The sequence below is a fragment of the Triticum aestivum genome, chromosome 7A, assembly GCF_018294505.1.
Source record: "Triticum aestivum cultivar Chinese Spring chromosome 7A, IWGSC CS RefSeq v2.1, whole genome shotgun sequence".
NCBI classification, from domain to species: Eukaryota; Viridiplantae; Streptophyta; class Magnoliopsida; order Poales; family Poaceae; genus Triticum; species Triticum aestivum.
This window is the reverse complement of record NC_057812.1, coordinates 296,945,850-297,017,938: the sequence shown is the minus strand read 5'-3', so window position 1 is coordinate 297,017,938 and position 72,089 is coordinate 296,945,850.

Sequence of the window (72,089 nt, the reverse complement as noted above, 5' to 3'; positions counted from 1 at the left end):
TTTAATCCATAGAAACCTAAAGAGATTTAATTGATTCATCAACCTTAGGCACAAAAACTTTCATCTTGATATTTTCCACCTCATGAGCAATTCTATCAACAGTTCTAGACAAATCATCAATCTTACTCAACTTTTCTTCTATGGAAGTGTTGAATTTTTTTTGTGTATTGATAAATTATTTAATATTGTTCTCAAGATCAAAGGTGTTCCTATTATTATTATAAGATTTATTTCCATAAGAATTACCATAATTATTAGAGGAATTACTAGGAAAAGGCTTAGGATTAAAATTACCTCTATAAGCATTGTTGTTGAAATTATTTCGAGAGATAAAATTCACATCTATGGCATCACTATTTTGCTCAATCAAAGTAGACAAAGGCACATCATTAAGATCAATAGGAGAACTTCTACTAGCAACCAATTTCACAAGAGCATCAACTTTTTCACTCAAAGAAGAAATTTCTTCAACAGAATTAACTTTTTTACTAGTAGGAGCCCGTTCGGTATGCCATTGCGAATAATTTGCCATAATATTATCAAGCAATTTGGTGGCTTCACCCAAAGTAATTTCCATAAAAGTACCACCCGTGGCGGAATCTAAAAGATTACGAGAAATAAAATTCAACTGCGCATAAATTTTTTGTATGATCATCCAAAGATTTAACCCATGAGTTGGGAAATTCCTTAGCATCACTTTCATCCTTTCCCAAGATTGTGCAACATGCTCATGTTCAAGTTGCTTGAAATTCATGATCTGGATTCTAAGGGAAATAATTTTTGCAGGCAGCAAATACTTAGTGATAAAAGCATCTTTGCACTTATTCCAAGAAGAGAACCAAATTTTTGCAGAATCACGCAAAGAAAACGGAAATAATTTCATCTTGACCACATAATTGTCCACATCTTTTTTCTTTTGCATATCGCATAATTCCATGAAGGTATTAAGATGGGACGTGGCATCCTCATTAGGAGTACCGAAAAATTGGTATTTCATAACAAGATTCAGCAAAGCAGTATTAATATCACAAGTCTCCGCACTAGTGGCAGGGAGGAGCAAGTGGAGTGCCGATAAAATCATTGTTGTTGGTATTTGAGAAATCACATAACTTGGTGTTCTCTTGAGTCATGATGACCGCACAACAAGATTGCACTCAAAAACAGATCGGCAAGAAAACGACGAACGAAAAGAGTGGGCGAATAAAACGGAAATTTTTTGTGAAGTGGGGGAGAGGAAAACGAGAGGCAAATGGAAAATAATGTAAATTGCAAGAAGATGAGATTTGTGATTAGGAAGCTGGTATATGTTGAAGATCCTCCCCGGCAACGGCGCCAGAAATTCCTTATGATGTCGCTTGAAGCTACGTCGGTATTTCCCCAAAGAGGAAGGGATGATGTAGCACAAGGCGGATAGGTATTTCCCTCAGATATGAAACCAAGGTTATCGAACCAGTAGGAGAACCAGGAAACACAATGTAAACAGCCCCTGCACACAGATAACAAATCCTTGCAACCCTACATGTTAAAGGGGTTGTCAATCCCTTTCAGGCAGCGGTGCCAAAAATTGGTGCGTGACGGTAAAAAGGTTGTAATAGATTGGATAAACAGATCACAAATAAAATAAAGTGCAGCAAAGTATTTTTGGGTTTTTCGATTAATAGATCTGAAAATAAAAGAAAATAAAAGTAGATCGCAAAGGCAAATAATATGAGAAAGAGACCCGGGGGCCGTAGGTTTCACTACTGGCTTCTCTCGAGAAAAATAGCAAAGCGGTGGGTGAACAAATTACTGTTGGGAAATTGATAGAACTTCAAATACTCATGACGATATCCAGGTAATGATCATTATATAGGCATCACGTCCAAGATTAGTAGACCGACTCCTGCCTGCATCTACTACTATTACTCCACACATCGACCGCTATCTAGCATGCATCTAGCGTATTAAGTTCATGGAGAAACGGAGTAATGCAATAAGAACGATGACATGATGTAGAAAAGATCTATCTATGTAAAGATAGACCCCATCATTTTATCCTTGGTAGCAACGGTACATACGCGTCGGTTCCCTTTCTGGTGGTTCTGGACTCTGCGGAGGCTGGATCAATATTTCTTTGACTCCCTTAGGGTTTTGGGAATATTGGGGTATTTATAGAGCAAAGAGTTGGTCCGGGGGGCACCCGAGGTGGGCACAACCCACCAGGGCGCGCATGGGTCTCTTGGCGCGCCCTGGTGGGTTGTGCCTCCCTCGGGGCACCCCCCAGGCGCAACCAGGGCCCGTTGTGTTCCTTTTGGCACATAAAAATTCTCCGTAAAGTTTAGTGGCATTTGGACTCCGTTTGATATTGATTTTCTGCGATGTAAAAAACATGGAAAAAACAGCAACTGGCACTTGGCAATGTGTCAATAGGTTAGTACAAAAAATATATATTAAATGACTATAAAATGAGTATAAAACATCCAAGATTGATAATATAACAGCATGGAACAATCAAAAATTATTGATACGTTGGAGACGTATCAGCGGACTAGCGCCTCTTACCCGAGGGAATGCTTCCTTTAATTGGGAATCAACTGACCAAGAATTGAAATCCAGGGGGCGACAGACCTCTAGCTAAGGTGAAATAGTATACAAGGAGAAACCTTATGCATCGCGAGTTACTAGGAGTGGAGGGTGTTGCAGTTGTGGTTGCGGTGGACGACGACGTTGGGGTATCGGCTCCGGCATGATGGAGGAGGTAGGTGGTTGATGTGTGGGATGGGGTGGCGGACGGAGGACGCCGGGGTTTCGCGGCTGGTGGAGAGGTAGTAATGGCGCTCATGGAGTACGAATGGGGAATTGGGCAGGGGCGGGGGAGCTAAGGGGAACCATGTTTCCGTCTGGGACGCGCTTGTTTTTGGTTTTTTGAACAGATGGGATGCACTTGTTTGAAATTTGGGGAAAGTACAAACTTTGCCCCCTCTTAAATTTCAGACCTACTGTGGATCAGGGGCAGGACGGTAATCCCAGGTGTCCCAAATAGTGGGCGGGAGCGATTTCGGCCGAGCGCATGTGTGCTTAGGCCGCCATGGTGTATGAATGTTTTTTGGAGGCGGTTGCGTGGCGCCTAGATGAAGCTACAAACCTACCCCGGTTTAGACCTTTGGAAGTCGGGTCGGTAGGTTTCATGGGTCAGAGTTAGAAAAGTAATTTCCTTCTACCAAACATTGGTCTCACGTGGTTTCGGGCGAGTAGAGGTTTTGGTGCTTCGTTCGAAATTTTGAAACAAAAGCATTCACATTTAGAGTAATCCCTCCATTTTTATTTACTCTGCATATTAGAGTTGACTGAAGTCAAATTTCATAAAGTTTGACCAAGTTTATAAAAAATAATATAAACATTTATCATAACAAATCTACATGATGTGAGAGTACATTCGATAATAAATCTATTTTATTGATTTGTTATTGCTTATGTTAATATATTCTTTTATAAACTTGGTCAAAGTTTATAAAGCTTGACTTTTACGAAAGCTAATACGCGGACTAAATAAAAACGGAGGGGGTGCGCTTGAACTTTGAGGATTGACCTAAATAGACAACTTTAAATTTGACCTTGTATGTTTGAAAACCTCAGGGCAAGTGGAAAGTGGATTCCAGGTTTGAGAGGTTCCTCCTCCGTCTGCCTCAGTTCCCACTCAACTTTCTTATTTCATCCAGGAAGTCCTTCTCAGTTTTGGAGGTTACACGGTTTAATGCCCGGATCACATAGTTAACTTGATCGCGCCTTTTCCTTTCTCTATGAGTTTTGGTTGATAATGACTTAAGGTGAGCAACGAACCTCCAATCACCTTTTCAGGCAGTCATCAGTCGCCCCCTTTCCTATTTAGCTTTGCTTGCTGCCTATTATGAGAATAGGTCCCGGTTCAAGTGGCCCGCCTTTCATCATCATCTATACCAGCTGCCACGCACGACCGGAAGATAACTTTGATTCGCCTGGCCAGCAGGCGGGCAGCGTTCTTATCTTGTGTGACAAAGGCCCAATGAAAGAGGATTTTCAATCCTATGCCCGCTGCCAACCAGAATGGTATTTTTCCTGCAATGATGGAGGGCTCCCGCAGTCGAGGAGGGCAAAGATAGGTCGAAGACGCAAGTAGCCCAACGACAGGCTTGTGTGGAGGCGAAATCAAAGAAATCTTTCACCTCATTTCTAAGATGAGCTAGCGCTTGCATCACCACAAAAAATATGAAGGTGAACCACAATGAGAAACATACTTGCCCCATTAGCATGCATATAACAGAGCAACTAGCTTTTAGAGAAGAGATTTCAGTATCCGATTGCTTTTCTGACTGGAATTCTCTAGCTCACTTCACTTTGACACTTGAAAATCCTATAACTATGATTATTTTGGAATGGAGGAGGTAATTTTGAATCTATTTTGTACACGACTATATATGCTATTATGTACAAAAGCAGAGCAAAGATTGGTGCCCCCATAATTTAGGTATGATTTACAAATGCGATGATATCGGATTCAAATAATTGTATGGACTTCATGTTGAATTCGAATTTTTTAAACCACCTTAAGTTGAATTCAAATGTATGCTACTTCATAGCAAGCTATTTATAATGTTCATTGTGTAACTTCTGTATGTATAATGTGCTTTACACACACAACATGAACTATACTCACGTTTATATTCGATTGCTAACGCGATGCATTGTCTGGAGTTCAAATTACTAACTCTGTGGATCAATTATGTCGAATAATAACATAGACATGCTCAAATTCGATAGAATATAGATGTCTGATGGATCAATGACCGTTCCTTACGCGAATTGCTAATATCATGATCCCATCCTAATATTTGGATACAATTTATATTTTTAATCAATGTGTACATCCGTCTTTTACGTGTAGTTTTACTCTCCATAGGCCCCTCCTCACACACACGCTGACTTTCTCTCTCACAGATACGCGCACACGGTGTATATCCAACGGTTGTCTCTCACACATGCACACACACTCTCTCCCGAGGTGTCTTTCTCGTAGACATCCTCTCGATATAACCCTCCCTCCATCTCGTAACCATTTACGACTCTTTTCACTAACCTTTATCACAAGCACTCTTCCTCTCACAGGCATACACATGCACAATCCCCATCGACCCTTTCTATATACATAGACCTGCCTACGTGTCTCCCGCACGCACATTATCTTTAGGCCTGTCTCTCATGCATTGTCTCCACCTCTCTTCCTAATTGACGAGTATGATTCTAGCAGAGCATTCTGTAGGATGCCCCTTAAAGTTAGGTTGGATGAATAGTAATATCAGAGATAAGGGGTTACCTTAGTCCAAGCACCTAGGGTTACAAATCCTAGCCGGCTTTGTCAGCAGACACAGAGTCCTTCACGACTCTTCTATCTTTGTCTTGTACGACTAGTCCTCCATGGGTCTCCCTAAATGCGTCACGGGGCGACCAATGTGGCGCAGGACGGAACCGAACTAAGGGCCTCACCTTGGCCCACCAGACCTCATGCGGTGACACACCCTCTACCCCCAGGCCTCGTTGTCTTCTCACACCCACACATACCAACACGAACACCACACAAAATATTTCCTCCTCATGCCTCTATCCCCTCCCCTTGCATATACACACTCAAGGGCATCTCTCACTGTGACATCCTATTCGTCTCTCTCTCTAGACCTCTCTCATTTCTCGTGCTACCTCTCCCATGTCCCCCTCCCCCCGCCGGCCCCTCTATCCATGCATCTCTCGAATACGTAATACATACACATACCTCTCTAGGCCCTGCCAAATACATCAACTAGACATTCACACATGTTGCATCACGTACCCCATTGATCTAAAAAGCCATCTCTTCATGTTTATTTCGCATACAACATTCCTTTTGAATAAAAGCACACAAAGTGTGGCCAAAAATTATTTTATAATTTCTACATATATACAATATTACTAAGTTATATGGAGGAGTATGAACATTAATTTGCATTGCATGGTGCCCCCAATGATATTTATTCCACACTATGGATTTTTATATTTATACTATATATAAAGTTAGTCATAATAAAGAGAAACAAAGAGTATCTCTCTCTCCATCGCATACACCCCCTCTAAACCCCTTTCACGTACGCACACAAACTATCTCCAGGTCCTCTAAAAGTACGCCCCAACACATTCACACATGTTTCATCTTTCTCTCACGATATATATAGTGATGATCATTGTATTTGAAGCGAAAGCATGATACATACATTGGACTTCAAAATGCACTCATTACGGTCACCATTTGCGTTTTGTGGTTATTATACAGTCACAGGCTCACCATACAGATCTCTATTTGCTCAAGACACGACTAGTTGACCAGTTAAACGCTCCACGTGGCACCTCTAGTGTTGCATCACATTATCTCACTACCATTGGGCCCACCTGTCGGCATGTATAAGAATGAAAACAAACGATAAAAAATATTGGATGATGGTTCGAAGTCATGACCGAGGGTATAACGGACAAGGTGGCCTTGTATTGGTATGTTGAGCCATATGTTTTAACACACAGGAGTTGCACTACTGTAGGATGCTGCTTACGCGACACTATGATCAGAGACCCTTCGGCGAAACTGTGTGCGATGCAATAATCGCAAACGCTGGTGTAAAAGAACCGTCAAAAAAGGTGCAAAACATTTGCGATGGCGGAGCCATCAAACACAGTTCAGATTTTAGTTGCGTGTGCGATGCAGGGCATACGATTCAGTTCATTGAACTGTTTGCGATGAGGCAGAACAAAGGAAACGGGCAGCCAGATGAAGGCCTGTGCGATATACAGTTGGATGAACTATTTGTGATGAGGAGGAACATTAGAAACAGGCAGCTAGATAAAGGTGTGTGCGATTGAGGGCATACACTTCAGAAGGATTAACTGTTTGCGATTAGGCAACATAACAGAAACGGGTTGGCCAGATCAAAGTGTCTGCGATTGATGGCATACACTTCACACGAATGAATTGTTTGCGATTAGCCACAACAAACTGAAATAGTTAGATAGATCAACGTGTGTGTGCGCTAGACGAGCACGCACATTCTAATTAAAAAAGCATGCGCAATGGTAATAACGAGCGTGCACGGTTGTTGGAACAAGACGTGTGCTGACATTGCCTCTTGTGGTGCACCCTATGGTGCAAACGCCACGTACGGGGCCGAGAAGGCGTACGTGCCCATGTTACTCCTTCCGAGAATAGTGCCACACTTATAACCATCAGTAAATTTTGAGCATGCTGTAACGCCCACAATGCGACTATATCTCCCACGTGTCGGGGCACGACTTAGAGGCATAGACACATGGTAGTTTTGTTGCAAGAGGGGTAATCTTCACACAATTCCATGTACTGAATAAGAAAGGGATAAAGAGTTGGCTTACAATCGCCACTTCACACAATACAAAAATAATTCATACATCATCCAAAGTAGAATCAAAGGTCCACCTACGGAACCAAAATAAAGGAATACAACCCCAAATGCTAGATCCCTGATCGTCCCAACTGGGCTCCACTACTGATCATCAGGAAACGAAACGTAGTAACGACCCAGATCCTCGTCGAACTCCCACTTGAGTTCAGTAGCATCACCTGCACTGGTATCCTTGGCACCTGCAACTGTTTGGAAGTATCCATGAGTCACGAGGACTCAGTAATCTCACACCCGCGAGATCAAGACTATTTAAGCTAATGGGTAGGAGAAGGTAGTGAGGTGGAGCTGCAGCAAGCACTAAGCATATATGGTGGCTAACATACGCAAATAAGAGCGAGAAGAGAAGCAATGCAATGGTCAAGAAGCTAGAAGTGATCCTGAAACTACTTACGTTCAAGCATAACACAAGACCGTGTTCAGTTCCCTGACTCCGCCGAAAAGAGACCATCATGGCTACACATGCAGTTGATTCATTTCAATTAATTCAAGTGTCAAGTTCTCTACAACCGGATATTAAAAATTCCCATCTACCACATAACCACGGGCACGGCTCTTGAAAGTTTATACCCTGCAGGGGTGTCCCAACTTAACCCATCACAAGCTCTCATGGTCAACAAAGGATATTCCTTCTCCCTGGAAGACCCGGTCAGTCTCGGAATCCCGGTTACAAGACATTTCAACAATGGTAAAACAAGACCAGCAAAGCCGCCCGATGTGCCGACAAATCCCGATAGGAGTCGCACGTATGTCATTCTCTAGGCACACTGGATAGGTGAAGCTATGAGTAAAACCAGCCCTCAAGTTGCCCCGGGGTGGCCCTGCAGGTTGCCCATTTCGGACCAACACTCAGAGGAGCACTGGCCCGGGGGGTTTAAAATAAAGATGACCCTTGAGTCTGCAGAACCCAAGGGAAAGGTATATGGTGGTAGGTAGGCAAATGGTAAAACCAAGGTTGGGCCTTGCTGGAGGAGTTTTATTCAAAGCGAACTGTCAAGGGGTTCCCATAACACCCAACCGTGTAAAGAACACAAAATCAAGGAACATAACACCGGTATGACGGAAACTAGGGTGGCAAGAGTGGAACAAAACACGAGGCAAAAGGCCGAGCCTTCCAACCTTTACCAAGTATATAGATGCATTAAAATAAATAAGATATAATAATGATATCCCAACAATATCCATGTTCCAACATGGAGCAAACTTCATCTTCACCTGCAACTAGCAACGCTATAAGAGGGGCTGAGCAAAAGCGGTAACGTAGCCAAACAACGGTTTGCTAGGAAGGTGGGTTAGAGGCTTGACATGGCAATATGTGAGGCATGATATAACAAGTGGTAGGTAGCGCGACATAATGATAGAACGAACAACTAGCACGCAAAGATAGAAGTGATTTCGAGGGTATGGTCATCTTGCCTGCAAAGTTCTCAGAGTTGTCGAAAGCTTGATCCTCGTTAGCGTTCTCAATAGGTTCCTCATTCACATACTCGTCTCCCGGCTCTACCCAAGGCAAGAACACAAACAATGGAGCAACAATCAATCACGGTGCAATGCACAAGCAACATGATGCAAAACATGGCATGATATGCAAGATATGATATGCAATGCAAATGCATGCTTCAGAAGGACAAGAATGATCAAGGAATCAACTTGGCAAACAAAGTATGCCGCTGGAAAGATGAGCTGATTTCGGTTAAAATCGATATAAGGATCACCGGAAACAGATGCATGGTTTGCAAATGGCAAGCAAAACAAGAATGACGCAAATCTACGATTAACAGCATGATGGCACTTAGAATGCAACAAGAAACTAAGCTACTGCACCCCAACATAGCAACAAAGCATATGGAAGTGCTGTACAAAAGATGCTTCACAAAGCATGAACAGTGATCTACGGCTAAAACACTTGAGAACAGGTTCAAACAAGCATGGCAAAAGTGCAAAAGATATCAGGTTCACAGACTTGGTGAAAATACTAACATGTCAAAAACAACATCGGGAAGCAATGTTTAGAGCAAGCAAACAACATGAAACAGGAACATATCATAGCAAACAAGGGCATGGCATGATTCTACTAAATGCATAGAACAAAAGTCCCTTACTGAACATGAGCCAAAAAGGCACAGAAGATATGATGGCACCCATGTAAAGATAGCAAGTTTTATTAACAGTTTCAGACTTAGAAGAAAAACAGAGCATAGCATAAACAGATTTATGATAGAAACTTTGCAAGCCCATGCCACTCACCACAAAGCATTACATCACAACATAAGCATACCAACAGCAAGATGACATGTTCACGAAGCTAACCATGGCAAGAGCAAGTTCATAGGGTACATGCATCACTAGCAACAACCATGGCAATATTGATTAACATGTTAACAATCTACCAGAAACATTTTAAAGCAAACGTAGAGCAAGAAAATGACATGCTAGAGCATAACCACATGTTCAAAACATCCTTACTGAAGTTTCTCAAAATAAGCATGGATCTCATGGTAGCATCAAGTTTACATGGCATTAAAATAACAGCAGGAAAAAGACAACAAAATCGTAAGTCCCTGAAAACAGCAACATTATGAAGCCTACTTTGCATGCTTGTGCTAGTCACCACATAGCTCACAAAAATACAAGACTTGCACCCCTGTAAATATGGCATGATGTAGTTCAAAACACATGTAGGCCTCATGCTCATAGAATGCACACATCAAATGCAACAAAAATGACATCACCATGTTCTGTAACAATGAAAATGGCATCATAATGGACATTAACATGCACGGAAATGCTGCTAACATGAAGAGCTCAACGAGATGAACAATTTGACATATCATATGCAAGATTTTGAGCCACGGTCACCGAGATACGACATGATGAAGGGGGCATAAAAACATTAGGGACTTAGGCAAAATTTAGGGGTCAACCTCACTAAAACTGGATCTAGGGTTTCTGGTGACGCATTCTTCAAGGTTCTTCGGGGTTCGCCAGAGATGGAGGTCGCGGTGGCTGGAGAGGTCGGGGAAGATGGCCAGAGAGAGGGGGGGCGGGACCCGGTCACCGGGGCGCCCGCCGGCGACGAGGGCGGTGCGGAGGAGCAATGCGCGGGGTCAGGCGGTGTGCGGCGCGACGCGGCGTCGAGGCGATCGTGGCGGCGGTCAGCGGCGGTGCGGGGACAACGGCGGCGGCGCAGGCTCGCGGCGGCGGTGTCGCGCGGGGGCGGCGCGGGGCGGCTCGGGCTCAGGGGCCCTCCCCGGGCCGAGCGGGCCGGCGCGGTGGGAGGTGGCGGAGGGCCTCCTGGCAGCACGCCACTGGCTGTGGGCGGCGGCGGCGACTCGTCCGGTGGGATCCCGACGTGTCCAGTGGCGGAGTGGGGCGATTTCTAGGGTTTGGACCGGATTTCGGGGGAGATGCACATATTTATAGGTAGAGGGAGGTAGGAATGTCCAGAGGGGGTGCGGTTTTCTCCCACACGATCGTGATCTGATGGTGGAGAACATGGAGATGGTTTAGATGGGTTATTGGGCTGTTTTGGAGGGGTGTTGGGCTGGAACACACAAGAGGCTTTTGCGGTTACCCGGTTAACCGTTGGAGCATCAAACGGCCTCCAAATGGAACGAAATTTGATAGGCGGTCTACCGGTGATGTACCAAGGCCACTTGACAAATCTCGACCCATTCTGAGAATGTTTTCTCCCGCTCACGAAAAGAGACAAGAGGGGTGCGTCGGGTGCATGTGGGAGTGTCGGATTGCGAAACAAACAACAAGGAAAATGCTCAGATGCATGAGACGAATACGAATGAAAATGCGATGCACATGACGACATGATATGAAATGCATGACATGAACAAAATGAAAAACGAAGACAAAACCCAACCACAAAGGGAATCTCATAACTTAAAGCCGAAAATGGCAAGAGTCAGAGTTGCAAATATGGCAAGTTACATCTGGGGTGTTACAATACTCCACCACTACAAGAGGATCTCGTCCCGAGATCTAGGACTGAAAGAACTCCGGATGTTCGGAATGGAGGTGATCCTCGCGCTCCCAGGTGGCTTCTCGGTCGAAATTGTGTGACCACTTCACTTTCAGGAATTTGATTGACTTATTGCGATCTTGCACTCGGTTTCTTCAAGAATAGCAACGGGCGCTCATGATAAGAAAGATCTTCTTGGAGATCAATTTCTTCGAAGTTGATGGTGCACTCAGGAGTCTTGAAACACTTGCGAAGCTGTGACACGTGAAACACATCGTGCACATTTGTGAAGTTGGACGGAAGCTCAAGTTGATAGGCGAGGTGGCCTATTTTGCCAATGATCTTGAAAGGACCCACGTATCTAGGGGCAAGCTTACCTTTGATACCGAAGCGACGAGTGCCTTTCATTGGAGAGACGCGGAGGTAGACATGGTCTTCGATCTCGAAAGCCAAGTCACGGTGCTTGCTATCATAGTAACTCTTCTGGCACGATTGCGCGACTTTGAGATTTTCACGGATGACTTTACACATTTCTCCAGCCTCTGTGATCAAGTCGTTGCCAAGAAGTTGGCGTTCACCAGTCTCTGACCAATTGAGAGATGTACGACACTTCCTGCCATAGAGAATCTCGAATGGGGCCTTGCCTGAAGTCGCTTGGAAGTTGTTGTTGTAGGAGAACTCGACATATGGGAGACAATCTTCCCACTTCATACTGAAGGACATGACACAAGCCCTGATCATATCTTCAAGGATTTGATTTACTCGCTCAACTTGGCCACTAGTTTGAGGATGGAAAGCTGTGCTGAAGTGAATGTTGGTGCCCATGGCCTTCTAGAAGGAGCCCCGGAACTTAGAAGTGAAAATGCTTCCATGATCTGAAGAGATCAATTGCGGAATACCATGCAAGGAGACAATCCTGGAGGTGTATAGCTCTGCCAGCTGAGCTGTTGTGATTGATTCTTTGATTGGAAGGAAATGAGCCACTTTTGTAAGCTTGTCGATGACAACGAAGATAGCATCATTTCCATGCTTGAACTTGGGAAATCAAGTCATGAAGTCCATTTCAATATGATCAAACTTCCATTTCGGAATAGCAAGAGGTTGGAGGAGACCAGCTGGTCGTTGGTGTTCTGCTTTCACTCTTCTGCAGACATCACATTCATTCACGAATTGAGCAATTTCTCGCTTCATTCAAGTCCACCAATACGACTGCTTGAGGTCATGGTAAATCTTCATACTTCCAGGGTGAATGGACAAAAGAGAATTGTTCGCCTTGTTCATTATGACCTTCCTTAGATCACCTTTAGGAACCACAATCCGATCCTCGAAGAATAGAGTGTCTTTGTCATCAATGCGATAGCACTTGTATTTGGGTTGGCTCTTGGCAATCCCATGTTTCACCTTCTTCACCATGGTATCCAGGAGTTGTGCCTCACGAATTTGATCTTCCAAAGTAGGAGAGACTTGTAGATTGGCAAGAAAGCCTTGAGGAACAACTTGGAGATTCAGTTTGCGGAAAGCTTCACAAAGGTCTGGTTGGAAGGGCTTGAGAATTAAGCTGTTGCTGTAAGCCTTCCTGCTCAAAGCATCTGCAATGACATTGGCCTTGCCTGGAGTATATTCAATACTTAGATTGTATTCTTGAATCATTTCGACCCAACGAGTCTGTCTGAGGTTGGGTTGAGTGAAGATGTACTTGAGGCTCTTATGATCTGTGAAAATGTCCACTTTCCTTCCCAACAAGAGGTGTCTCCATGTTAATAATGCATGAACAACTGCCGCTAACTCAAGATCATGAGTGGGGTAGTTCCTTTCCTTGGGCTTCAACTAGCAAGAGGTATAGGCCACAACATTCTTCTCTTGCATTAACACAGCGCCGAGACCTTGCAAGGAGGCATCATAGAAAACTTCGAATGGCTTGGATTCGTCAGGAGGAGTCAAGACAGGAGCTGCGACTAGCTTCTCTTTGAGGGTGTTGAAAGCAAAGTCACACTCAGGCGTCCAGACATACTTGACATGCTTCTAGAGGAGGTTGGAAAGAGGCTTTGAAATCTTGGAGAAATTCTCAACGAATCTTTGACAATAGCTTGCAAGTCCAAGGAAACTGCGGAGCTGCTTGACATTCTGAGGAGGTTCCCAGTTCACAATTGCAAACACCTTCTCGGGATTAACAGCGATGCCCTTGCCGGAGATGATATGACCAAGGTAAAGAACTTCGTCAAGCTAGAACCCACACTTGGAAAACTTCGCATAGAATTGATGCTCTCTGAGCTTGTCGAGCACCAATCTCAAATGCTTGGCATGATCCTCCTTATTCTTGGAGAAGACCAAGATATCATCGAGATACACCAGGATGAAATCATTTGTGTAAGGGTTGAAGATGAAGTTCATCATGCGAGAAAACATTGGAGGAGCATTGACAAGGCCGAAAGACATGGCAGTATATTCATAAGAACCATAGCTTGTTTTGAATGTTGTCTTGGGGATATCTTGTTCACGGATGCGAATCTGATGATAACCCATACGGAGGTCAAGCTTGGAGAATACCTTGGCACCTTTAAGTTGCTCGAATAGCTCATTGATGTTGGGAAGTGGATACTTGTTCGTAATTGTCTTCTTGTTCAATGGACGGTAGTCGACACATATCGGTCCATTCCATCCTTCTTCCGGACAAAAAGAACACCACAACCCCATGGAGATGAACTCGATCTGATCAGACCCATACGCTCTTGTTCATCGAGTTGTTTCTTCAATTCCTTAAACCCCTTTGGTCGAAGCTTGTAAGGACCCTTGCAAATGGGTTCCGTACCAGGCTCAAGATCGATAACGAATTCAACTGGTTGGTGAGGAGGCATTCTCGGAAGCTCTTCTGGAAAGACGTCTTGATATTCACAAACAACTGGAATCTGAGAGATGACATTCAACTCGCCCTTCTCATTGAGTGAAAACAACCGAATGGTTTCGTCCAGAGCGGCATAGATGATCACCTCATCAGAAGAGTGTGTCAAATTGAATTTCCCTGGCAGCACAATCAAGCTGAGCCTTGTACTTAGAAAGCCAGTCCATGCCGAGAATTAGATCAATATCCAAGTCGCCAAGAACCATTGGAGAAGACAGAAATTTATAGTTGCCCACCTCGACAGACACATCAGGAGCTATCAAACTAGAGCTCAAACGTTTACCCGGAGAAATGACAGCCATGGGTTTACCCAAAAGTGAAGAAGTGAAATCATGCTTGGCAGAAACGGTCTTGACATGAAACAATGCGATGCACCAGAATCAAATAAGACTTTTGCAGGAATATTATTAACTGGAAGATTACCCATGATCACTTCTAAAGAATCCTCTACCTGAGCTGTGTTCATCATGTTCACCTTAGCATGCTTGGGATTATGCTTGACCACTGCATTTCTGAAGATCTCAAATGAGGAGGAGGTGAAAGGCGCCTTTGGTTGAAGCATAGTAGCGACCCGACCTCAAACGGTCAAGTCTCTATGCTTAAGTATCATCCCTGGATCGGTATGCTGACACACACAGTACTCGAGGATTTATAACAGAGGTAAATCACATGTATAAAGTAACATAAATACTATTACCTCAATCCAAATAGCGGAAATAAAAACAAGGTTGTGGATTCCCATCAAACCAACGGCAAAGTTGAGTGTAGAAATCGTAATCCCTAACGTATCACTTACTCGTCGTAAGATTCCTGCAACATGAGACGTTGCAGCCACAAAGGGTCAGTACATTGAATGTACTCGCAAATTCAAACCATAGGGTAATAATGAATAATAGCTATCACTACATGCATATTTGGCTGGTGGAAAGCTCTAACTTTATTTTTGCATAAAGCCAATTTTTCCCTACAGCAAAGGAATATATTTTATTTAACTATAAAGTTTGTTGAAAACATTGAGAAGGTTCCTCCAACTCAACCCCAATTAGAATAATCATTAACCCAATCAGTTAATTAAATAAAGTGATGAGATCAACATGATAATTCAAGAACCAAATACTCAAGATGTCCATAACCGGGGACACGGCTAATCATGATTAGTTTGTACACTGCAAAGGTTTGCACACTTTTCCCCACCAGACTCGATCTCCTCCATTGGGTTTCTCGCACTACATGGTGTTTGAGAAACGGATGACCGAGACATAGTCTTTCAGAAACGTTAACTCTTTACTCTGGGTGGACAGTTACACCTATTTTCCCCTACATCTGCTATCCCACCACTGAAAGAGGTCATGCAACTTACTCAACTATGCTAGAGCCCATAATAGCTTGTGGCTGCACACGGAAGTTTCTAGTATGAATAATCTTATGATCCCTTTGAGCCTGGGTGGCATTCCATAGGGTGATCACACGGGTCCTCCGGGATCCCCTTGGGCAAACACTGGGTTCTCAAGGTGCCTGGGAAAACCACTGGGTGCTCCAGGGTGCCTCTACCATTCCACCCAGATGTTTATTAAAGTAGCCACCTTAAGTTAACCATTAATAATAACTCTCACATCTGTCATGAATCACTCAAACCAAACCATGTCTACGAGCATAGCATAGCAGTATAAGCATAACGTAGAAGTAACTCCCAAAAGTTTGATATAAAAGATAATAGGTTCTACCTCATTGTAGGGGAACGTAGCATAAATTCAAAATTTTCCTACGTGTCACCAAGATCTATCTATGGAGTCATCTAGCAATGAGGGAGGAGTGGATCTACATACCCTTGTAGATCGCGCGCGGAAGCGTTCAAGAGAACGGGGTTGATGGATTCGTACTCGTCGTGATCCAAATCACCGATGATCCTAGCGCCAAACGGACGGCACCTCCGCGTTCAACACACGTACGGAGCAGCGACGTCTCCTCCTTCTTGATCCAGCAAGGGGGGAGGAGAGGTTGATGGAGATCCAGCAGCACAACGGCGTGGTGGTGGAAGTAGCGGGATTCCAACAGGGCTTCACCAAGCACTGCGGGAGGGGGGAGATGTGTCATGGGAGGGAGAGGGAGGCGCCAGGGCTTAGATGTTGCTACCCTCCCTTCCCCACTATATATAGGGCCAAGGGAGAAGGGGGGGGCGCAGCCTTGGCCCTTCCTCCAAGGAAGGGTGCGGCCAAGGGAGGAGTCCCTCCTCCCTAAGGCACCTCGGAGGTGCCTTCCCCCTTTAGGACTCTTCCCTTCCCTTGACTCTTGGCGCATGGGCCTCTTGGGGTTGGTGCCCTTGGCCCATATAGGCCAAGGCGCACCCCCTACAGCCCATGTGGCCCCCAGGGCAGGTGGCCCCACCCGGTGGACCCCCGGGACCCTTCCGGTGGTCCCGGTACAATACCGATGACCCCGAAACTTGTCCCGATGGCCGAAATAGCACTTCGTATATATAATTCTTTACCTCCAGACCATTCCGGAACTCCTCGTGACGTCCGGGATCTCATCCGGGACTCCGAACAACTTTCGGGTTACCGCATACTAATATCTCTATAACCCTAGCGTCACCGAACCTTAAGTGTGTAGACCCTACGGGTTCGGGAGACATGCAGACATGACTGAGATGACTCTCCGGTCAATAACCAACATCGGAATCTGGATACCCATGTTGGCTCCCACATGTTCCACGATGATCTCATCGGATGAACCACGATGTCAAGGACTTAATCAATCCTGTATACAATTCCCTTTGTCTATCGGTACAATACTTGCCCGAGATTCGATCGTCGGTATCCTGATACCTTGTTCAATCTCGTTACCGGCAAGTCTCTTTACTCGTTCCGTAACACATCATCCTGTGATCAACTCCGTGGTCACATTGTGCACATTATGATGATGTCCTACCGAGTGGGCCGAGAGATACCTCTCCGTTTACACGGAGTGACAAATTCCAGTCTCGATTCGCGCCAACCCAACAGACACTTTCGGAGATACCTGTAGTGTACCTTTATAGCCACCCAGTTACGTTGTGACGTTTGGCACACCCAAATCACTCCTACAGTATCCGGGAGTTGCACAATCTCATGGTCTAAGGAAATGATACTTAACATTAGAAAAGCTTTAGCATACGAACTACATGATCTTGTGCTAGGCTTAGGATTGGGTATTTGTCCATCACATCATTCTCCTAATGATGTGATCCCGTTATCAATGACATCCAATGTCCATGGTCAGGAAACCGTAACCATCTATTGATCAACGAGCTAGTCAACTAGAGGCTTACTAGGGACATCGTGTTGTCTATGTATCCACACATGTATCTGAGTTTCCTATCAATACAATTCTAGCATGGATAATAAACGATTATCATGAACAAGGAAATATAATAATAATCAATTTATTATTGCCTCTAGGGCATATTTCCAACAGTCTCCCACTTGCACTAGAGTCAATAATCCAGTTCACATCGCTATGTGACTAACACTCAAGGTCACATCCCCATGTGACTAACACCCAAAGAGTTTACTAGAGTCAATAATCTAGTTCACATTACCATGTGATTAACACTCGATGAGTTCTGGGTTTGAACATGTTATGCTTGTGAGAGATGTTATAGTCAATGGGTCTGAATCTTTCAGATCCGTATGTACTTCGCAAATTTCTATGTCATCTTGTAGATGCAACTACTACACTACATTTGGAGCTATTCCAAATAACTGTTCTACTATACGAATCCAGTTTACTACTCAGAATAATCTAGATTAGTGTCAAAGTTTGCATCGGTGTAACCCTTTATGACGAACTCTTTTACCACCTCCATAATCGAGAAAATTCCTTAGTCCACTAGTTACTAAGGATAACTTTGACCGCTGTCTTGTGATCCATTCTTAGATCACTCTTGTACCCCTTGACTGACTCATGGCAAGGCACATTTCAGGTGCGGTACACAGCATAGCATACTGTAGAGCCTATGTCTTAAGCATAGGGGACGACCTTCGTCCTTTCTCTCTATTCTGCCGTGGTCGAGCTTTAAGTCTTAACTTCATACCTTACAACTCAGGCAAGAACTCCTTCTTTGACTGATCCATCTTGAACACCTTCAAGATCATGTCAAGGTATGTGCTCATTTGAAAGTTCCATTAAGCGTTTTGATCTATCCTTATAGATCTTGATGCTCAATGTTCAAGTAGCTTAATCCAGGCTTTCCATTGAAAAACACTTTCCAAATAACCCTATATGCTTTCCAGAAATTCTAAGTCATTTCTGATTAACAACATGTCGACAACATATATTCATCAGAAATTCTATAGTGCTCCCACTCACTTCTTTGGAAATACAAGTTTCTCATAAACTTTGCATACACCCAAAATCTTTGATCATCTCATCAAAGCATACATTCCAACTCCGAGATGCTTACTCCAGTCCTTAGAAGGATTGCTGGAGCTTTGCATACTTATTAGCATCTTTCAGGATTGACAAAACCTTCCGGTTGTATCACATACAACCTTTCCTCAAGAAAATCGTCGAGGAAACAATGGTTTTTGACATCCTATCTGCAAGATTTCATAAATAATGCAGTAATCGCTAATATAATTCCAACAGACTCTTAGCATCGCTATGAGTGAGAAAGTCTCATCATATTCAACTCCTTGAACTTGTCGGAAAAAATCTTAACAACAAGTCGAGCTTTCTTAATGGTGATACTTACCATCATTGTTCGTCTTCCTTTTTAAAATCCATCTGTACTCAATAGCCTTACGACCATCAAGTAGTTCTGCCAAAGTCTACACTTTGTTTTCATACATGGATCCTCTCTCGGATTTTATGGCCTCGAGCCATTTATCAGAATCCGGGCCCACCATCGCTTCTCCATAGCTCGTAGGTTCATTGTTGTCTAGCAACATGACTTCCAAGACAGGATTACGTACCACTCTGAAGTAGTACGCATCCTTGTCATCCCACGAGGTTTGGCAGTGAATTGATCTGAAGTTTCATGATCACTATCATAAGCTTCCACTTCAATTGGTGTAGGTGCCATAGGAACAACTCCTGTGCCCTGCCACACACTAGTTGAAGAGACGGTTCAATAACCTCATCAAGTCTCCACCATCCTCCCACTCAATTCTTTTGAGAGAAACTTTTCCTCGAGAAAGGACCCGATTCTAGAAACAATCCCTTATTGCTTTAGGATCTGAGAGAGGAGGTATACCCAACTGTTTTGGGTGTCCTATGAAGATGCATTTATCCGCTTTGGGTTCGAGCTTATCAGCCTGAAACTTTTTCACATAAGCGTCGCAGCCCCAAACTTCTAAGAAATGACAGCTTAGGTTTCTCTAAACCATAGTTCATATGGTGTCATCTCATCGGAATTACGTGGTGCCCTATTTAAAGTGAATGTGGTTGTCTTTAATGCCTAACCCATAAACTATCGTGGTAATTCGATAAGAGACATCATGGTATGCATCATATCCAATAGGGTGCCGTTATGATGTTCGGACACACCATCACACTATGGTGTTCCAGGTTGTATTAGTTGTGAAACAATTTCCACAATGTCTTAATTCTGTGCCAAACTCGTAATTCAGATATTCATCTCTATGATCATATCATAGATATTTTATCCTCTTGTCACGACGATCTTTCAACTTCACCCTGAAATTACTTGAACCTTTCAATAATTTAGACTCATGATTCATCAAGTAAATATACTCAACATCTACTAAAATCATTTGTGAAGTAAGAACATAACGATATCCACTACACGCCTCAGCACTCATTGGACTGCACACATCAAAATGTATTACTTCCAACAAGTTGCTCTCTAGTTCCATTTTACTGAAAATGAGGCTTTCAGTCATCTTGCCCATGTGGTATGATTTGCATGTCTCAAGTGATTCAAAATCAAGTGAGTCCAAACGATCCATCTGTATAGAGTTTCTTCATGCATATCTACCAACAAACATGGTTCGCATGTCTCAATCCTTTCAAAAATGAGTGAGTCCAAAGATCCATCAACATGGAGCTTCTTCATGCGTTTTATACCGATATGACTTAAGTGGCAGTGCCACAAGTAGGTGGTACTATCATTACTATCTTTTGGCATGAACATGTGTATCACTACGATCGAGATTCAATAAACCATTCATTTCAGGTGTAAGACCATTGAAGGTATTATTCAAAAAACAGAGTAACCATTATTCTCTTAAATGAATAACCGTATTGCGATAGACATAATCCAATCATGTCTATGCTCAACGCAAACACCAATCTCGATGGTAGAGGGAGCGTGCGATGCTTGATCATATCAACATTGGAAACACTTCCAACACATATCGTCAGCTCACCTTTAGCTAGTCTCTGGTTATTCCGTAGCTTTTATTTCGAGTTACTAACACTTAGCAACCGAACCGGTATCTAATACCCTGGTGCTACTAGGAGTACTAGTAAAGTACACTTCAACACAATGTATATCCAATATACTTCTATCGACCTTGCCAGCCTTCTCATCTACCAAGTATCTAGGGTAATTCTGCTCCAGTGGCTGTTCCCCTTATTACAGAAGCACTTAGTCTCGGGTTTGGGTTCAACCTTGGGTTTCTTCACTAGAGCAGCAGCTGAATTGCCGTTTCATGAAGTATCCCTTCGTGTCCTTGCCCTTCTTGAAACTAGTGGTTTCACCAACCATCAACAATTGATGCTCCTTCTTGATCTCTACTTTTGTGGTGTCAAACATCGCGAATATCTCAAGGATCATCATATATGTCCCTGCTATATTATAGTTCATCACGAAGCTCAAGCAGCTTGGTGGTAATGACTTTGGAGAACCATCACTATTTCATCTGGAAGATCAACTCCCACTCGATTCAAGCGATTGTTGTACTCAGACAATCTGAGCACAAGTTCAACAATTGAGCTTTTCTCCCTTAGTTTGTAGGCTAAGAAAATCGTCGGAGGTCTTATACCTCTTGACGTGGGAACGAGCCTGAAATCCCAATTTCAGTCCTTGGAACATCTCACATGTTCTGCGATGTTTCAAAAACGTCTTTGATGCCTCAATTCTAAACCATTTAGCATTACGCACTGAACTATCATGTAGTCATCAAAAATGTGTATGTCAGATGTTCGCAACATCCATAGACAACGTTCGAGGTTCAGCACACTGAGCGGTGCATTAAGGACATAAGCCTTCTATGAAGCAATGAGGACAATCCTCAGTTTACGGACCTAGTCCGCATAATTGCTACTATCAACTTTCAACTAAATTTTCTCTAGGAACATAACTAAACAGTAGAACTGAATCGCGAGCTACGACATAATTTGCGAAGACCTTTTGACTATGTTCAGGATAATTAAGTTCATCTTATGAACTCCCACTCATATAGACATCCCTCTAGTCATCTAAGTGATTACATGATCCGAGTCAACTAGGCCATGTCCGATCATCACGTGAGACGGACTAGTCAACATCGGTGAACATCTTCATGTTGATCGTATCTACCATATGACTCATGCTCGACCTTTCGGTCTCTTGTGTTCCGAGGCCATGTCTGTACATGCTAGGCTCGTCAACTCAACCTAAGTGTTTTGCATGTGTTCTGAGGCCATGTCCGTACATGCTAGGCTCGTCAACACCCGTTGTATTCGAACGTAAGAATCTATCACACCCAATCATCACGTGGTGCTTCGAAACGACGAACTTTCGCAATGGTGCACAGTTAGGGAGAACACTTTCTTGAAATTTCAGTGAGGGATCATCTTATTTACTACCGTCGTTCTAAGCAAATAAGATGTATAAACATGATAAACATCACATGCAATCAAATAGTGACATGATATGGCCATCATCACTTTGCTCCTTTTGATCTCCATCTTCGGGGCTCCATGATCATCATCATCACCGGCATGACACCATGATCTCCATCATCATGATCTCTATCATCGTGTCTTCATGAAGTTGTCTCGTCAACTATTACTTCTACTACTACAGCTAACGGTTAGCAATAAAGTAAAGTAATTACATGACGTTTATGTTGACACGCAGGTCATAAATAAATTAAGACAACTCCTATGGCTCCTGCCGGTTGTCATACTCATCGACATGCAAGTCGTGATTCCTATTACAAGAACATGATCAATCTCACACATCACATATATCATTCATCACATCCTTTTGGCCATATCACATCACATAGCATACCCTGCAAAAACAAGTTAGACGTCCTCTAATTGTTGTTTGCATGTTTTACGTGGCTGCTATGGGTTTCTAGCAAGAACGTTTCTTACCTACGCAAAAACCACAACGTGATATGCCAATTGCTATTTACCCTTCATAAGGACCCTTTTCATCGAATCCGATCCGACTAAAGTGGGAGAGACAGACACCCGCTAGCCACCTTATGCAACTAGTGCATGTCAGTCGGTGGAACCAGTCTCACGTAAGAGTACGTGTAAGGTCGGTCCGGGCCGCTTCATCCCACGATGCCGCCGAATCAAGATAATACTAGTAACGGCAAGCATATTGAACAAAATCAACGCCCACAATTACTTTGTGTTCTACTCGTGCATAGAAACTACGCATAAACCTGGCTCTGATACCACTGTAGGGGAACGTAGCATAAATTCAAAATTTTCCTACGTGTCACCAAGATCTATCTACGGAGTCATCTAGCAACGAGGGAGGAGTGGATCTACATACCCTTGTAGATCGCGCGCGGAAGCGTTCAAGAGAACGGGGTTGATGGAGTCGTACTCGTCGTGATCCAAATCACCGATGATCCTAGCGCCGAACGGACGGCACCTTCGCGTTCAACACACGTACGGAGCAGCGACGTCTCCTCCTTCTTGATCCAGCAAGGGGGGAGGAGAGGTTGATGGAGATCCAGCAGCACGACGGCGTGGTGGTTGAAGTAGCGGGATTCCAACAGGGCTTCGCCAAGCGCTGCGGGAGGAGGAAGATGTGTCATGGGAGGGAGAGGGAGGCGCCAGGGCTTAGATGTTGCTGCCCTCCCTTCCCCACTATATATAGGGCCAAGGGAGAAGGGGGGGGGGGCGCAGCCTTGGCCCTTCCTCCAAGGAAGGGTGCGGCCAAGGGAGGAGTCCCTCCTCCCCAAGGCACCTCGGAGGTGCCTTCCCCCTTTAGGACTCTTCCCTTCCCTTGACTCTTGGTGCATGGGCCTCTTGGGGCTGGTGCCCTTGGCCCATATAGGCCAAGGCGCACCCCCTACAGCCCATGTGGCCCCCAGGGCAGGTGGCCCACCCGGTGGACCCCGGGGACCCTTCCGGTGGTCCCGGTACAATACCGGTGACCCCGAACTTGTCCCGATGGCCGAAATAGCACTTCCTATATATAATTCTTTACCTTCGGACCATTCCAGAACTCCTCGTGACGTCCAGGATCTCATCCGGGACTCCGAACAACTTTCGGGTTACCGCATACTAATATCTCTATAACCCTAGCGTCACCGAACCTTAAGTGTGTAGACCCTACGGGTTCGGGAGACATGCAGACATGACCGAGATGACTCTCCGGTCAATAACCAACAGCGGGATCTGGATACCCATGTTGGCTCCCACATGTTCCACGATGATCTCATCAGATGAACCACGATGTCAAGGACTTAATCAATCCCGTATACAATTCCCTTTGTCTATCGGTACAATACTTGCCCGAGATTCGATCGTCGGTATCCCGATACCTTGTTCAATCTCGTTACTGGCAAGTCTCTTTACTTGTTCCGTAACACATCATCCCATGATCAATTCCTTGGTCACATTGTGCACATTATGATGATGTCCTACCGAGTGGGCCCAGAGATACCTCTCCGTTTACACGGAGTGACAAATCCTAGTCTCGATTCGCGTCAACCCAACAGACACTTTCGGAGATACCTGTAGTGTACCCTTATAGCCACCCAGTTACGTTGTGACGTTTGGCACACCCAAAGCACTCCTACGGTATCCGGGAGTTGTGAAAGTGCAACTATCCCTAGGTGGTTTTGGTAATTCATAACAACATATAGCTCATTGAGCTAATGCTATTCCAAGATGATTATTTCAGGAAAGCTCAATATGCTAAGGACAAAGGATTGGCTCAAGCTCAAAAGCTCAAGACTCTTCATTATATATTTTAGTGATCCAAGATCACATTGAGTCTTTAGGAAAAGCCAATACTATCAAGGAGGGATGAGGTGTTGCTTATTGAGCCTCTTGCTTCATGTGCTTAGTGATATGCTCCAAAACCCTCAACTACTTTCCCATATCCACTTATGACCTAAACCCTAAGCCAAACTCGGTCATACCGATTCTTCCTATCCGGCGCCACCGAGTTTCACTTGTCATAAGCCACTGCCAAACCCTAGCAATTCGGTTCTACCGATAGGGATCTCAGTCTCACCGAGATGGGATTGCAAACTCTCTGTTTCCCTTTCGTAACTTTTCGGTCTCACCGAAAGAGCGAATCGGTCCCACCGAGGTTGCAATGTAAATTCAGTGTTTCCTTTTTGTAACTTTTCAATCTCACCGAAAGAGCAAATCGGTCCCACCGAGTTTGCCTGACCAACTCTCTGGTTAGCTAATTACCAAAATCGGTCTCACCGAGTTTGTGTAATCGGTCTCACCGAGATTACGTTATGCCCAAACCCTAACCATATCGGTCCTACCGAGTTGCATGTCAGTCCCACCGAAAATCTCTAACGGTCACTAGGTTTACCTTTTCGGTCCGACCGAGTTTGTTGATTCGGTCCCACCGAGATTGGAAAACTGTGTGTAATGGTTGGATTTTGTGTGGAGGCTATATATACCCCTCCACCTCCTCTTCATTCGTGGAGAGAGCCATCAGAACACATACACAACTCCAACTCATATGTTCTGAGAGAGAACCACCTACTCATGTGTTGAGACCAAGATATTCCATTCCTACCATATGAATCTTGATCTCTAGCCTTCCCAAGTTGCTTTCCACTCAAATCTTCTTTCCACCAAATACAAATCCTATGAGAGAGAGTTGAGTGTTGGGGAGACTATCATTTGAAGCACAAGAGCAAGGAGTTCATTACCTACACACCATTTGTTACTTCTTGGAGAGTGGTGTCTCCTAGATTGGCTAGGTGTCACTTGGGAGCCTCCGACAAGATTGTGGAGTTGAACCAAGGAGTTTGTAAGGGCAAGGAGATCGCCTACTTCGTGAAGATCTACCGCTAGTGAGGCAAGTCCTTCGTGGGCGATGGCCATGGTGGGATAGACAAGGTTGCTTCTTTGTGGACCCTTTGTGGGTGGTTGCTTCTTCGTGGACCCTTCATGGGTGGAGCCCTCCGTGGACTCGCGCAACCGATACCCTTTGTGGGTGGAGCCCTTCGTGGACACGCGCAACCGTTACCCTTTGTGGGTTGAAGTCTCCATCAACGTGGATGTAGGATAGCACCACCTATCCGAACCACGGGAAAAACATCCGTGTCTCCAATTGCGTTTGAATTCTCCAAACCCTTACTTTTACATTCTTGCAAGTTGCATGCTTTACTCTCCGCTGCCAATATACTCTTTGCATGCTTGCTTGAATTGTGTGATGATTGCTTGACTTGTCCTACAATCGCTAAAATCTGCCAAGAACTAAAATTGGGAAAAGGTTAAGTTTTTATTTGGTCAAGTAGTCTAATCACCCCCCTCTAGACATACTTTTGATCCTACAAGTGGTATCAGAGCCTTGGTCTCCATTTGCTTTGATCTCCATAGCTTTTGGTGGTCATAGCCTTGGTTTCACAACCTAGGAGAGTATGGCGTCTAGCGAGGGAAATTATCACCGTAGAGGTCCTTACTTTGATGGTACTAATTTTGCTAGTTGGAAGCATAAAATGAAAATGCATATTCTTGGACACAACCCCGCCGTTTGGGCTATTGTGTGTGTTGGTTTGCAAGGTGACTTCTTTGATGGGAAAGAACCAAACCGTGAAGCTACCGCGGATGAGTTGAAGATGTTGCAATACAATGCTCAAGCTTGTGATATTCTCTTCAACGGATTGTGCCCCGAAGAATTCAACAAAATCAACCGTCTTGAGAATGCAAAGGAAATTTGGGACACTTTGATTGATATGCACGAAGGTACCGAATCCGTCAAGGAATCCAAGTTGGATGTGCTTCAAAGTCAACTTGACAAGTTCAAAAATGAAGGATGGTGAAGGTGTCACTGAAATGTACTCTAGGCTTGCTCTCATCACAAATGAGATTGCTGGCTTAGGAAGTGAAGAGATGACCGATAGATTCATCATCAAGAAGATTCTAAGAGCCCTGGATGGAAAATATGATACCGTGTGCACATTGATCCAAATGATGCCCAATTACAAAGATCTCAAGCCAACGGAGGTGATTGGAAGAATTGTTGCTCATGAGATGTCACTTAAGGATAAAGAGGAACTTCACAACAAATCAAGTGGTGCCTACAAAGCCTCATGTGAAGCCCCTACATCATCAAGTGAGAAACAAAACTTCAATGAAAAATTGAGCTTAATGGTGAAGAACTTCAACAAGTTCTACAAGAGTAGAAGCAAAGATAGAAGCTTCAAGTCAAGGTCCTACAATGAAAAAAGATCTTCTAGTCGAGAGCGAAACTGCTACAGTTGTGGAAGACCCGGACACTATTCCAATGAGTGTACGGCTCCCTACAAGAGAAGAGAAGATTCTCCAAAAAGAAGAAGCAAAGAATCACCACCAAGAGAGAGAAGGAGTAGAGATGATCGTTATGAACGAAGATACTCACGAAGAAGCAAGGATTCGGAAAGGAAGGAAAAATCATCAAGGTCATCAAGCTCATGTTGGTGAATGGGTATCCGGCTCCGACTCCGACAATCACTCCGAGAGAAGTTATTACTCCGACTCCGAAGATACTCAAGATGAAGGTGTTGCCGGTCTAGCACTTGTGTCAACCAACTCCTACGACATATTTGACTCACCAAATGAAGGAATTGGAAGATGCTTCATGGCCAAAGGTCCTAAGGTAACACACCCCGAGTATGTTGATTTCAATAGTGATGAAGATGACTTGTTAGGTGATGATTTGCTTGTTGACAACTCTAGTGATGAAAACTATGATGAAACGTCAATTAAACATGCTAATCAAGATAAAACGAATGACAATGATAAGGAGAAGATTGCGGCTCTAACTAAAGAACTAAACACTCTTAAGTTAGCTCATGAAACTATCTTCGAAGATCATCGAGAACTTTTAAGAGCTCATGAGAAATTACGCTTTGAAAAGCTCAATCTTGAGCAAGAGCATGAGTTCTTAAAAGCAATCAATGATGATCTCCGCAAGAAAAGTTCTTCTTACATTGCCAAGCGTTTACTCTTATCCACTTACATGCCTCAAGTCAAGTCTAGTAACAAGAACAAGAAAGACTCTTCCTCTAGCAGTAACAATGATCATGCTAAATACAATATTGTTGCTTCTAGTAGTTCTCTTGATTCCACTAATGATTCTCTTAGCCAAGTTACACTTGAGCAAGAAAATAGCTTATTGAAGGGAATTATAGAGAAAGGAGTGTACAAAAGCCTTGCCGGGAGTAAGCAATTCGAGGAAATTGTGCGCAAGCAAGGAATGCACCGGAAGAATCAAGGTGTTGGTTTTGAACGAAAGTTCAATGCCAATGGAGTTGAGTGGGAAGAAGATCAATACCCCAAGACAAAGTTTGTTCCTCAACAAAAGAATTATGATGCTTCTTTCAAGGGGACACAAGCTCAAGATGATCTTCCACCACAAGACTACAAGCAAAAAGGCAAGGACAAGCTTCAAGAGGAAATTGATGCATTTGAAGAAGCTCCTAAGACCTTAGTCAACTGGATTCCCAAGACCACTTCAAGTTCCACTTCATCAAGTACGACTACAACTCCAAGGATTCCCATCAAGATGGTGTGGATCCAAAAGAACAAGAACTAGAGAGTTCTTGAGGGTGACTCCGCCAACATACTTCACTCCTATCATTTTGGCAAGAACAAGTGCAATCAACTTCCACATCTTGCACTAGTTCAAGGAGTCACAAACCCTCTTGTTGGTAAGACAAGGGACAAGGTAAACTAAAAGTTTTCATGGACATCATCTTGTGTGTACATCACTCTATGTCTATGGATATCCTTGTTTGTTCCTTGTGGGACTAACCCATGTAGGTATTGAAAGTGCAATTCACTCAAATGGATAGCTCCAAGTGATCTACATCAACATTGAGCATCCACATCTTCAACATCTACATGAAGTCATCATCGACAAAACCCGAGGTTAGTTCATCCCTCTAAGGGGGGATATCACATCTAGGGGGAGCTTTACTCTAAGACTTGAGCTAAAGCAACTCTAAAGATGTGAACACAACAATGCTTTATGTAAAAGTGGTAACCCCACTTGAGCTTAAACGATGAGTATGACCTATGATCAAGTGTTCTCACTTGACTCCTAAGTTAATATACACATATATAGATGACCTTGCCATTGCAAATTGCTTGGTAGATGCTAGAATTGGTTGTGCATGCCTTGTCACATATTTCATTTGCCATCTTATTGTGTGAGCATGCTGGTTGCATATTTTACTCATTCGAGGACATCCACTTGTTGTTTTGATTGTTTGGTTTTATTTCCTTTTGCCAAGTGGATGGACAAGAATGCCTAAGAACCTCCTCTAGCCATCTATGCTTTTCTCGTCTCAAACTCTATTCATGCTACATCACAAAATTTGATCAAGTCAGATTCGAACCACTTTGTGTGAGGAGCGCTCGGAGTCCCCGATTTGTCATAGACTTAAACTTCCAAAACCTCTTTATGATTATTGGTCTGACCGATACCCCACTTTTGGTCCTACCGAGATCATTAAGTTGATCTAGGTTTTCGATCTCGGTGCAACCGATTTGAACTTTTCGGTCACACCGAGTTTCAGTAACTGCTTGCAGTTATGAATCTCGGTGCCACCGAGTCGTTCCACTCGGTCACACCGATAGGGTCGGGCTATATATAGTCACGGGCAAAATTTGGAAATTTCTCCGAACCCCTTCGCCCGCGCGATAGCCTGCTCTGCCAACGTGGTCTCCGGATCGTCTTCTCGCTGCCAGCCGCCTCCAGTCGCTGGTCTCCATCGCCGTCAACGGAATTCTACCCCGCCGTTGCCGCCGTAGCGAGTGTCCGCCGAACTAGGGTATGGACTCGATCTTTGTGCTATTCCCCAATCCGATTCCTAGCACATTGTGATCATATTGATTCTAGCCACGTTTGATAAACTTCTATCCAGTCAATGAACTCGTAGATTAGGTTTGATTCGAAAATTCTAGGTTTAGGTTTCCGCCGAAACCATCTCGGACCCACCGAGTTGAAAAACTCGGTCCCACCAATTTAGCTTATGCCATTGCACAAGTGAGACTCGGTCTGACCGAGAATTACTTATCGGTGTGACCGATTTTGGAACTCTGTGAAACCCTAGCAGTCTCGGTGCCACCAAACTGTGACTCGGTCTGACCGAGTTCACTAGTTTAGGTTCCAAAAACTGCTTCGGTATCACCGAGTTTGAAAATCGGTAGATCCGAGATGCTTTCAGTGGGAAACTAAAACTAAGTTTTTGGATCATTCTTTTGCAAAAATCTCTGCATTTTGTGATGCACATCTATTCTACCTCATCTATAAACTGTTCACAGAGTCAGCAGTTAGCTTGTTCATCATGTCAGACTAGAGTGATAGCCAGAACATGTCAGAAGAGCAAGTGCAGATGAGTGAGGGCACTAGTCCCTCAAGCTCTTCAGATGATGGCAGCAGAAGTACTCCTAGCAATCTGCCAAAAGCTACCACCAGACAAAGGAAGAAGAGAACTTCAGATTCTGAGGATGAAGATTATGTGGCAGAAGAGGAAGCCACATCAAAGAGAGTCGAGCCAACACAAGGCACAAAGCCAGGGATGAAAATCAAAAGGCCAGCAGGCAGGCAGCCTATGTCAAAGGCCAGGGCTTCAACTGAAAAGCCTGCACCCAAAGAGCCAGTTGCTGCTGAAGGAAAGAAAAGGAAGGAAAGGGTCAAGAAGACCGTAGCCAGAGTGCTTGGAAAGGCTTCCATCATGGAAGAGGAAGAGGAAGAAGAGGTTGCTGCACCAGCACCTAAGGCACCTAAGCTTATGGGTGATGCTATCAGGACAGGGGCTGCCACATCTAAGCCCAAAGAAGCACCCAAAGCTGCCTCCAAGTCCAAGTCTGCACCAAAGAGAAACACGAGGAGCATACCTGCAACTGAGAAGAACAAGGCCCCAGTGCCTGAAGCTGCAGAAGAAGATGATGAAGAGCAAGTACTCAGAAAACTCAAGCCCAAGATCCCAGACCACAATGATGCTCATCCTGTGGCTGAGGATATGAAGCTCAGGAGAGACTCAGGGCTCAGGAAGTGGAGAGAAGCAGATCCGTATGCTTCAAGGAGGAGGAATGCTGTTGACTACAGATTCCACACTAAGGAACAGCAGGACTTCTATGAGACAGTTTTGTTGGACAAGAAGCCCATTGTTTGTGACATGAGATGGGTCGACTGGACCCACATGAAGGAAAATGAGGAACACTACCCTGGAGTGTATGACAGCTTCATAGCTTGTGGAGTAGCTGACTTTGTTGGGCAGAAGCTCACAAAGTGGAATGAGGATCTTATAATGCAGTTCTACTCCACAGCACATTTTTATCCAGATGGGAGGATCACATGGATGTCTGAGGGTACAAGGTACCAATCTACAGTTGCTGAATGGGCACAACTCATCAATGCCCCAGAGGAGCAAGCAGATGACTTGGACATATATGCCAAGAAGAAGATGGACCATAACTCAATGTCAAACATGTACAAGGAAATTCCAAATGAAGCTCTTGAAACTTTCAAGTTTGGCTCAGTACATTACCTTCTGTCAGGGCTGCCAACCATCAATTGGATTTTGAGGCACACTCTCTTGCCCAAGTCAGGTGATCACAAGATGATCAGAGGCCATGCAATCAATTTGCTTCATGTATTTGATGTGCCACAGAAGTTCAAGGTGATGAGCCTCATAGTAGAGACTATCAAGAGGACAGCAGCAGACCAGAAGAGGAGCTGTGGATATGCCCCACAGATTCAGGAGCTCATCAACTCCAAGATGGGCACGGGCATATACTTATTGGACAAGGAACACCTGCCCATCTGTCCAGATTTTGAGGACAATCAAGTTGTGATGACTGAAAATGAACCATCGTCTGCCCAAGCACAAGCAAAGAAGGAGAAGGCAAGGAAGGAGAAAGCTGCCCAGATGCCAACTCAAGAGGAGGCATCTGAGTATTTTCTTGAAAACCAAACAAGAGCAGCTTGGTTACCTGATTGCATCCACCCTGCGGATTGAGAAAGGACTAGCCACCCTAACTCAGAACCAGGCAAGCCTAGAGAGAATCATGGAACAAAAGTTCTATGACTTGGATGTCAAGGTGACAGAGATTCAGACTGCAGTGGAGCAGCTCCAAGATGATATGAAGGAGAGGAAAGGGAAGACAACCACTGATGCCTTTGCCGGAGTGCCACGAGGTCCGAGGTCGTCTGCAGTGCCAGTTCCTGACACAAGAGCAACTGCCTCAGCTCCAGCCGTAGCACCAGCCCAACCCGCTCCAGCGTCTACTTCAGCTCCAACTCCAGCGTCTACTTCATCATCTACAGAAGCCTTCGTCCTTGGAGTGATCCGGACTCCACCACCACCTGAAGATCAAGCCTGAGCGTCGATCTAGCACTATGCATTTTCTAGGAACTTTTTGGTAACTTGTTGCCAAAGGGGGAGAAAATGTATAGATCATAGGCTTTGAGAGAGAGTGTGTTGCTTTTTTTCTCTCTTGCTTTATTTGGTGGTTTTTCGAACGTTGTTTGCTTTTCAGTGCTTGAGATACTATGTCATTACTTGTGAGACATTGATGATCATTTGTTTGATCATAAGCTACACTTAATGCTTGCTTAATGCTATTATCTTATCTATCTTATGTGATCATTCACTATTCTTGGTGATGAGTGCATGTATTTCATTCTTATCATTTTAAGCGCTCCACCAAGATGTATGTGACATGGAAGAGTAACCCATGACTCTAACTCCTTGTGCATTTGCAGTCCAAAGCAAATTTTAATATGCACAAATTTAGGGGGAGCTCTTACTTGTCACATACTTCTCAAAGCGATGATATATTTCATGCTTATTATCATTTGTCGAAGCTTTGATCTATATGTTGTCATCAATTACCAAAAAGGGGGAGATTGAAAGTGCAACTATCCCTAGGTGGTTTTGGTAATTCATAACAACATATAGCTCATTGAGCTAATGCTATTCCAAGATGATTATTTCAGGAAAGCTCAATGATTGGCATGGTATGGATGTGAAAGTGGAACCCTCAAAATGCTAAGGACAAAGGATTGGCTCAAGCTCAAAAGCTCAAGACTCTTCATTATATATTTTAGTGATCCAAGATCACATTGAGTCTTTAGGAAAAGACAATACTATCAAGGAGGGATGAGGTGTTGCTTAATGAGCCTCTTGCTTCATGTGCTTAGTGATATGCTCCAAAACCCTCAACTACTTTCCCATATCCACTTATGACCTAAACCCTAAGCCAAACTCGGTCATACCGATTCTTTCTATCCGGCGCCACCGAGTTTCACTTGTCATAAGCCACTGCCAAACCCTAGCAATTCGGTTCTACCGATAGGGATCTCGGTCTCACCGAGATGGGATTGCAAACTCTCTGATTCCCTTCCGTAACTTTTCGGTCTCACCGAAAGAGCGAATCGGTCCCACCGAGGTTGCAATGTAAATTCAGTGTTTCCTTTTTGTAACTTTTCACTCTCACCGAAAGAGCAAATCGGTCCCACCGAGTTTGCCTGACCAACTCTCTGGTTAGCTAATTACCAAAATCGGTCTCACCGAGTTTCTGAAATCGGTCTCACCGAGATTACGTTATGCCCAAACCCTAACCATATCGGTCCTACCGAGTTGCATGTCAGTCCCACCGAAAATCTCTAACGGTCACTAGGTTTACCTTTTCGGTCCGACCGAGTTTGTTGATTCGGTCCCACCGAGATTGGAAAACTGTGTGTAACGGTTGGATTTTGTGTGGAGGCTATATATACCCCTCCACCTCCTCTTCAATCGTGGAGAGAGCCATCAGAACACATACACAACTCCAACTCATATGTTCTGAGAGAGAACCACCTACTCATGTGTTGAGACCAAGATATTCCATTCCTACCATATGAATCTTGATCTCTAGCCTTCCCAAGTTGCTTTCCACTCAAATCTTCTTTCCACCAAATCCAAATCCTATAGAGAGAGTTGAGTGTTGGGGAGACTATCATTTGAAGCACAAGAGCAAGGAGTTCATTACCTACACACCATTTGTTACTTCTTGGAGAGTGGTGTCTCCTAGATTGGCTAGGTGTCACTTGGGAGCCTCCGACAAGATTGTGGAGTTGAACCAAGGAGTTTGTAAGGGCAAGGAGATCGCCTACTTCGTGAAGATCTACCGCTAGTGAGGCAAGTCCTTCGTGGGCGATGGCCATGGTGGGATAGACAAGGTTGCTTCTTCGTGGACCCTTTGTGGGTGGTTGCTTCTTCGTGGACCCTTTGTGGGTGGTTGCTTCTTCGTGGACCCTTCGTGGGTGGAGCCCTCCGTGGACTCGCGCAACCGATACCCTTTGTGGGTGGAGCCCTTCGTGGACTCGCGCAACCGTTACCCTTTGTGGGTTGAAGTCTCCATCAACGTGGATGTAGGATAGCACCACCTATCCGAACCACGGGAAAAACATCCGTGTCTCCAATTGGGTTTGAATTCTCCAAACCCTTCCTGTTACATTCTTGCAAGTTGCATGCTTTACTTTCCGCTGCCAATATACTCTTTGCATGCTTGCTTGAATTATGTGATGATTGCTTGACTTGTCCTACAATCGCTAAAATCTGCCAAGAACTAAAATTGGGAAAAGGTTAAGTTTTTATTTAGTCAAGTAGTATAATCACCCCCCCTCTAGACATACTTTCGATCCTACAAGTTGCACAATCTCATGGTCTAAGGAAATGATACTTGACATTAGAAAAGCTTTAGCATACGAACTACATGATCTTGTGCTAGGCTTAGGATTGGGTCTTTATCCATCACATCATTCTCCTAATGATGTGATCCCGTTATCAATGACATCCAATGTCCATGGTCAGGAAACCGTAACCATCTATTGATCAACGAGCTAGTCAACTAGAGGCTTACTAGGGACATGGTGTTGTCTTTGTATCCACACATGTATCTGAGTTTCCTATCAATACAATTCTAGCATGGATAATAAACGATTATCATGAACAAGAAAATATAATAATAATCAATTTATTATTGCCTCTAGGGCATATTTCCAACACTCATCATCTACTTCCCAATACCCACATGTTATCAAATCCTAACCATGCAATGTTTGAGGGGTGAAACTAATGTATAAAAACTGGGTAATGAAAAGTATGATCAAAGTGTGAACTTGCCTTGTATTGTTGGTAAAGATGATTCGCACTCATAACTCCTGATAGTTCTACTCGTCACACTCCATTTCAATCTATCGTGAGAAAGCAATAGCAATCACACATAAGCAATCACTCTAAAGATCAGAAAGAACGAAGAAAACAATTCAGAAAACTTCAAAACCAAGCAAATAACTCTTGCAACATAAAACAATTTCTAACAGTACCAAAATTAAGTGAATTTGGCCTTATCATAAAGTTTAGGTCAAGAGCTTCAATTTGCAAAAAGAATCAACTAAATCAGAGTTACGAAACTCAAGTTATGATCAAAAGAAGTTTGAATATGAATCTGAAAAAATTTCGAAATTTGGAAATTTCAAAAGGTTGATGTGACAGGTTCACTGGATAGGTGAAAACAAGACAAAACTATAGGCGCTGGTTTCATCTAATTTGGATGAACGAGTAAAAAGTTATGGCTATTTGAAAAATCAGAGCCAAGTCGTTTTACGGAAAAAAATAGGTATGGCTAAAAGAATTCCAGGTCTAATGTATAAATACAGAGACTAATCTATACCTACTATTAAAGGGAATAGGTATTCTTGGTTTGGTTTAGTCCTTTACGTTTAGTTTACACACATTAAGCGATCTGGGCCAGTTACTTGTATGCTGATGGGCGTTTTATGGGGATTTCATAGAGACTGCGAAAAATAATTGGGTCAAAATAAATCAACATTGTGGGAATTGAACACAAGACCTCCTATCTATCTCTTAGATGTAACAACCAAATACTTATGCACCTTTCATATTTACTAATCCGAACTCACTCTAAATATACGAGTGGCAGTCATCATGTTTACTTTTTTTGCGAGAAGAGGAGTTGATATTAAAATGGCCAAATTAGTGAAAGGTCCACACAGAAAAGGAAGTTGCAACCAAGCGCCTCTGCAACCCGACTATGCCGGCACCGTGGACGAGCCGGTGACGCGCTGTTCGCCGCTGCTCGCTGATGCCTTGGATTAAAGCAGCCCCCGGGCAAAACGGGAAGTCTCTGATCAACGATCCCTGAGGACCTACACCCATGGCCGTCGTTGTCGTCGCACCACTCAACATCGCCTTCCTTCTCAGATCTTCAACCACCGGAATCGCCATCCCTCGATCTCCGGCATGGGGGAACCCTGCACGGCCTCTCCATCGAGCAGCGAGCACGAAGAAAGGAGCTGGTCCGCCGCGGAGCTCCACTAGAACTTCGCCGTCAAAGGGGAGACCAACACCTGCAAAAAGCCGATCCAGTCGCACCGCCGCCTCCACGACGCCACCGGCTGGCTCCCTAGGCACTCCTACACTATGTACACACTACAAATCAGGCCTCCCCCGTCCTCTCGCCACCGGAGCGTCCGGCGGAGGGCGAGGGAGCCACCGATTTGGCAACAATGAGGTGGAGAGCCCGGGGTTCGCACAAATCGCCCTTCGTTCCTGTAGATGGGGAAGGCTGAGGTCCAAGGCTCATGTTTAGGGAGAGCTAATTAAGCGAATGAGCTAATAAAGGAAGGATTGTGGGCTTAAATATAATATTTAAACGAATGTGGCTAATTAAAGAAAGGATTATGGGTAAATGGGTGGAATAACTATTAGAAAGATTGTGGTCTTAATAAATTCTACATGAAGGATTTGAGGTAAAAAAGTAGGATAATTAAAAGAAAAGATCTATAGGCCTTAATGTGTTGGGGCTACTAAATTAGAAAAGGAAGGATTTGATTCCCGACTAAAATGGGTGAGGACTTCATGGTAATTAATGAAAGGATCATACTTAAATGCTATTAGAGAAGGATTGTATTTAAATGAAATCAGTGGGACATATTACGCCTCGCAAAGAAAATATGAACATGACTAAATTGCGACGTATTTTTTTACGTTCATTTTGTAGAAGGACGATGTTGCGTTGCAACATGTTCTTCATAATGAGTCCGATGCCGTGGGACATTATTCTTGTGCAAAACATCAATTTTCCCCGTTGCAACGCACGCGCATATGTGCTAGTTGATAATCTAATTATTCTACCATACTAGTGTAGAAAATAATAAACTATGAAAGTATAAAAAGAAAAAAACGAAGAAAGATACCTTTATAAGGTAGAGAAAAGACGGCTTCTAAGAAAGGAGACAATTTTCAGAAGTCCCGCCGGAGAGGAGAAAAAATATGTTTCTTTAATGAATCTAGTCAAACCAAAATATTGATTTAACCCGAATCGGATGATTTTTGGAGGCTCTATGAGTCTATATTTATAGGTGGAAAAGAGATTTAAGGGTTAAAGGCAAGGCAATGTGGGACTAAACATAGACGAAATATAGAAAAGAGAGAAAACGTGCCTTGGATGGGCCTAAAGGCCTTCGGCCGGCGCGCGTACACTACGTGATGCATTTTTTTCTTTGGAGCTATTGAAAAGAAAGAAAACTATGGAGAAGGAATATGGCCGGCTGGCCCTGGCCCATAGAGGGAAAAATGATGGTGCGCTCGTTGCTACTATGATGTGCACATGGGCGGCAGTTAGTGATGGGCCACATGTCTAGTTTTTTTTAAAATAAAAACAGAAAGAAAACCGAATAACAAAAATAAAATAAAATTTTATATAGGCATATTATATATCGAAATTTTCATAAAAATATTTTCTACAGCTTGAACATTTTTCTAGTGCCAAGTAAAATCCACAAAAATTTAAATAAAGCAAAGAGTGCTACTAATGCGATAAAACCCAATAAAAATCATTTCAAAAATATCAAAATGAATTCAAATTTATTTCCATCCAATTTTCTAATGTAGGGATCATTTTACCCTATTTTACATTTATTTTATTTTTGGAGAAAAATAATTTGAATAAAAACCCAAAATAACTCCAAATTGAAAATGATTTCAAAGGGGCGTTAAATTTGGTTTCTTTGAAACTTCCAACTCATATTTCCTATAATTTGAAGAAGTCATTTTATCTTCTCTCATGAAAATCATTGAGTTGCTTAAAGTTTCTGAATTTGAAATATTTCCAAATGGGATTCAATTTTTTCAAAACCCTTTTCATTTATTTAGAAATGGAAGAACTCATATTATCTTCACTCCAGGGTTTTGTATTTGAAAAGCATTTGATTTCATGGAGATCAAAAATGCAAAAATGAAAGTTTGGGAAAGTCCTTTTTATTCCCTCTCATTCAACTTTCAAAAGTTTCAAATTACACTCAATTGCACTCAAGCAACCATACCACAAATCAAAAAATCAATAAAAACTATTTATTTAATATAACATTCCAAAATTTAGAATTTTGGGATGTTACAAACCTACCACCCTTAAAATGAATCTCGTCCTCGAGATTCAGAGAGGCTAGAAAGAAATAGGTTGGGTTTGGGGGGTCTTCTCAAAATCCATCGATCATCTCCGGGGGTCTCGGGTGCTACCACCCTTAGAAGCATTGTTACGGTTCCATCAAAACTCATTTACTCCATCCTTATTGTTGCCAGTGTCGATCTTCTTAGATCTTCAGGATAATTTCTTCTCTAGGACCTTCTGGTAGTGGCATAACCTTTTTCCTCAATTCTTTTGTCCTTTCATTTAGGTAAGGTTCTTCTGTTACTGGGTCTTCTTAGCTGACGGGTCTGGCACCAATACTAAACAACTATCGATATCTCATGGTGGTCAACAATTTGTGGTTTCTCCTACAGGAAATGGGTCTGGGCTTCATTCTCATCGTATGACCTACGATTGGCAACAACTGCCTAGTACAAGGAAAAATTGCTATACCATTCTAAGGTTTAAACAAGGTTTAATATCGTCGTCTCTCCACTATAGGCAAGTCACTCAGATTTACCATCCCTTATAGCAAGGCGAATAATAAGAGTAAGTCGGTATGGTGATCAATCCATCCCGCACCCAAATCATTACCTTGTACATGGTTTAGTGAATCTCTCATTCTAACACTCGGTAATCCTCACAAGCATTGCAGAATTTTTCTTGTCGACGAACTAAGTTCGGATAAATCCACGGATTCTACAAGCCAAACAAACATCTACCGTTTCTTCACAACTCTCAGGTTTTGCATTACTCCTATAAGATCGTCTGTTGCTAAAGTCGTAACTTCTTCCAGGGTTTTTTCTTCAGCAAGAGTGTGCTTGCTTCTTGGAAGGTCCTGGGGCCTGTGGGTTATGGCCCATCGCATCGCTTGTAAACCTTGAACTCATCCTCGAGGCAACTGATCATTATTCCAACATCCAACTTCCTAGCATACTTAAATCCATCCAATTATACTGTCTCCCTTCCTTCCATTGGTACCAAACTAAGACGTGATTCCTCAGACTCATCATGGAGTTACAATTGCTCCATATTACCAACATCATACCTCCTTTATATCCACTAGTACTTCATCCCTTCATATTCTTGGGATACCCCACATATCGAGACAAAACTCGTACTTATTTTGTCCGAAGTCCACTCCGTGGAATATCCTTATCCTTTCCAGGGGTCAAGGGTCTTCACAGTTACTACCACCCTTGAAATGCACAAACTCATCCATAGACCATATTTGTCATATCCTCGAAAATGGTCAAAATCTTTCTTCATAGAGTAACAACTCATAAATATCCAAATCAGTACCAAGGATGCTAACTTTATTGATTTTCCAATGATTACAATCTCTTCCATTTCCATTACATGCCTCAACTCAATGCCTCAATATAAAAGAAAGGTTCCCATTGCTACTACTATATTTCTCACAGACACAACTAATTATCACAAGTCTCCTTCTCCTTGGGACAATCTCTGGCAAAGTGCCCCGCTTTATTACAACGAAAACATATTACTTCTGACAAGTTTTAAGGTTTCCTTTTTGGGCAACTGCTGAAGTAGTGCCCCGACTCCTTGCACCTGAAACAGGTGATATGACTCAGGTCCTTCCTAGAATCCAATATACTTCTCTTACTGGACTTTTTTGTTCCAATCAGGGCTTCTATTTCTTGTGGGTCATACTCTACTTCCTTTGTCGGGAATTCTACTAGATCCCCATTCAGACAATTTTGGGAGATGTGTCCTTCTTCCCCACATGAATAGCATGCACTGGGTTTCTTACCATTTCCATAAGGCTTCAATTTCTGGGACACAAGTTGAGACTTTAGCAGAGTCAACTTAAATTCTTTCCAAGAGGTTACTCCTTGCCATCCATTGATGGCTTGGTACATCCTCCACCAGGTAGCAACACCTCTTTCAAAGTACTGAAGCGCATGCTGGGCCATATCCTTTTTTGGCTATAGTGTTATTCTCCATATAATTTTCCATGTTCTGAATCCATCGGTCCGTCTCCAATTGACTCATTGGTCCAGAAAATATAAGCTCATCTCCATTCGTCCTCTATTGGGTCTAGGGGTTTTGGGGTGAGAGAGAGATAGGGAGGGATACACACAATATAAACAAAAGTTTTGAAAAGACAGATTTTATTTTGTGGCTGTCGGAAAAACATCAAACAGATGACAGCTCACAATCGTCGCATCTAACGTAGGTATATATCAGGGGTTTGGTCTTCTAAAGGTCAATAAATCTTCAAAGTCGCCAAACTCTTCAAGTCTTGTTCATGTCTCCGATGGCTTCTTCCGATAGTGTTTGTCCTTCTCAAGTTCTGTTGCCAGATCATCTCTATTGACGTGAAGTCTCTTATGATGTCCTTTAATATTCTGAAGTTGCGTTCCAAACTTCTGGTTTCAACATCCTTGGCATGAACCATGTCCTACTGTCCTTCACTTCCTGACAAATCTCCGGTATCTTGAGGTTTTGCTCCTTCAGCTTGGCTACTTTCAGCTTCTGGGTCCTAAGTTCTTCACGAAATGCTTCTTGTCAAATACGACTTCTTGAAGGTCCATCTAAAAATTCTTCATGTAATACTCCAGATCCTGGTGATACACCAGCTAAGGTTAAAACTTCATTTTTTTACTGATAGGTGCTCCATTAGCATTCTACCATCCAATTCTTCCGAAGAAAATGCATGCTTAACTCAACACGGTGTCAATAGCATAAGCTGGCGATAACATCATGGATAACCGTGTTTCTGCCCTTGTCATTGCCATGAGCTATCCTTCAATAATTGATATCTCCTGCCTTAGGGTTTTTTTGACAAAAACTTCGAGTTTTTAACTCTCCATGTTCCGGTCTTTCTCCGACACACCTTGATCTCGGGTATTGTCAGGTTCTATGGTCTGACCAGTTCCATAATGGTAGCCTTCCTAGGTCATACCAATCTGTAAATTCTTCAGAGCCTTCAAATTTCTCCTAGTCTTCGAAGTCTTCAACCGTTGTAGTTTCCATTATTATAATTCTCCGTAAAATCCTCTTCATTCCGAAGTGGTCTTTGTTGTCCGATATCTTGTCCTTCTTGGAGTGGTCTCATCAGTCGTATCTTCGTGTGGTCAAAAAGGGAAAGGGGTATAGTCTAACTAAAAAGGAATATTTGAATAAACTCGGAAGAGAAGAGAGGTAAAAGATCTTTTTGAAAAGAAAGTTGTAGAGAAAAATCTTTCCTATGGGCTTGCCAGTTTCTAGGGGTCACGTCCTACAATCAACATGTGCTCTGATACCATCTTGTAGCGACCCGACCTCAGACGGTCAAGTATTTGTGCTTAAGTGTCATCCCTGGATCAGTATGCTGACACACACAGTACTCGAGGATTTATAACAGAGGTAAATCACATGTATAAAGTAACATAAATACTATTACCTCAATCCAAATAGCGGAAATAACAACAAGGTTGTGGATTCCCATCAACACCAACGGCAAAGTTGAGTGTAGAAATTGTAATCCCTGATGTATCACTTACTTGTCGTAAGATTCCTGCAACATGAGACATTGCAGCCACAAAGGGTCAGTACATTGAATGTACTGGCAAATTCACACCATAGGGTAATAATGAATAATAGCTATCACTCCATGCATATTTGGCTGGTGGAAAGCTCTAAGTTTATTTTTGCATAAAGCCAATTTTTCCCTACAACAAAGGAATATATTTTATTTAACTACAAAGTTTGTTGAAAACATTGAGAAGGTTCCTCCAACTCAATCCCAATTAGAATATTCATTAACCCAACCAGTTAATTAAATAAAGTGATGAGATCAACATGATAATTCAAGAACCAGATACTCAAGATGTCCACAACCGGGGACACGGCTAATCATGATTAGTTTGTACACTCTGCATAGGTTTGCACACTTTTCCCCACAAGACTCGATCTCCTTCGTTGGATTTCTCGCACTACATGGTGTTTGAGAAACGGATGACCGAGACACGATCTTTCAGAAACATTAACTCTTTACTCTGGGTGGATAGTTACACCTACTTTCCCCTACATCTGCTAGCCCACCACTGAAAGAGGTCATGCAACTTACTCAACTATGCTAGAGCCCATAATAGCTTGTGGCTGCACACGGAAGTTTCTAGTATGAATAATCTTATGATCCATTTGAGCCTGGGTGGCATTCGATATGGTGATCACATGGGTCCTCTGGGATCCCATTGGGCAAACACTGGGTTCTCCAGGTGCCCGGGCAAACCACTGGGTGCTCCAGGTTGCCCCTACCATTCAACCCAGATGTGTATTAAAGTAGCCACCTTAAGTTAACCATTAATAAGAACTCTCACATCTGTCATGAATCACTGAAACCAAACCACGTCTACGAGCATAGCATAGTAGTATAAGCATAACGTAGAAGTAACTCCCAAAGGTTTGATATAAAAGACAATAGGTTCTACCTCATCATCTACTTCCCAATACCCACATGTTATCAAATCCTAACCATGCGACGTTTGAGGGGTGAAATTAATGCATAAAAACTGGGTAATGAAAAGTATGATCAAAGTGTGAACTTGCCTTGTACTGTTGATGAAGATGATTCGCACTCATAACTCCTGATAGTTCTACTCGTCACACTCCGTTTCAATCTATCGTGAGAAAACAATAGCAATCACACATAAGCAATCACTCTAAAGATCGGAAAGAACAAAGAAAACAATTTCGAAAACTTCAAAACCAAGCAAATAACTCTTGCAACAGAAAACAATTTCTAACAGTTCCAAAATTAAGTGAATTTGGCCTTATCAGAAATTTTAGGTCAAGAGCTTCGGTTTGCAAAAAGAATCAAATAAATCGGAGTTACGAAACTCAAGTTATGATCAAAAGAAGTTTGAATATGAATCTGAACAAATTTTGAAATTTGAAAATTTTAAAAAGTTGATGTGACAGGTTCACTGGATAGGTGAAAACAAGACAAAACTTTAGGCGCTGGTTTCATCTAATTTTGATGAATGAGTAAAAAGTTATGGCTATTTGAAAAATCAGAGCCAACTGTTTTACGGAAGAAAATAGGTATGGCTAAAAGAATTTTAGGTCTAATGTATAAATACAGAGACTAATTGATAATCTAATTATTCTACCGTACTAGTGTAGAAAATAATAAACTACGAAAGTATAAAAGGGAAACAAAGAAAGACACCTTTATAAGGTAGAGAAAAGACGACTTCGAAGAAAGGAGACAATTTTCAGAAGTCACGCCGGAGAGGAGAAAAAATATTTTTCTTTAATGAATCTAGTCAAACCAAAATATTGATTTCACCTGAATCGGATGATTTTTGGAGGCTCTATGAATCTATATTTATAGGTGGAAAAGAGATTTAGGGGTTAAAGGCTAAGCAATGTGGGATTAAACGTACACGAAATATAGAAAAGAGAGAAAACATGCCTCGGATGGGCCTAAAGGCCTTCGGCCAGCGCGTACACTGCGTGATGTAGTTTTTTTTTCTTTGGAGCAATTGAAAATAAAAAAAACTATGGAGAAGGAATATGGTCGGCAGGGCTTGGCCCATATAGTAAAAAATGATGGTGTGCCCGTTGCTACTATGATGTGCACGTGGGCGGCAGTTAGTGATGGGCCACATGTATAGTTCTTTTTAAATAGAAACAGAAGGAAAACCGAATAACGGAAATAAAATAAAATTTTATATAGGCATATTATATGTCAAAATTTTCAGAAAAAGATTTTCTACAGCTTGAACATTTTTCTAGTGCCAAATAAAATCCACAAAATTTAAATAAAGTAAAGAGTGCTACTAATGCAATAAAACCCAATAAAAATCATTTTAAAAATATAAAAATGATTTAAAATTTATTTCTCTCCAATTTTCTAATGTAGGGAATCATTTTTACCTATTTTCCATTTATTTTATTTTTGGAGAAAAATAATTTGAATAAAAACCCAAAATAACTCCAAATTGAAAATGATTTCAAAGGGGCGTTAAATGTGGTTTCTTTGAAACTTCCAACTCATATTTCATATAATTTGAAGAAGTCATTTTATCTTCTCTCATGAAAATCATTGAGTTGCTTAAAGTTTCTGAATTTGAAATATTTCCAAATGGAATTCAAATTTTTTCAAAACCCTTTTCATTTATTTAAAAATGGAAGAAGTCATATTGTCTTCACTCGAGGGTTTTGTATTTGAAAAGCATTTGAATTCATGGAGATCAGAAATGCAAAAATGAAAGTTTGGGAAAGTCCTTTTTATTCCCTCTCATTCAACTTTCGAAAGTTTCAAATTTCACTCAATTGCACTCAAGCAACCACACCACAAATCAAACAATCAATAAAAACTATTTATTTAATATAACATTCGAAAATTTAGAATTTTGGGATGTTGCAAATACTTGTTTGCATAGTGCCCTTTCTGTTGACACTTGTTGCAAGTCACTTCTCGGAGCAGATGATGATAAGGGGCACTTGACCTTGGAGCTTGAGACTGAGCTTTGTTCTGATAGACTGGGTTGGGTGGGTGGGAAGATCCATTGCCACCTTTGCTCTTCTGCTGGTAGGGCTGGTGAAATGGAGGAGGAAGCAACCGGAACTTATGTTGCTTAGCTGCCACTTGTGAGGAAGAGGAAGATTGAACTGCATCCCCGACTCTCTTCTTTCAAGCCTCACACTTGAGCTGAGCAGCTTCTTGCTTTAGTGCCATGTTATAGAATTGATCAAACTTAGTCGACTCAAGAAGCACGAGAGCTAACTGCAGATCTTCTCTGAGGCCACCTGTAAATTTATAGATCATACTCTTTTCATCAGAAACTTCTTGTTTTGCGAAGCAAGCAAGTTTCTGAAACTGGATATTGTATTGGTACACGGACATGCTGCCTTGCTTGAGATTGCGGAACTCCTAACGCTTGCTCTCAGCAACACTTGGTGGAATGTGATGAGCTTTGAAGTCTTGGCGGAAATCATCCCAGGTAACCACACGACCTCCTCTAGAATCTCTGTATTGCTGATACCACTCAGCAGCTTGGTCCTTGAGGTGAAACGAAGGAAACTTGACAAAGTCCTTAGGTCTGACATTGCTACATTCAAAATGCTCTTGTAGATGTCCATGAGCCAATCGTCAGCGTCTATGGCCTCGACACAGTTGCGGAAGGACTTCGGCTGGTTTGCGAGGAACTGGTTGAGGGTAGCAAACTGGGGCTGATTGTTGAAATTTCCTTGGCCTTGATTTCCTTGGTTTCCTTGACCTTGCTTGTGCTCTTGCAAGAGTTGCAAAAGCATCTGAGTGTTGGCGTTGGTGGCTGTCATGACATCTTGCCATGCCTCCGAAGATGGAGGTGGTGGCGGAGGGTTCGACTGATCCCCATCATTGCGGTCCAGATTCTGACGCGTTGGATGAGCCATCCTGAAGAGGGTGACATCCGTTAGAATCTTGATAGACAGATAGACAAGCTGAATCAATGGATAGAAAATTGCAACATACAGTCTTCACAATGAGGGCTCCTTTAATTCAAAGGAATTCTATAGGATTTTTGGAGGATTGAAATCCTTTGGAATTTTTCCTACGTTTCTCCTTTGATTCATAGGATTGCATCCCATAGGATTTTTTCCAGTGGAATTTTTTGTACTACGTTTCATAGGAAATCTAACATCCATGACAACCTCTTTTTACAATTCCTTTGCTTTTCCCGTGAAATCAAACACTCCTTGCTAATCCTATAGGATTAAAGTGGGCATGCCACTCCAAGTCTATACTTTTCCTATTCCCGCGTTTTCAAAATCCCGCGAATCAAAGAGGCCTTAAACATTTGAACAAGGATGAACAAATGAATTCCAAAGTAAATCATCACACGTCCATTAAGTTGAGAAGCCACTTAGGTAAAGGTAGATGAATAAAGCAACAAGGTATGAATATGAACAAATAAGTGGTAAGGATTACCCAATCACAAACCAAATATCTGCGGGAAGAAATACTAGAGCTACTTGAATTCCCACCTATAAAACTCCTGAAACTTTCTGGTTATGCAATCAGGTGTTGGGGATACAAGGGAAGCATAATATCTCACCCAAACTAACAATCCCTACATCCAGCTGTATCCATCCTTCAACACATAATCAAGAAACCTTCGGAAATCATGTACCTCAACCTTCCAAAAGCATCTGTTATACGAGTTATGGTAATACTCCCAAACTCCCGCCCCAGTATTGGATGGCATCAAGGTTATCTCACCAACAACTGAATAAAAGAGATTTTCAATGTCGACGAACTCAGGTATTCTAGAACTGCAACGATAAAATTGTGACGACAACACCTCGGAGGTCAACTCCCCAGGACACTGCCACAACCCCTAAATGTCAGGAGGCACCAATAACAATGTTCTCGTCACAAAACTATCGGAACGATTCCAAGATACCTGTGTGATCCTAATTTTTTTTAGTGAAATTTGAGGAGAGGAGAGTCAAAACTTCTATGTCAGGAGGCCTCACCAGAGAGACAAAGGGACCGAGGAATAAAAAGAATCCTACTCTCCGATATATAAAATCCTAAGACTCAAAACATTTTTTTCTAGACTCGACAACGTCAGCGATTCGATAAAGCAGGGGGCTCCTAAGTCAGGGATGGCTCTGATTACCAACTTCTAACGCCCACAATGCGGCCATAATTCCCACGTGTCGGGGCACGACTTAGAGGCATAGCCACATGGTAGTTTTGTCGCAAGAGGGGTAATCTTCACACAATTCCATGTACTGAATAAGAAAGGGATAAAGAGTTGGCTTACAATCGCCACTTCACACAATACATAAATAATTCATACATCATCCAAAGTACAATCAAAGGTCCGTCTACGGAACCAAAATAAAGGAAGACAACCCCAAATGCTAGATCCCCGATCGTCCCAACTAGGATCCACTACTGATCATAAGGAAACTAAATGTAGTAATGACCCAGATCCTCGTTGAACTCCCACTTGAGTTCGGTAGTGTCGGTGTCAAAACCGGCGGTTCTCGGGTAGGGGGTCCCGAACTGTGCGTCTAGGCCGGATGGTAACAGGAGGTAGGGGACACGAAGTTGTACCCAGGTTCGGGCCCTCTTGATGGAGGTAAAACCCTACGTCCTGCTTGATTAATATTGATGATATGGGTGTTACAAGAGTAGATCTACCACGAGATCAGAGAGGATAAACCCTAGAAGCTAGCATATGGTATGATTGTATGTTGTGATTGTTGTCCTACGGACTAAAATGCTTCGGTTCATATAGACACTGGAGAGGGTTAGGGTTACACAAGGTCGGTTACAAAGGAGGAGATATCCATATACGTATTGCCTAGCTTGCCTTCCACGCCAAGTAGAGTCCCATCCGGACACGAGACGAAGTCTTCAATCTTGTATCTTCATAGTCTAACAGTCCGGCCAATGGAGATAGTCCGGCTGTCCGGAGACCCCCTAATCCAGGACTTCCTTAGTAGCCCCTGAACCAGGCTTCAATGACGATGAGTCCGGCGCGCAGTATTGTCTTCGGCATTGCAAGGCGGGTTCCTTCTCCGAATACATCACAGAAGAATTTGAATACGAGGATAGTGTCCGACCCTGCAAAATAAGTTCCACATCCCACCGTAGAGGGAATAATATTTTCGCAGATCTAATTTGCTGGCTTGTTTTGGCAACATGATGTTACATCATGGCCCGGTGATTGTTCGAACCGTTTCTTTTAACCAGCCCGCACATAACGCGAGGCAGTTTTTCGACACGTCTTGTCAAAGCAGAGATCGTGTCCCCTTATTATGGGATTCTCATCAATACGGGCGTGGGTAACCCAACCGCACCATCAATTGCGGCGCTTGGGGGATAAGCGAGTTTTACCAGGCAAGTGGGGACGCTTAGTTTTGTCCGCCCATATAAAGGGATAATGATTCACCTTTCTATCCACGCCTTCTTCCTCCTCTGCTCATCCGCTCCCGCACACTCGAGCTCTAGCGCCCAAGTCCTCACTTCCATCTCAACCTTCTCCAACCATGTCCGGAGCGGGAGGCAAGTGGATGGTCTCCTCCGTCACGGAGGGAGACGTCAAAAAACTGAGGAGAGCCGGATACCTGCCGGACAACGTCGCGCACCGGCTCCCAGATGAGGGGCAGCTCATCCCCACCCCAAGGCCTCATGAGCGGGTGGTATTCCTCACCCATTTCCTCCGCGGACTGGGATTCCCTCTCCATCCCTTCATCCGGGGGCTCATGTTTTATTACGGCCTGGATTTCCACGATCTGGCCCCGAACTTCATCCTCAACATCTCGACGTTTATCGTCGTGTGCGAGGCCTTCCTACGCATCAAGCCCCACTTTGGCTTATGGTTGAAGACCTTCAATGTCAAGCCGAAGGTGGTGGGCGGCCGCCAGGCGGAGTGTGGAGGCACCATGGTGGGCAAGATGCCCAACATAACATGGCTCGAGGGCTCCTTTGTGGAAACCATAAAGGGGTAGCAATCGGGGTGGTTCTATACCACCGAGCCGCGTGACCCCGCATGGGTAGCGGCCCCCGAGTTCTGATCTGGCATCCCCATGCGGCTCACCTCCTGGAAAGAGAAGGGCCTATCCTGGGGTAATTCAAAAGAGCTGACTGGACTCCAGACATGTATTCAAAACATGGTGGACAAGAAGCTCAAGCTCGTCAACATAGTCCAGGTTATGCTCATCCGCTGGATACTCCCGTGCCAACAACGGAAGTTCACCTTGTGGGAGTTCAACCCGGCGCAACACCGAACTCTGAACAGGCTCTTCGACACGACTCATGAAGATGCCTAGAGGGTGCTGTTCAAGAGCGCCGAGGTCCCTCCCCCCATTACTGAGGATCGCGGATTCAGCGCGAAGCGCCAAGCCAGTGCGGTAAGTTGTTTTACCTTTCACAGGATACTTGTTTTTTATATAGATTGACTCTATGCGGGATCTAAACTCCCGTGCCTTTGACAGGACTGGCAGAAGATGGCCGGACAGATCGACTGTCCGGCTCCTTTGCCCGAAGGCCCCACAGACGCCCTTCTGGCGAAGATGTTGACTCCGGCCCCTTATAAGGTGCCGGAGAAGGCCAAGAAGGCCAAGGGAGCTCGAAAGAGTTCCCGATGCCAAGCGTCGTCGGACTCACCGTCCGATGACTCTGCGGTGCACTCTTCCCCCGAAGATGAGGAAGAGGAAGAAGAGGCTCCCCCACCGACTAGGGGAGACAAGAAAAGGAAGGCCGCCCCAACTGGGGAGGCCGGAGGGTCCAAGAAGGGAAGGACTCTCCTTCCAGACAGCTCTACCGCCGCCGACGAAAGTGAAGACGAGTGGTTGCCCAGGGCCAAGCCCCCGGGGAGATCATAAGCATTCGGATACCAAAGTTACCCATAGGATTCCTCTGTCGCACTACTTTTCCTAACGCCGAACTCAATTGTGCAGGCCGCCCCGAGCCAATATCGAGGTATCATCGGACGGCTCCCTGGGCTCGTCGGACACGGATAGCGATCCAGTCCCGACCGCCACCTCCCCTCATCTAGCCGACGACGCCGAGGTGTTGTCTCAAGAGGCACCGGATCGAGGGGGGACAGTCCCGGAGGCGCCTCAAGGCGACCTTCCGGACTCCAGGAGACGAGGGGACAGGGTCCCCGAGAGCTCCGAGTTCGGCCCTCAGCCGAACATCGCGCCAGACCCTCCAACGGTTCCGAGCTCGGGCAGGCGTTCCCCTTCTATGAGGGGCAAAACGCCTGTGCCGGTGACCTCTGCCCATCCAGAGGCATCGGACAACCTGCTGGAAGCGCTTCCCAGTGCTTCAATCGACCAGGAGTACCGCACCATCATGAGTGCGGTGATCTAGAAGGTTTAGTCTGCCAAGAGCGGATTGATTGAAGCCTGTGCCAGCCTTCTAACAGGCTTCGAGGTAAGTGTGTTAAAATGTAGTAGAAGTATTACCGCATAGATAGTAGCCCCTGATGCTTTGTTCGGTGTTCACAAAGAAAAGCCGAACAGAGGATCAAATAATATCGCATGAGTCTAATATAAGTATTGTCAATATGCATATGCAGGCTTCTCTACTGGCGTCCGCCGCACTAATTGCGGAGGTCGCCGTACTAAAGCAGGATCTCAATGGGTCCAAGAAAGAGCTCGGCCTTGCCAAGAGGCAGCTCGAGGAGAACGAGGGTAAGTAATACCTCGTTTATAGATATGTATATATAAAAAAGGATTCGATTGCAAAATGACAGGGTCATTGTATGTTTTGCCAGGGGCCACGACCGAGGTGGCGACCCTAAAGCAAGCGCTAACCAAGGCCGAAGATACAGCGGCCAAGGAGCGCACCGAGCGACAGAGGCATGAGGCTCGGGTGGGCGAGGTGCAACAAGAGCTCCAGGCTCTCGTGACAAAGCATGAGGCGTTGGAGCTTGACCTGAACACATGAGAGTCTGAGCTTGCCGCGGCCCGTGAGAGCGCGAAGAGTGCCAACGCCGAGGCCCAGAAGGCCCTTCAGGAGATTGACATGATGAAGAAGATAGCGGCGGGTAAGGCTTTCTATATGCAAAGCAAGCATGTAAAAGTGAATTACCGATTACTTACCCGAATCCGGAGCTCTTCAGGAGCATTCACAGATTTGCCCCGCAGTGTGTTTGATGCCGCACAATTTTACCAGGCCAAGGATGGAAGCTCGAGAAGCTATTCTGGTCTTAGTATGCTGAGGCCGAACATCCGGTGCCAATGAGCGACCAGCTGAAGCAGATGGTCGAGCTACATAAGGCGGCCAATCAGGCCATGAAGGGCTTCATAGTCCGGTTGTGGCCTGGCGATGCCCTTCCGAACAGCTTCTTCGGCCTGGTGAGGCGGCTTGTGGATGCCTGCCCTCGGCTGGAGGTCGTCAAGCGATCCGTCTGCATAGAGGGTGCACGACAGACTTTCACCGGTGTAAAAATGCAGTGGGTCAAGCTAGACGCCGTGAAGCTGATCAAGGAGGGGCCGCCGGAGGGCAAGGAGCACCGCCACCCCGAGATGTACTACGAGGGTGTTCTACCAGGTGCCCATCTTATCGCGGATGAGTGTTCACAAAATGTAATATTTGAATGAGACTTGCTCGTGTTGTCCTGTATGTATGAAAACTTGTATCATATTCGCTATGCAACGCTTGTTAGAATTTAAAATATTACCTTCTGTTTGGCTGTTTATCCAATCTGAGAGATGGCTAGTCCTCGGCTTCTGCCCCCATGCCACGAGTGCTGGGGTGTTCGGGATAAACCTGAGCACTCTTGTTCCCATGTTTGGGCCCTTCGAGGGAGGTGCCCAGCACAACGAATAAGGCAACCGGACTAATAATGCTTTGTCACTCTCACTTAGCCATAGAATTCTATAATTTTAAATTTCGGTGAAGCCCCTGGTATTCGGAAGGCCGAATTCGGGGCGCGATACACGCCTGTAAGCCGGACAGAGCCAGCCCCTCGCCCTAAGCGGCATAAGTCTTTAGGGACTCGAAAAACCTCGCTGAACAGCGGCCAGTCTCTCGCCTTATCATGACAGTCAGTTTTAGCTTTCTCTACTGAGGTGCTCAGCCTGGCAGAACCGGGGCACAATCGCAGTAGTTCTCCTAGCGCTACCTTAGCCGATAGAGCGGAACGTAAGGTACCAAAACATAGGAGCCGGGCAAACCCAACATTTGACCAAAGACATGAGTTGGAGCTGATGCATATAATGCTATAAGTTCGGGGTGCCGCACTTGTGAAAGTGTTCGGACTTTTCACACCGTGTTGTGAGGTATGTGAGCCCCTGGTGTGTTGGCCGTACCAGAGTGTACGGTTGCAAGGCGTCATTAATGAACACATATATATATATATAACAAGAATGCAATAATAGCTGTAATGTCATGCATTGTTTATTGAAAAATTGCGTTAAAGCAGAGTGATACAGATAGTGCGATAAGCAAAAGAGTAGGACTATGTCCCTTCCAAGGGCGAGCTGAGGAATGATATGAAATCTGTAGTCAACCTGGGAATTCCATTGTATAACGTAGATGTTTGCCTCCTTGGTTGTTGTATCATGTGTTCGGCAATAGAGCTGCCGGACAGTGTGTCCAGAGATTAAAGTCCTGAAAGGAAAAGAAAAATGACCAAACGGGAAGCCCCTAGTACGGTTTAGGCCGCGTTTTGGGGCGTGCCGCAGTTGTGCCCCCCTCCCCACCTGTGCCCATGGTATTTTTAATGCATAATTATGTACGCACGACACGAATATCGCCGTTGGGCTGGGATTGGGGTGGCCGCCGTATTGCTACGCAAGCTCAGATCGCGTCAGGCGGTCTATTTGCCGATTACCCCGAGCGCGCTTGAAGGTGTCCGGGCTATGAAACGCCAAACTGGTAGATTGCCTTGAGAGGCTGCTTTGCGCTTCTGCTGCGAGGGCCGCGGTGTGCTCCTCTGTTCGAAGAGAGCGCTCTGTGTTTCCATTGACTGTAATAACTCCGCGAGGTCCTGGCATCTTGAGCTTGAGGTATGCATAATGCAGTACCGCATTGAATCTAGCAAATGTGGTTCGTCCGAGCAGCGCGTGGTAACCACTGCGGAACGGGACTATATCGAAGATTAACTCTTCGCTTCGGAAGTTATCCGGGGATGCGAAGACCACTTCTAGTGTAATTGAGCCTGTGCAATGGGCCTCTATGCCTGGAATGACGCCCTTAAAGGTCATTTTTGTGGGTTTGATCCTTGAGGGGTCTATACCCATTTTGCACACTGTGTCCTGATAAAGCAGGTTCAGGCTGCTGCCGCCATCCATAAGGACTCGAGTGAGGTGAAATCCGTCGATGATTGGGTCTAGGACCAGTGCGGTGAATCCGCCTTGACAGATACTAGTGGGATGGTCCCTCCGATCGAAGGTGATCGGACAGGAGGACCAAGGGTTGAACTTTGGGGCGATTGGCTCCAATGCATATACGTCCCTGAGCGCACGCTTCCGCTCCCTCTTGGGGGTGTGGGTTGCGTATATCATGTTCACCGTCCGCACTTGTGGGGGAAACCTCTTCTGTCCTCCAGTGTGCGGCTGCCGGGGTTCTTCCTCGTCATCGCTATGCGGCCCCTTGTCCTTGTTTTCGGCAATTAACTTGCCGGCCTGCTTGAACACCCAACAATCCCTGTTGGTGTGATTGGCTGGCTTGTCTGGGGTGCCGTGTATTTGACACGAGCGATCGAGTATGCGGTCCAAGCTGGACGGACCCAGCGTACTTTGTTTAAATGGCTTTTTCCGCTGACCGGGTTTAGAGCCTTTGAATCTGGCATTGACTATCGTATCCTCAGTATTTTCGCTATTAATGCGACACTTATGCTTGTTGCGACGTGACCTGCCATTGCCGTCCTTGGTATCTAAGGTACCATGGTTCTTTGATATGTTATTACTGTGAGCCATCCAACTGTCTTCTCCCGCACAAAAGCGGGTCATGAGCGTCGTGAGAGCTGCCATAGATTTCGGCTTTTCCTGACCAAGCTGCCGGGCTAGCCACTCGTCTCGGATGTTGTGCTTGAAAGCTGCTAAGGCCTCCGCATCCGGACAGTCGATGATTTGATTTTTCTTTGTGAGGAATCGAGTCCAGAATTGCCTGGCCGACTCTTCTGGCTGCTGAATTATGTGGCTTAGATCATCGGCGTCTGGTGGTCGCACATAAGTGCCCTGAAAGTTGTCGAGGAATGCGGCTTCCAGATCTTCCCAATAGCTAATTGAGTCTGCTAGCAAGCTATTAAGCCAATGCCGGGCTGGTCCTTTGAGCTTTAGTGGGAGGTATTTGATGGCATGTATGTCATCACCGCGGGCCATGTGGATGTGGAGGAGGAAGTCCTCAATCCATACTGCGGGATCTGTTGTGTCGTTGTATGATTCAATGTTTATAGGTTTGAAACCTTCTGGGAATTGATGTTCCATTACTTCGTCTGTGAAGCATAAAGGGTGTGTGGCGCCTCTGTATTGGGCTATATCGCGACGCAGCTTGAATGGGTCTGGCCCGCTGTGTTCGGCCCGGCCGGATTTGCTTTTACTGTATTCGGCGTGACGTTTACTGTCTCGCAGAGAGGTGCGCCCTCGTGATCCGTAGATCAATCTTGAATGCTTTGCTTTGTCCTCCAATATGTCTCGCGGGTCTGGCGTATCTCCCCATGCCTTTTTATTTGAATGGCGTTAGGGTGGAGGCTGAGCTTTCGGCTGGAATGTCTCTCTATCACGGCCACGAGGTGGCCGATCAGCCATATCATACACTTCTTCCTCCAGTCGGGGTAGTAACCTACGCCTTGGGTAACTCTTGGAGGGGCGCTCGAGTTTATAGTTCTCGGCTGCGAGGATTTCAGTCCATTTGTCAGCTAGCAGATCTTGATCAGCTTGAAGCTGATGCTGCTTTTTCTTCAGGCTATTTGTCGTGGCCATAAGCCGGAGCTTGAAGCGCTCTTGTTCGACGGGATCCTCTGGGACGGCGAATTCATCGTCGTCGAGGCTTGCCTCGTCTTCGGAGAGGGGCATGTAATTGTCATCCTCCTCCTCTCCATCTGCCGCTCTCTCAGGAGAGCTGGCTCCTTCATCCTCCTGCTCTAAATCTTGCTGGAGGGGATTGTTGTTGTCTTCGGCGATATCTAGAGTGTTATTATCTACTGTGCCGGTATCACCACTTTTGCTTTGGCGGGACTTAGAGCGGCGCCGCTGACGTTGGCGCTTGGGTTGCTTCTTGGAGGGGTCATCCTCCACTATCTCGTCGCCATTGCCTTCGTTGGGTGTATCCACCATGTATATGTCATATGACGAGGTCGCTTTCCAGTGCCCTATAGGCGCTGGTTCGTGTTCGTCTCCTACATCGTCGTCCATACCGCCGATGTCTTCGGAGTCGAAGTCGAGCATGTCGGTTAAATCATCGACAGTGGCTACAAAGTGGGTGGTGGGTGGGCGTCGAATTTCTTCTTCTTCCACATCCCAATCTTGTTGGCCATAATCCGGCCAGGGCTCTCCTGACAAAGAGAGAGTCCTTAGTGAATTCAGAATGTCGCCGAGGGGCGAGTGCTGAAAGATATCCGCGGCGGTGAATTCCATGATCGGCGCCCAATCGAATTCGATTGGCAGGGGCGCGGACGGTTCGGAGTCCGGGAAAGAGTCTGGCACCTTGGAGTCACGGGCTGCACAGAGGTTTATGCTGGTGTTTGGCTCGATCGCCGTCGAGACTGCAGCCCCTGAGGCGGTGTCTAGCCACCCGTCCTCGATTGGTGCAGTTTGCTCCGAGCTAAGGGTCGGAGCTGATGCGGGCGTGGCCTCTGGGGTACTGTTTGGCGGCAGAGCTAGGTCATACCCATCGCGATAGTGGGGCGCGCCCAATTGTAGCTCGAATCCGTCGAAGATCAAGTCTCTGCGGATGTCGGCCGTGTAGTTCAAACTTCCAAATCTGACCTGATGGCCAGGGGCGTAGCTTTCATTCTGCTCCAGATGGCCAAGCGAATTAGCCCGCAGTGCAAAGCCGTCGAATACGAAGATCTGTCCGGGGAGAAAAGTCTCACCCTGGACCGCATCGCTATCAATGATAATAGGAGCCATCAAGCCTAACGGCGATGACACAGAGGAACTCTCAATGAAAGCACCAATGTCGGTGTCAAAACTGGCGGATCTCGGGTAGGGGGTCCCGAACTGTGCGTCTAGGCCGGATGGTAACAGGAGGCAGGGGACACGAAGTTGTACCCAGGTTCGGGCCCTCTTGATGGAGGTAAAACCCTATGTCCTGCTTGATTAATATTGATGATATGGGTGTTACAAGAGTAGATCTACCATGAGATCAGAGAGGCTAAACCCTAGAAGCTAGCCTATGGTATGATTGTATGTTGTGATTGTTGTCCTACGGACTAAAACCCTTCGGTTTATATAGACACCGGAGAGGGTTAGGGTTACACAAGGTCGGTTACAAAGGAGGAGATATCCATATACATATTACCTAGCTTGCCTTCCATGCCAAGTAGAGTCCCATCCGGACATGAGACGAAGTCTTCAATCTTGTATCTTCATAGTCTAACAGTCCGGCCAATGGAGATAGTCCAGCTATCCGGAGACCCCCTAATCTAGGACTCCCTCAGGTAGCATCACCTGCACTGGTATCCTCGGCACCTGCAACTGTTTGGAAGTATCTGTGAGTCATGAGGACTCAACAATCTCACACCCGCGAGATCAAGACTATTTGAGCTTATGGGTAGGAGAAGGTAGTGAGGTGGAGCTGCAGCAAGCACTATGCATATATGGTGGCTAACATACGCAAATAAGAGCGAGAAGAGAAGCAACACAACGGTCAATAAGCTAGAAGTGATCAAGAAGTGATCCTGAAACTACTTACGTTCAAGCATAACACAAGACCGTGTTCACTTCCCGGACTCCGCCGAAAAGAGACCATCACGGCTACACACGCAGTTGATTCATTTTAATTAAGTCAAGTGTCAAGTTCTCTACAACCGGATATTAACAAATTCCCATCTGCCACATAACTGCGTGCACGGCTCTCGAAAGTTTATACCCTACCGGGGTGTCCCAACTTAGCCCATCACCAGCTCTCATGGTCAACGAAGGATATTCCTTCTACCGGGAAGACCCAACCAGTCTCGGAATGTCAGTTACAAGACATTTCGACAATGGTAAAACAAGACCAGCAAAGCCACCCGATGTGCCGACAAATCCCGATAGGAGTCGCACATATCTCGGTCTCAGGGCACACCAGATAGGTCAAGCTACAAGTAAAACCAGCCCTCAAGTTGCCCCGAGGTGGCCCCGCAGGTTGCCTGTTTTGGACCAACACTCGGAGGAGCACTGGCCCGGGGGGGGGGGGGTTAAAATAAAGATGACCCTTGAGTCTGCAGAACCCAAGGGAAAGGTATATGGTGGTAGGTAGGCAAATGGTAAAACCAAGGTTGGGCCTTTCTAGAGGAGTTTTATTCAAAGAAAAATGTCAATGGGTTCCCATAACACCCAACCGTGTAAGGAATGCAAAACCATGGAACATAACACCGGTATGACGGAAACTAGGGCAACAAGAGTGGAACAAAACAACAGGCAAAAGGCCGAGCCTTCCACCCTTTACCAAGTATATAGATGCATTAAAATAAATAAGATATAATAATGATATCCCAACAATATCCATGTTCCAACATGGAGCAAACTTCATCATCACCTGCAACTAGCAACGCTATAAGAGGGGCTGAGCAAAAGCGGTAACATAGCCAAACAACGGTTTGCTAGGAAGGTGGGTTAGAGGCTTGACATGGCAATATGGGATGCATGATATAACAAGTGGTAGGTAGCGCGACATAACAATAGAACAAACAACTAGCAAGCAAAGATAGAAGTGATTTCGAGGATATGGTCATCTTGCCTGCAAAGTTCTCAAAGTTGTCGAAAGCTTGATCCTTGTTAGCGTACTCAACAGGTTCCTTGTTAACGTACTCGTCTCCCGGCTCTACCCAAGGCAAGAACACAAACGATGGAACAACAATCAATCATGGTGCAATGCACAAGCAACCTGATGCAAAACATTGCATGATATGCAATGCATATGTGTGCTCCGGAAGGACAAGAATGATCAAGGCATCAACTTGGCAAACCAAGTATGCCGCTGGAAAGATGAGGTGATTTTGGTCGAAATCGATATAAGGATCACCGGAAACGGATTCACGGTTTGCAAATGGCAAGCAAAATAAGAATGACGCAAATCTGCGATTAACATCATGATGGCACTTAGAATGCAACAAGAAACTAAGCTACTGCACTCCAACATAGCAAAAAAGCATATGGAAGTGCTATACAAGAGATGCTTGACAAAACATGAACAATGAGCTATGGCTAAAACACTTAAGAACAGGTTCAAACAAGCATGGCAAAAGTGCAAAAGATATTAGCTTCACAGACTTTGTGAAAATACTGACATGTCAAAAACAACATCAGGAAGCAATGTTTAGAGCAAGCAAACAACATGATACAAGAACATATCATAGCAAACAAGGGCACGGAATGATTCTACTAAATGCATAGAACAAAAGTCCCTTACTGAATATGAGCCAAAATGGCACAAAAGATATGATGGCACCCATGTAAACATAGCAAGTTTTATTAACAGTTTCAGACTTAGAAGAAAAACAGAGCATGGCATAAATAGATTTATGGTAGCAACTTTGCAAGCTCATGCCACTCGCCACAAAGAATTACATGACAACATAAGCATACCAATAGCAAGATGACATGTTCATGAAGTTAACCATGGCAAGAGAAAGTTTATAGGGTACATGCATCACTAGCAACAACCATGGCAATATTGATTAACATGTTAACAATCTGCCAGGAACATTTTATAGCAAAAGTAGAGAAAAAAAAGACATGCTAGAGAACTACATAATTTCAAAAAGGTCATTAATGGATAGAGCATAACCACATTTTCAAAACATCCTTACTAAAGTATCTCAAAATAAGCATCTATCTCATGGTAGTATCAAGTTTACATGGCATCAAAATAACAGCAGGAAAAAGACAGCAAAATCATAAGTCCTTGAAAACATCGACATTATGAAGCCTACTTTGCATGCTTGTGCTAGTCACCACATAGATCAAAAAAATACGAGACTTGCACCCCTGTAAATATGACGTGATTTAGTTCCAAACACATGTAGGCCTCATGCTCATAGAATGCACACATCAAAGGCAACAAAAATGACAAATCACCATGTTCTGTTAAGAACCAGCAGTTAACATTTTATAACACTCTTGCAACAATGAAAATGGCATAATAATGGACAGTAACATGCACGGAAATGGTGCTAACATGAAGAGCTCAACGAGACAAACAATTTGACATATCATATGCAAGATTTGGGGCCACGGTCACCAAGATACGACATGATGAAGGGGGCATAAAAACATTAGGGAGTTGGGCAAAATTTTGGGGCCAACCTCACTGAAACTGGATCTAGGGTTTTTGGTGGCGCATTCTTCGAGGTTCGTCTGGGTTCGCCGGAGATGGAGGTCGCGGTGGCCGGAGAGGTCGGGGAAGATGGCCGGAGAGGGGGGGGGCGGCCGGATCCGGTCGTCGGGGTGCCCGCCGGCGACGAGGGCGGCGCGGAGGAGCAGCGCACGGGGTCGGGTGGCGTGCGGTGCGGCGCGACGTCGAGGCAACGGCGGCGGTGGTCGATGGTGCGGGGACGCCGGCGGCGGCGCTGGAGGCGGAGTGGTGCAGGCTCGCAGCCGCGCGGGGCGGCTTGGGCTCGGGGGCCCGCCCCGGGCCGAGTGGGCCGGCACGGTGGGAGGTGGTGGCGGGCCATGTGGCAGCGTGCCACTGGCTGCGGGCGGCGGCAGCGACTCGTCCGGTGGGATCCGGACGTGTCCGGCGGCGGAGTGGGGCGATTTCTAGGGTTTGGATCCGGATTTCGGAGGAGATGCACATATTTATAGGTAGAGGGAGGTAGGAATGTCCAAAAGTGGTGCGGTTTTCTCCCACATGATCGTGATCCGATGGCGGAGAACATGGAGATGGTTTAGATGGGTTATTGGGCTGTTTTGGAGGGGTGTTGGGCTGCAACACACAAGAGGATTTTGCGGTTACTCGGTCAACCATTGGAGCATCAAACGGCCTCCAAATAGAACGAAATTTGACAGGAGGTCTACCGGTGATGTACCAAGGCCACTTGACAAATCTCGACCCATTCTGAGAATGTTTTTCTCCCGCTCACGAAAAGAGACAAGAGGGGTGCGCTGGGTGCATGTGGGAGTGTCGGATTGCGAAACGGACAACGGGGAAAATGCTGGGATACATGAGACGAACACGAATGCAAATGCGATGCACATGATGACATGATATGAAATGCATGACATGAACAAAATGCAAAACAAATACAAAACCCAACCACGAAGGGAATCTCATAACTTAAAGCTGAAAATGGCAAGAGTCAGAGTTACAAATATGGCAAGTTACATCCGAGGTGCTACACATGCGTCCAATCACATTCCAAATTGCAAACCTGTTCGCACCAATCAAAACCTAAACGGTTTCCCACTTAGGAGCGTATTAGTACTCGGTTATAAATACTACTACTCCAAGATGACTGCACATTCCTCCTCAACTCCTCATCCACAAAAACAAACAAGTCATTCATCATCGTTCCCTTGCGTCAGCCATGGCCAGCATGAGTTCTGGGTCGAGAGATTGTCACCAGGGTGATGCGAGCATGTAAGCGGAAGCACGAGAGAAGTCCCGCCTCAACACGAACACAGCCAACATGTCCTGCCACGCGGCCATCGCATCATAGAGGTCCCGCCATGCTGCCGAAGCAGCATGCAGGTCCCGCCGTGCCGTCGATGCGGCAGACTAGTTCAACCGCGCCACGGAAGCAGAAGAGATGTCCCGCCGCACCGCGACTGCAGCAGAGATGTCCTCCCGCGCCACGACAGCCTGGGAAAATGTCTCGTGGTTAGGCGAGGACTCTTACAGGCTCATGCATGCGATCGTCCATAGCCAGATGGATCAGATCTCCAGCTGGGCGAGGTTGCAGGACAACACGAAAGCATCTTTTGAACAGGCTACCGGTGTCATCCGGCAACTAAATGAGAGCAATGTGAAGCTCCGGGCCGAGCGCAACCTGCTGAGGGCGAAGATCGTCAGAAGTGCGGATCAGTAGGAGGAGACCACTGCCTTGTTGAAGAGGACCGACATCATAGTCGAGAATCTTATGGATGAGAATGCCACACTACACATCGAGCGCAGAAGGCTGGTGGAGGAATCCGTGGATGCTCTCAAGCAGCATCTTGAGGACAAGAAATACCTCATCGCCGCTCGCCACGGAGACTAGTTCCCGCGGCCTGCAGCAATGCATCAAGAAAGTAGAGATCAGCGAGCCAGATCATTGTCTTCCTTCTTATTTTGCCCTTGTGTATTTCGGGCATTGCCGGATGTGGATTTTTTTAATTATGTTCCTTTTTTAGGGTATTTAATTATGTTCCTAAATATGTAAGACAATTATTATCCACTGTCATCGTCCTTATATTCATCATGCTTGCTATAAGTCGCAGTCGATGCTATATAGGTCCGTCGGATCTTACATCAAGATCCGTGCAAAACTTTCTTTTCAGATTTTTCATTTTTCTCGCTTAAATCTCAGTCCACGGCGGGTAGAGGTCATTAGTGGAGACGTTGGGAGGGAGGTGCGTGGTGGGTAGAGGCCAAAGGGCTCTCCTCCCGATGAGCACGCACAGTGGTCTGATCGCACGCCTCCCATACTCCAATAGCTACCCCACACAACGCCTCCTAGCCACTAAAAAAGGAGACATGTGGCAACACGTAATTGGTAAGTAGAACGTCCACGGTTCAATAATACTTGTGTTACCGATTTCTAACGTGATAGCACTTGTTCCAAAATGACTTTGTTGATTGTCAATGTGTGCGCCTTTGCAAATCGGATAGAATAATTACCACAACATGTTGGCGCCATGTCATGACACCATGCCAAGTTTCATGATTTTCAGGCGTGTTTTGGATTTACAGGAATTAAAAAACCAAGTTTCTCAATCTTTTCGGCCGAGCCACGACGCCCAGATATTTGAATTTCATTTCCATTTCTTGGATGGGACCTACAAATTCACCCAAGGACACACATGTGGTTTTTCAACCAACTTTGGTGCACTGGAGCATGTGCTTGTAGTTCAAATTTGAATTATGCACATTAAATGCGCAGAAGCTCAATTAATGTATAAAAAGGCCAAATGAATCCGGAATAATTCCAAAATTTAGCACGATACTTCTATTTGGTCTAATCTGCCTGTGTAAAAAAATTAAGGTGGGAGAAGGCAGTGTACGTATGTCGTTTCGCACACGGAGGTGAAACGTTCCCTCTCGGAACCACGAGCCTTCTTGAGGGAAGCTCCAGTTTGCAACAAGCTTACACCAAAGCTTGTCCCAATTCAGCAAAAAAATTACCATAGCATGTTGGTGCCATGTCATAACACCAGGCCAAGATTCATGATTTTCAGGCGTGTTTCGGATTTACATGAATTAAAAAACTGAGTTTCTCAATTTTTCCGGCTGAGCCACAACACCCAGATGTTTGAATTTCATTCCCATTTCTTGCATGGGACCTATAAATTCACCCAAGGACACACATGTGATTTTCAACCAACTTTGGTGCACTGGAGCATGTGCTTGTAGTTCAAATTTGAATTATGCACATTAAATGCGCATAAACTCAATTAATGTATAAAAAAGTCCAAACGAACCCAGAATAATTCCAAAATTTAGCATGATACTTCTATTTGGTCTAACCTGCCTGTGTAAAAATATTAAGGCAGGAGAAGGTAGGTTATGTATGTCGTTTCGCACACGGAGGTGACATGTTCCCTCTTAGAACCATGAGCCTTCTTGAGGGAAGCTCCGGTTTGCAAAAAGCTTACACCAAACCTTCCCCCAATTCAGACAAAAAAATTACTACAGCACGTTGGTGCCATGTCGTGACACCATGCCCAGTTTCATGATTTTCAGGCGTGTTTTGGATTTACAGGAATTAAAAAACCAAGGTTCTCAATCTTTCCGGCCGAGCCACGACGCCCACATGTTTGTGTTTCATTCCCATTTCTTGCATGGGACCTACAAATTCAGCCAAGGACACACATGTGATTTTTTAACAAACATTGGTGCACTGGAGCATGTGCTTGTAGTTCAAATTCGAATTATGCACATTAAATGCGCGGGAACTCAATTAATGTATAAAAAAGGCCAAACAAACCCGGAATAATTCCAAAATTTAGCACGATACTTCTATTTGGTCTAATTTTCCTGTGTAAAAAAGTTAAGGCGGGAGAAGACAGTGTACATGTGTCCTTCCGCACACGGAGGTGACACGTTCCCTCTCGGAACCACGAGCCTTCTTGTGGGAAGCTCCGGTTTACAACAAGCTTACACCAAAGCTTGTCCCAATTCAGCCAAAATAATTACCGCATCATGTTGGTACCATGTCATGACACCATGCTAAGTTTCATGATTTTCAGGAATGTTTTGGATTTACAGAAATTAAAAAACCAAGTTTCTCAATCTTTCCAGCCTAGCCACGACGCCCAGATGTTTGAATTTCATTCCCATTTCTTGCACGGGACCTAGAAATTCACCCAAGGACACACATGTAATTTTTCAACCAACTTTGGTGCACTCGAGCATGTGCTTGTAGTTCAAATTTGAATTATGCACATTAAATGTGAAGAAACTCAATTAATGTATAAAAAGGCCAAACGAACCCGGAATAATTCCAAAATTTAGCACGATACTTCTATTTGGTCTAATCTACCTGTGTAAAAAAATTAAGGCGGGAGAAGGCAGTGTACGTATGTCGTTTCGCACACGGATGTCACACGTTCCCTCTCGGAACCACAAGCCTTCTTGAGGGATGCTCCAGTTTGCAAGAGGCTTACACCAAAGCTTGTCCCAATTCGGCCAAAATATTGACCGCAACATGTTGGTGCCATGTCAAGATACCATGCCACATTTCATATTTTTCTGGTGTTTTGGATTACAGGAATTAAAAAACCAAGTTTCTCAATCTTTCCGGCCGAGCCACAACACACAGATGTTTGAATTTCATTCCCATTTCTTGCATGGGACCTACAAATTCACCCAAGGACACACATGTGATTTTCAACCAACTTTGGTGCACTGGAGCATGTGCTTGTAGTTCAAATTTGAATTATGCACATTAAATGCGCATAAACTCAATTAATGTATAAAAAAGGCCAAACGAACCCGAAATAATTCCAAAATTTAGCATGATACTTCTATTTGGTCTAACCTGCCTGTGTAAAAATATTAAGGCGGGAGAAGGAAGGTTATGTATGTCGTTTCGCACACGGAGGTGACACGTTCCCTCTCGGAACCACGAGCCTTCTTGAGGGAAGCTCCGGTTTGGAAAAAGCTTACACCAAAGCTTCTCCCAATTCGGACAAAAAAATTACCACAACATGTTGGTGCTATGTCGTGACACCATGCCCAGTTTCATGATTTTCAGGCGTGTTTTGGATTTACAGGAATTAAAAAACCAAGTTTCTCAGTCTTTCCGGCCGAGCCACGATGCCCACATGTTTGAGTTTCATTCCCATTTCTTGCATGGGACCTAGAAATTCACCCAAGGACACACATGTGATTTTTCAACAAACTTTGGTGCACTGGAGGATGTGCTTGTAGTTCAAATTTGAATTATGCAGATTAAATACGCAGAAACTCAATTAATGTATAAAAAATGCCAAACAAACCCAGAATAATTCTTAAAATTTAGCATGATACTTCTATTTGGTCTATCTGCCTGTGTAAAAAAGTTAAGGCGGGAGAAGGCAGTGTACATATGTCGTTTCACACACGGGGGTGAAACGTTCCCTCTCGAAACCACGAGCCTTCTTGAGGGAAGCTCCAGTTTGCAACAAGCTTACACCAAAGCTTGTCCCAATTCAGCAAAAAAAATTACCGCAGCATGTTGGTGCCATGTCATAACACCAGGCCAAGATTCATGATTTTCAGGCGTGTTTCGGATTGACAGGAATTAAAAAACCAAGTTTCTCAATCTTTCCAGCCTAGCCACGACACCCAGATGTTTGAATTTCATTCCCATTTCTTGCATGGGACCTAGAAATTCACCAAGGACACACATGTGATTTTTCAACCAAGTTTGGTGCACTAGAGCATGTGCTTGTAGTTCAAATTTGAATTATGCACATTAAATGCGAAGAAACTCAATTAATGTATAAAAAGACCAAACGAATTCGGAATAATTCCAAAATTTAGCACGATACTTCTATTTGGTCTAATCTTCCTGTGTAAAAAAATTAAGGTGGGAGAAGGCAGTGTACATATGTCTTTTCGCACACGGAGGTGACACGTTCCCTCTCGGAACCACGAGCCTTCTTGAGGGAAGCTTCGGTTTGTAAGAAGCCTACACCAAAGCTTGTCCCAATTCAACAAAATTACCGCAGCATTTTGGTGCCATGTCGTGACACCATGCAAGTTTCATGATTTTCAAGCGTGTTTTGGATTTACAGGAATTAAAAAACCAAGTTTCTCAATCTTTCCAGCCGAGCCACGATGCCCAGATGTTTGAATTTCATTCCCATTTCTTGCATGGGACCTATAAATTCACCCAAAGACACACATGTGATTTTTGAACAAACTTTGGTGCCTTGGAGCATGTGCTTGTAGTTCAAATTTTAATTATGCACATTAAGTGCCCAAAAACTCAATTAATGCATAAAAATGCCAAACAAACCCGGAATAATTCCAAATTTAAACATGACACTCATGTACTAGTTGCATGTCACTGTACATAAATGTTCTAGCAATTAAAACACCATCCTTTCCCTCCGTAACACCATTTTGTCTTTCAAAACATAATGAAAAAAATCAGGTATACCATAAACAGTTTACTAGAAAGAATCGTGTGGGATGTGATATAAAATATCTTGGCACACCATGTTGTCTGGGTTATGCAGGAAGCTTCGCTGCCTATACCCCACCGCCCCCGCTTGAACCACACTTGCGTGACAGTTTCTCATGGCACCGAGCAAATTTTTTTGCCACCGCGGAAATATCTGTCTCCCCCTCCCTCCCACCAAAAGCCACATTTCCACTGTCCCTCCTTGCTTTCCAACTTCAAACCTTCACTGCTACTTACTGGCGGCTCAGCCTCCTCGCTGGCGACCCTTCTTCTTGCAGCGCGGCCTCCTCGCCGGCTACCCTTCTTCTTGCAGCACCGCTTCCCCGTCGGCGACCCTTCTTCTTGCAGCGCCGCCTCCTCACCGGTGACCCTTCTTCTTGCTGCACGGCCTCCTCGCCGCTGACCCTTCTTCTTGCTGCGCGGCCTCGTCGATATGGTCAGGTAATCCACACCCCACCCACACCATCCTTCTCCTTTCCCGTCCCACATGCCCCGATAGACGGCGTGACACCTTCCACCGAAATCACTGCCCCCCTCCTCCAATTAAGCACCGCCCACAGCCATTTTGCACGTAGTATAACATGGAGCTCAGTAGCATGCGGCCGCATGCGCACGCGAGGTCGCTATGGCTGCCATGCGTGTCGACCACCAGATCTTCGAGGAGCACCTCGTCTTTGAGGCCACCTTCGACACCGCCACGCGGTTGTCTACTTTAAAATATAGTTCGTGTTGTTTTCTCGAGGCCACCGCGAGTGCCTTCTAGTGATTTGGCCTCTGTAATGTAATATGCAATCTGATGTTCAGTTAATAGTTTGGCCCTCTGAAATGTAATGTTGAGTTAACACTTTGGTCCAATAATTGCTACATTTCGTAGTACTGTTCTCAAGCATTCTTTGTTTTGTTAAATGTACTATCTTCTAGTACATGTGTCTATTTTGCAATGTCGTGCTCATTCAACTGTTTTGGTTCATTTGGTCTGCTGTCCATTTAAATCTTTGGTTCAGTTCTGCAATTTGATTTTCATTTGTTGTGGGTACAATTTTGTATTGTTATGCATGTGACACCAATTGAATTTGGCTGTACTCAATACATATTCTACTGATAGTATGGCAACTCTCAGTTAACCTGATCAAGATCTTCCTTATGTGTGTTGCAAGGAAACAATAGGAGACATTGCGGTTTACCATCGAGGTTTGTTCAAGCAGGGTCCTTAGGCTAATAGCACATTATTGTGCAGTTGCAGGAATCATTCTAATATTTAGGTTTCTTACAATTTGGTCTTGCACATGTAGGTCCTACTGTCAGAGGCTTAGACCCACTGTTTGATCCATTTTGCATATGGGGAAATGAGATGTCCATGAATATCAGTCAAGTCAAGAAACTCGGAAAGATTGTTAGGATGAAGAAAATTGCGACGAATAACAGCAAGATCTTTGTTTGCACAATGAAGAAGACATCAGTCAACTATAGGATGGTACTAACTCTTTTACCTTGTTTTTACCCCTTGCGCCATTTCAAAATTTATAACAGCGATTTATGCATAGCTTTGTTTCCAATACTTTTCAAAGCAGTTCACTGATGATTACCTCTCAAACCACCTGCATGGTCAAGAGGCGAGGAAGGTATTCATTCAACACCCACGCTACAATATTGAAATCTTGCTGAAGAGGACGAAGGTTGGGTGGGCAATTATCCATAGCCACCGGCCTAAAGTTGCAAGGGCATTCAACATCACCGAAGGCTCAATATTTGCCTTCCGCTTCTGAAGTTTTCTAGATGAGATTCATCTGTCTATTTACCGTGTATGATGCTACTTTCCAAAGGTTTTTGATGCTGCATGTGAAACTTGGTGCTGTTGTGTAATGGCGTAACTGAGTGCCAAAGCTATCTGATGTAATTTGATTATGAAATCCTGGTTGTTGTTATACGAATATGAAATATCTGGTGTTTTATAAGAAATATCAATTTGATTAGTACATGGATTATCAATAATAGGCTAATTACCCTACTTATTGGGGTTTTCTATCGTAGATGGTTACTCATACAACACCGTGGGCGATGAACTCAAACAACTCGCACGGTTACTAGAAAGTAGGCGTGTTCGATCAACTAACAATCACACACGGCTTCCGGCAGCGAACTATTTGCGTTAGGCCACCTTGCACAAACGTTTCCACACAAAGAACTGTGTGTGATATACATACCTACGGAAATGTTTTTCTAGGATTCACCGTGTGGGATGTACATACCTATGGAAATGATTGGGTTTCGATGCCTCGCCTGATCGCACATGGCCCCAACCTGTGTCCCAGAAGGGCCTATCCCCAACGATTTCTGGGTCATGTGGGAAGGACACCCCCTATCGCCCACACTCACTTGGTGATGGTTCCAAATGTCGTCGCGGAAAGGGGTTAAAAACCGTTATATAGCACGTCGTTGTACCAGTGCTGGTGTGGTGATTATAAACACACGCACGCATGCACACGAACTGCATGCACGCAATACTCACACGAACACACGCATCCACGCACGCACACAACACTCACATGTACACACACAGCCACTCACGCACGCAACACTCACACCGATACGTCTCCAACGTATCTATAATTTTTTATTGTTCCATGCTATTACATTATCTGTTTTGGATGTTTTATATGCATTAATTTGCTATTTTATATTATTTTGGGACTAACCTATTAACCTAGAGCCCAGTGCCAGTTCTTGTTTTTTCCTTATTTTAGAGTTTCACAGAAAAGGAATACCAAGCGGAGTCCAAACGGAATAAAACCTTCACAATGATTTTTCTTGTACCAGAAGACAAACAGAAGACTTGGAGATGATGTTGGAGGAGCCATGAGGCAGCCACAAGGATGGAGGGCACGCCCCCCACCCTTGTGGGCCCCTCGTGCACCTCCCGAGCTAGTTTCTTCGCCTATATATTCCCAAATATCCCTAAACAAACAAGGGGAGCCACGAAAACACTTTTCCACCGCCGCAACCTTTTGTACCCGTGAGATCCCATCTAGGGGCCTTTTCCGGTGTCCTGCCAGAGGGGGATTCGATCACGGAGGGCTTTTACATCAACTCTATTTCCATTCCGATGAAGCGTGAGTAGTTTACCTTAGACCTACAGGTCCATAGCTAGTATCTAGATGGCTTCTTCTCTCTCTTTGATTCTCAATACCATGTTCTCCTCGATGTTCTTGGAGATCTATTCGATGTAATACTCTTTTGCAGTGTGTTTGCAGAGATCCGATGAATTGTGGATTTATGATCAGCTTATCTATGAATATTGTTTGAATCTTCTCTGAATTCTTTTATGCATGATTTGATACCTTTGTAATTCTCTTCAAACTATCTGTTTGGTTTGGCCAACTAGATTGGTTTTTCTTGCAATGCGAGAAGTTCTTAGCTTTGGGTTCAATCTTGCGGTGTCCTTTCCCAGTGACAGTAGGGGCAGCAAGGCACGTATTGTATTGTTTCCATCAAGGATAAAAAAGATGGGGGTTTCATCATATTGCTTCAGTTAATTCCTCTACATCATGTCATCTTGCTTAATGCGTTACTCCGTTCTTTATGAACTTAATACTCTAGATGCATGCTGGATAGCGGTCAATGTGTGGAGTAATAGTAGTAGGTGCAAAATCATTTTGGTCTACTTGACACGGACGTGATGCCTATATTCATGATCATTGCCTTAGATATCATCATAACTTTGCGCTTTTCTATCAATTGCTCGGCAGTAATTTGTTCACCCATCATATTATTTTATATCTTGAGAGAAGCTTCTAGTGAAACCTATGGCCCCGGGTCTATTTTCCATCATACAAGTTCTATTTTCCATCATATAAGTTTTCAATCTACAATATCAGTTTCTGTTTTACTCTTTTTGCACTCTTTTACTTTCCGATCTATAAACCAAAAATACCAAAAATATTCAGTTTACCGTTTATCTATCTCTACCAGATCTCACTTTTGCAAGTAACCATGAAGGGATTGACAACCCCTTTATCTCATTGGGTGCAAGTTGTTTGATTGTTTGTGCAGGTATTCGGTGACTTGTGTGTTTTCTCCTACTGGATTGATACCTTGGTTCTCAAAACTGAGGGAAATACTTACTCTACTTCGTTTCATCACCCTTTCCTCTTCAAGGGAAAAACCGACGCAAACTCAAGAAGTAGCAGGTAGAATTTCTGGCGCCGTTGCCGCGGATATCTACGCCATGTCAAGACATACCAAGTACCCATCATAAACTCTCATCTCTTGCATTACATTATTATAACATCCCAAATTTTCAATTTGGAATGTTATACATAGGTCATCATATGCATATAATATTTTATTTCCATCCCGTTTGCGATCCTAGAAATCCTAAGCAACTCAAGGACCCACGAAGAGAGTTGGGGATTTGTAACATCCCCAAATTCTAAATTTTGGAATGTTATATTAAATAAATAATTCTGATTTGTTTGTTTGATTGTTGAGTGATTGATTGTGTGAAATTGAGTGGAATTTGAAACTTTTTGAAAGTTTAATGAGAGGGAATGAAAGGACTTTCCCAGGCTTTCTTTTTGACTTTTGATCTCTGAGGATTCAAATTCATTTCATCATCATAACACTAGAGTGAAGATGACATGACTTTTTCCATTTGGAATGAAAAGGGTTTTTGAAAAAGAATATTTGAATTCCATCTGAAAGTATTTCAAATTCATAAACTTTATGCAACTCAATGATTTTCATGAGGGAAGATAAAATAACTTCTTCAAAGTATATGAAATACGAGTTGGAAGTATGAAGAAAGGTTTGAAGATGGTTTGAATTTTTTTAAAATTCAAAACCATTTGGAGTTATTTGGTTTATTTCGGATTATTTTTCTCCAAACATAAACTATATGGAAAATAGGGTAAAATGATTCCCTACATTATAAAAATGGAGAAAATTTAATTTGAAATAATTTTGGTATCTTAATGTAATTTTATTTGAATTTTAATTGCATCAGTAGCACTTTTTGATTTATTAGAATTTACGTGAATTTTATTTCCCCATGTAAAAATGTTCATGTTGTAGGATTTATTCTTCCGGTCATTTTGATATATAATATGTCTATATAAAAGTATTATTGTTTTTCCTTTATTTAGTTTTCTTGTCTGTGCTTTATAAAAAAACGGCCGAAGCCAACTAGCCCAACAGTGCCCAGCACCGCGGCCCATCTCTCTCTCTCTCTCCCTCGGCCCACCTACCTCGCCCCGCGCCTTCTTCCTCCTCATGCCAAGCCAAGGCCACGCCGAGCTCGCTCAACCGCCGCCGTATCCCGGATCGGTCAGGATCTTCTCCCCGATCTACCCCCTCCTCCAAGTCGATCGCCCCCTATATATATACCCCTCCCCTCACCCCGTTCTGCCCCTTCCTGACCCCCGAACCCCTCTCCCTCGCCGTCTATTGCTCGCCAGAGCCGAGCACCGCCACCGCACCATTATTGCTCTACCGCATCGCCCAGACCACCTCACTCCTCCCCGAGACCACCCCCGACCTCCCCTTGCTCCCCCGCATCGCCTGAACACCACCACTGCCGCCTACAACCGCCAGGATCATCGCCCCCTTCATCACCGAGCATCACCGCCGCCGTCGATCTCGCCCTGCTCGACTACGTCGTCCCCAAGCTCGCCGCCTACCACCCCCGTGAGCGTCGTCGTCCTCTACGTCACCTGTTGCTGTCGCCGTCGCCGGAAGATCACCGGAGCCGCCACACCGTCGACGCCGGAAGCTGTCGACCACACCGGAGCTCCCCTGCCCTCACTGTAAGCACCAGGACCACCCTCAGCCGTCGGATCTGTAGTCAACATATTAGATTAGATTAGATCGAACAGTTTGGTTTATTTTGTTCGATCGGTTTAGTTCCGGTTTGTTTCGTTTTTTATTCGGTTTAGATCGATTCAGGTTTAGTTGGTTTAGCCGATCGGTTTACTCTGTTTAGCCGTAGACCTATATTAGCCTATTAAACGCATGCACGCTGTTTAGTTCCAGATCGCACCCAATTCGGCCCGGTAGCGCCAGTTAGTTTTTTTTTTTATTTCCGTTTCTGTTTTAAAATCAGAATAGTTCTTATTTTATATTGCTTATAACTTTTATGTTTTAGATCCAAATTGAGTGATTCTTTTTGCATTAGATTCAAAATTTGTTGAAGTTTCTGTTTGTACCTTTGGATTCCAAATTGAGTAGTGTAAATTTGAGTATTGATGAAATTTGTTCAAATCACTATTTTGGCCGTATCTTGAGTTTTGTTAAATATTTTTGATTGATTCTTTTTGCTACTGTTTTGTTATTGTTTTGTCTATCCAGAGTCATATAGTGATTTATTTTAGTTTATTTTTAATTAAGTTTTTTAGCAAAATAGTACTGCTTTAGTTCTACTTTTGTTTTAACCTTTTCTTTATAGTTTTAGTTGTTTTTAATTTATTTCTTTTTGTCACTTTTGACAAATTTAG